General features: G+C 35.6%; 2 protein-coding genes across 3 annotated transcripts; both read left to right on the forward strand.

Annotated features, from left to right (window-relative positions):
- Positions 1-34,749: 34,749 nt before the first annotated feature.
- On the forward strand, positions 34,750-39,423 carry LOC149786777 (ninjurin-1-like). Of its 2 annotated transcripts, none has more exons than XM_089978256.1 (3): positions 34,750-34,880; positions 35,405-35,535; positions 37,758-39,423. In XM_089978256.1, the coding sequence occupies exons 2-3, from the start codon at positions 35,428-35,430 to the stop codon at positions 38,178-38,180; spliced, it is 531 nt and encodes a 176-aa protein (XP_089834382.1). In that variant the 5' UTR covers positions 34,750-34,880; positions 35,405-35,427; the 3' UTR covers positions 38,181-39,423. The 2 variants fall into 2 exon arrangements, with proteins under 2 accessions (XP_089834382.1, XP_089834383.1); XM_089978257.1 differs by having other exon boundaries at positions 37,932-39,423.
- Positions 39,424-48,816: 9,393 nt separating this feature from the next.
- On the forward strand, positions 48,817-54,246 carry LOC149786778 (ninjurin-1-like). Its single transcript, XM_089978258.1, has 2 exons — positions 48,817-49,157; positions 51,020-54,246. The coding sequence occupies exons 1-2, from the start codon at positions 49,050-49,052 to the stop codon at positions 51,443-51,445; spliced, it is 534 nt and encodes a 177-aa protein (XP_089834384.1). The 5' UTR covers positions 48,817-49,049; the 3' UTR covers positions 51,446-54,246.
- The last annotated feature ends 17,843 nt before the right edge of the window (positions 54,247-72,089 follow it).

Here is a 72,089-nt window from a genome sequence, read left to right on the forward strand (position 1 = left end):
AATACCATCTTAGCTCGTAGATGTGACGCTTTTGAAAGAAAATAAGCAAAACATCAATTCATTAGTTATTAAATAGATGTTGCAAGCAAATGTAGAAAGTACGTTTTTCAGATGCCAATTGCACATATTAAATAGTTCCATGATTAAAATATGCAGTTAACCGAAAATAACCAGTGCCAAATCGACGTCGCAGCCATCTAGCGGTCACAAGTATTTGCTCTGGATAGGTGTAAAGAACTATTTTCTAAATCTAGATACTTTACTTTTGAAAGAATACACAGCTTTTGAAGATTGTTCATTATATATGAGGCATGAGATTTACAGTGAATCGTAATGCATTTTTTAACAATTTACTTAGATAACCTGTCGTGTTAAATACAGTGTTTGTCGCTTTTGTTCTAAGATTGCCAGATAATTTCAGCACAGAAACTTTCTTTCCATCAAATGCTCAAATTACCTTCAAAGTCTATCAAAGTAGCTTAAATAACTACCTCATGATTTGCGCAATATATATATATATATATATATATATATATATATATATATATATATATATATATATATATATATATATATATATATATATATATATATACATATATATATATATATATATATATATGGTTCATTATCCCGATCTAAAATCCTAGATCTCTTTAGCGTCTACCTTATCGTTAAACGTTATGCTATATAGTTATGAACTGACTTCCTTAGAAAAGATAAGTCTTTGCCTTTGGAATTGGCAGAGTCTGTCTTAAGTTTTTTTAAAGTAATGTGGTGTTGAAATCTGTTGACAAGAATCCAGTATAATAATCAGCATCAAGTACGTATTAAATAATTCAGTCATCTTTAGGATGAAATCCATGCGCACAATCGAATGATAGTTCTCTTTCGTGACATTTCCCAGTGATTATGGTTATTGTCTTGTACATATTTAGAATGCATTTATATTAGTCAAGTAGTTTTGTTGTCCATGCATGTGGGAAAGATGTTAAGACTTTAAGACAGTTTTGTTAGCTTACTTATAATAAAAATAGAATGATATTATAAATTGTAAATGAGGAAGCTTTGATGAAAGATCGTCAGAGATAAAATCTCTCCAGGCAACTTCAACATCTTACAATTATGTTTTCTATCCTTTCCCGCTGCAACACTCTACCAGCTACTGGTACTTTCTCTCATATGGCTCGTCTGAACTCTCTTCCCACGAAACAGAAAGTTCATTTTCTTTGCAACTAGTGACCAGGAGATAATGTCAGGGAGGAAGAATGTCTAAATGACATCAGAAAACACCATTTTCCTGCCCATGTCGACCGTCCTGCATTTGCTGCCGCTGTAGTCGTTTACTGTTTTCTCGCTTTAATAAACCTTATAAAATGGTGATATGTCTTATTTGGACTATATCTTTCCGCTTTTCTGTTTGAAGGATATCAATAGTCTCCCTTGTACTTCGTCATGACTCAGTCTGTAGCAACATTGTGTCAGCGCAACCTGGCATCCTAACAATATGCGAGCGAGTGTTCCTCTTGCTTGACGCAGTTGACATGATATATCTTGTTAGAGTTTCCACCTCCCTTGGTTGGCTAGTGATGGTAGGATATCATGGATTGATTGAAGCAGGAACTGCAGCTGCATTGGTTCACACCGCCATATATCTGTCTAGGTAAGTTTCACTTCTGGCAGTGACCACTTAGTTCAACTTGCCTGGATCCTCAATTGGACTGTATTGCTAATTTTGTATTCTTCCTCCGATCTCATCTTGGACAATATTTCTCCTGTCAACATTGTTCAAATTCTACCGTATTTGCGTTTCGTAGCCATAGCCCCTCCCACCCAATCTTTGTTTGACCTACAATGCCTCTATGCCTTAGCTTGCATGTTGCCAGTTCCACTGTTTGGTTCACAGACCATTTATTAACAATTCTTTATCCATTGCCAGTTTTGCAAATTGTCTGGTCTCTGGAAACCTAAAGGGTCAGGAAAAGTCTTGTCTTTTCTACTGTGTATTTGTTTTCAAGAATATGAGAGGGATCTGTAGTTTTTTGGTTCGACCATATAACCCGATGCTGGTAAATGAGGGAGAAACCCCAAGTCATCTTTGTAGATGTCTGTTTATCACCTGTTCTAACACTTCTTCTGTACTGATCGGGATCTCGTTTGCTACCAGCGGCCTTATGAGCCCAATGCTTTTACAGGTCTTAAACGTACCTGCAAATCTCGATTTGTCTATTTTCCACATACCTTCTTCTGCTGCTGCCTGAGTCTACCAGGATTGTTCATGTCCGTATGATCATTTAGGTATGTCTTCACCTCGTATCTATCAGGACATCGGTTAAATTTCATTAATGCCCAGCAATTTGTCTCGTCTAAGGATGTAATAATCCATCTAGCTTGGATGTGGGTCTGTGCTGTTATAGTCATATCATCCATAAACTCTCTATTGGATAGACAGCGTATGCCTAGCTCTGCTTTGGGACCTTTGGATTCTTTCCAGCAGCTTTGATGATGAAGTTCATTCCATCACAAAACTTCTGAGTTAGTACACCCAGTTACAATTCCCTTTTCCAGTTTTACCCACGTAGTTGTGAACTTGTTTGTTCAGAATTTCAAGTGCATATTGTTGATATAGCTCCTAATCAACTCGATGCTATGTTTAGGGACATAGTAGTGACGTAGAACTGTCTCGATCATTTGATGGGGTAAAGAAAATGTGTATTAGCTAGGTCAAACTACACGATTTTCAACAACCTCGAACCTTTCCTTCCTCAACACTTTGCGAATAAGTTCCAAAAGCTACCGGCATTTATTATACACATTATATTGTATTCTGCTGAGCTCTATAGCTAAGCGTGACCTGGATTTATCCAGTTCTTTCAGTAATAAGTATCTTTATTGCCGTTCGAAAAGAAATTATATTTGAGGAGTTGTTAATACACCCTTATGAAAACAATTGTTTCTATGTCTAAGACAAAAATGAACCAGAATCTTTCCGAAGGAATGTAAAATTTTGCAATGAGACTATATATTAATTCATTGTAAGTAATCTTGAATTTTCGTTTGTTCAGGTAAGCTTTGGTAGTTCAATATTCTGGATTGAAAAAGTTACCGAGTGTACTTCTCTAAATTTTTAGAGATTCTCATAATGAGTCTTAGCTTCATTTATTATTTCAAGATGATCAGTTTCCAAGAAGAACTACGTTGCTTTTTTTCCCGTCTTCATCTAAAACTGCTTTAGATCTAATTCTAGCCCGCTTTAGGGTTTTATCTCTATTTTTTTAGGTTCATTTTGAATGATTCTTGGTTATCCATAGAACACACGTGGTCATCTTCCAATTCATGTATCGCATCAATGAAATAGTCGCTCTTCATTCAGTCAATAATACGTTGTAGAAGAGTTGGTCATCAATTGCAATGTATATATTTCTGATCATGGGGTGCTGCAAACACTTGTTAGGTAACATACAAGCAAAACATTGTTTAAGAATACCCTTAATGCTTCCCTTAATTTTTAGAACATATTTCTTATCTCTTAGTAAAGAGTAAGTCAATTTACATTATGCCCCTTGCTGCTTTTGTCCTGCATTTGCGTTGTCCATAAATCAATCCGTATTTAACAGTTATCAGCTCCTTCTTTTGCGTTAATTCTGACGTTTGCAATATCAGACATCAATTTGTTTTCGTGGACTTTTAGATGTCTCAGTTATCCCAGTTAATCGTTTCTTTTCAAAGTGTAGCTATCTCAAGTTGGAAACAAAATTAATTCAAGTGTCATACTTGATACTATCGCTCTAGCTTTAGACTGATTTAAACGAACATAATTTTCTGTCTCGTTACTTACGAAAGCATTTTAATGTACGTTTTGAAATGTACATGTTTTCTTTAATTGTTTAATTTATATTCCAATTTATTGCTGAACAATGTTGCAACCCTCCCAACTCCCAAGACTTTCTAATACAGGAGTTTAACAAGCATTTTATTCATATTGCACGAATTGTCTTCCCTTCACTGGTTTGGGAATGTGCATCATGTAAAAATATATGGAAGAAAACTATATAGCACATTCAGAACATCATACTTCTTAAATGATCCATTATGACTTTATCATGTATTAATAGTACCAAGATGCCATTGTCTAAATTCATATTACAACGAAGTGTCTTTTGAGACGAAAGACAGCATTTTTCTGATACGATCATTGCTGCGATCATGAAGTTTTAACAGGTAAATGGAATGTGTATGTTAACTTATGTAGAGATGCTTTGTTTTGGAGACATATTTGAAAATATTTTGTTATTATGCTTACGACATGTCTCATGCACAACGAAGGTCGCCCACGTGAATCCATACGAGAAAGAAAGTGAAGATCAAATCAAACTAATGCATATTATATGTGATAACAACGGCAAGAAGGAAAATATAAACAAGTACAAAATTGTTTAAATAATAAACTTTCGTAATGAAGCAGAGAACAGAGAAAAATAAACCGTTATAAGTATATTCCAGCATTGCAACACCATCGTGTACGCACAAGAGCTATAGTCCAGACAGTGACCAAGATATTCCACATATAGTGATCAAATGTGTGCTGCATTACAACAAATTGTGTTAGCTAAAACAGCATCAACAACATCTGACAAAGGAACGTGCACGTATCAGGTTTAGTTATCATAATGCAACCGCGTCTTGGAAACTGAGCAAAATGTAAATACAAAACACTGACCGTGAGGATGATATATCCCTCACGTCTTCTTGCACGTACTCTCTGCCTGATATCATTTTAAATGTGAACATACGTATACAGTTTCATGACTGGATAGAAACCCATTTACGTGATCGACTTTTCTTGAAAGGTTGATCAGCATGACCCACATTTTTCCGACAATTAGTTGAACTTTCCATGATGAACATACCATTAAGTTTCATAAGTTTGCATATAACTGTACTAACGAATGTGTATTAAAAATGTAACTTAATTACTGAATCGTGAAAAGTAACTGTTGGATACTTTGAAACTTTATAGGCAGCATCTTCCAAAATGAATTTTGAGACTGAACTTACCAGTGTGTAAATATTTAATGCATTCACTGCAGCATGTGCTGTAGGTCAATGTGATGAAAGTTTCGGCGACTGACTTAAATTTTTGCGACTCTATGTCTTAGAGATATCAAAAAGAAAGTGAAACGAACATTTTAATTAAAATCAACTATCAATTTATTTTCCTACGATACAAAACTGAAAATTCAAAAGACACAATACTGTGAATTAAATCCCGAATAATTAAAAATGTCCTAACACACGTCTAAAATATAGAATATTCCGAATGAATTGTAAACGTCTTCAATGTCTTGAGACAACACAATGATGCAATCCAAACTGCCTTTAAATGAGTTGAAAATAATTTAATGTATTGGTTATAAATCGATAAGCGTATGAACTCTTTTAATAATTCCTACGAATATTTAAAAAAATACATGATAGTATTATGCCCACATGTGTGTGTATCAGTATGACATGAGTATAAGGTTTCACACGATTTACCTTGATAACCAGTTGGTGTTTTCTCTATTGAGTTTGCCTATCTATGTTTGCACTTCTCATTATTGTCCTGATGTTTCAAAACTGTATAAATATTCTGTTATTTAATATCCTCCTTTTATTTTCTTACTGCATTGCCTCTCACCGTAGAGTGAAGACAAATGACTGTCCACAACTGTTTACTTTTCTTATCTTAATGAAAAATCGTTGAAACATTGATCCAATATATAATTACTACATGTTCTTGCATCTCCTTTTATGACAGTAAAACATTAAAAAGTGTAAATACAAAAACTGCAAATAGACGTAAGTAATAACAGCTCATCGGGTAAATGAAAAATAAAACTTGCCATTCCTTTCATGCTGGAACAATACTATTTCGATTGTTTAAAAGAAGTTTACAATAGTTAATTTTATATTTTATTTAGTAGTTACATGCATCAAAGCTTCCCTTATTTTCAAACATTATCAAAATACAATCTTTATAAAGCTTATGGAACTATTCAATATGAAGTGTCGTATTAGCTTAGGTGCATGTACCGTTATTTTTGGCACAGATATGTTGCAAAACCAAGTCACTGCATATAGAGCATTGCGTTTGCAGCTTTTACGGCTTGTGATAAATGTGAGAATGATGGATACTCTATGTTTATTTTTGAATAAGTTCGTGAAGCTTTGTTATTCTGTGTTAGTATTCAATACAATATAAAATCTTCATATACCATAATAATTTTGCAGAATGGACTTATTCAATTTATGATCATCTTATTGAACTATACTAAAATGTTAGGTTTGTACAGTTTGTTTTCAAACTGAATTATACCTATTGATGAAATTTTTTTTTTAAAATGCCGGTGTAAGCTTATTTGGTACTTACTGTTGACAAGTTTCGAAATGACACAATTCCCTCCCTGTTACTTGGGAAGTAACTCAATGGTTAGTATGCTGGATTCATGATCGTTGGGTCACCACTTTGAATCCTGCACCAATTAATTGGGTTGGCTGTTTTGGGTCTGAGACGGGTTTTAACATGACACCATTCCCGCCCAGTTAATTGGGTAGTGACTCAATAGTTAGCATGCTGGATTCATGATCATTGGGTCGCCAGTTTGAATCCTGCCTCGATTAACTGGGTTGGCTTCTGTGGGTCTCGGAGCAAAGAACTTGACTCCCCCAGCCTTTGCACTGAATAGTCAAATGATGATGTGCCTTTAAGCACCATTGCCAGCCAATCAAATAGGGTAATTTAGGCCCTTAATTCATTGCAGCTGAAGAAGGATTACTATCAGTAGTATTGGTAAGAACAAGGTCTGACAAATAAACTAATAGATTTTGCCGAGTCATTAGACTCAAGAAAGACTGTGTTTTGTCTTTTTTATCTTGATTCTTGTTATTGTGTATATAACATCTAAAGATCTATGGCACTTGTTTTTTATAACAGGTAGAATTGCCAGATTGCAAATGATGTTGTTTTCTTATTTTTGAATATTTTATCATAACTGTATATTGACAGTGCAACCATGCCAACACCTGTTACTTTCTTTCTATGACACACCTGTTTTTATGTTCAGGGCCCTCTTGGTGCATCATGTAGTTTATTTCTCTGTTCCACTCATTAATATTAACAGCCGGTCACTATTTTAATAAAGTAACCTACCACTTTACCAATTTCATCTACTTCTAACAATTTACTGTTTTATCAAATGATCAAAACTTTGGTACTAATGAATGACATCGCATACTTCCCTAGTCTTGGTCACCACAATGTTTGCTTTGTGTCTTCCTCACTGTATCCTTGGTCAAGGTATATAACTCCCATTGCCTAAGCACAATATAACCTTCATGTGTTGATAAGTCACACAGCACCAATCAAATCGGATATATTTGCCTGCAATTACTATAGCTAGATAATGTACATTTACCATCATCAAAACTATACATTAGAATAAATATGTCTTTCAGTGCAGCTCGAATGTTGTTGACTTTTTCATGTTTGTAATATTTATCCAAGCATACTTATATTTAAAGCATAATCTATTCATGCTGTTAATAACCTGGTTACATTTCTTCATTATTGTTATACAGTGCAACAAATTGTTGGCAGGTGTCAGTTTCTGTGTGTTGTTGATAGGTTGTTTGTTGGTAAAATATAATGTCATTGCTTATTGGCCATAAATGTAACATCCATGACATCAATTTTTAGCAAGTTGTTTTAAGAAAATCATATGTGCTCAAGAACAACTCATCCTCTCCCTATTTGTCCCCGGATAGTTCAATCCTTAACAATTCATCCCCTTGGGCCATTCATCCCCATGGCAATTGTATCATATTGAAATAGCATCTCAGGTATTTGGGTCATGTGGATGTTAAATAAAGATTGACGGATTATATCAATAACTGTTACTGATATATTCAGTGATTTACAAATAACATTTAATAATAATAATAATAATGATAATTTTAATATAATTATTATAATTATCATAATAATAATAAAGTATGTTCAATAATAGGAAAACTTAGATATAATTTTTAAAAATTGCTATTAATCTACCGGTCTGTCTGTTTTTATTCTATCATATTTTGCTCATATACCTACCTAACTACCAATAAAAAAATTTCTTTCTGACATGGCATGCACACAGACACACATACATACATACATACATACATACATACATACATACATACATACATAGAAAAAGGTCCTCAAATGGCAATGTTTGCTAAACGTGAATAACAAAAGGGTTCAAATGACTATTTACCAGCTCAATAAGTCAGTCATCAGACATGAGATGTCCATAAGTATCCCATTCAGTTATTTGACCATCACGTTTTAACAATCGTTTAAGCACCATACAGCCACAAAGCAGAATTTAAAACAGGCATGAAAGCCTTTTAAATGGACTTACCAAATACCTATACTTCAAAATTTGTGCAAGGATAAATATTGACGTTACATCGGATCCATACACCATGCGCTTTTTAACTAGATTGTGTAGCAGTGTCAGTATCTATCAGACCATTAAAAAATATTTATTTTCTCTGTATCTTTGGAGGCTATTGGTTTTCAGACACCAAAAACTGTTTACCCAAATAATTTTAATGCAGTATAATATTGAGATGATATGTTACAAAACAATTTTTCATGAACTTATGTTTTCAGACACAATCTAAAGAGAACTGTTGTTCTATTTTCAAGTAACAGTCTCAGTGCTTTTATCAGTAATTGAACAAGTCAAATTTATCTTAATCAGTCATGAATAGATATATAATTATCTCAGAGAATACTTCTGCTTACTTAGCAAGAAATATTGAATGTAATCGTGAACTTACCAATAACTAATTTTGTGACAGTGGTCATGGAAGATATGCCGTGTTCACTTTTTGTTTTGACTGATATTTTTGTGCAGGTCACCACTTGACAGTGTCTCTGTGTAAAAAATGAGATGAGGCATGCATGATTAAATATGTGTACGATAGTGAATGCATAACACTGTCAGAAAGATTTCAGTAGATATATTATCATGTTTAATTGTATTTTTTTGGATATCAAAATGTATTGGAAGGGTATTTATGATTGTTTATTTTTTAATTGCTTGATTCATTTAACACAAGTGTGATTGGTTGTCAATGCAGACATCATTACACAAGAGACAAACAGGAATATCAGTATTGCAATTAGCAGCCATGAACCCCTATGTTATATCATCAGACAACAGAAAATAATAAAATTACAAGGAATCTTGAAACAAAAGATTCAGCCCCTAATACAATTTGTTTTCTTTTTCCATAGAACAAACATATCACGTGGTCACACTGCATGGAATACAGTTACAAAAATGCCAGTATTATGGTCTGCAAGAACAGCAAAGATCTGACCAGAATTCGCTCCGAGAATCCAGTAGGGAACTTTGAACAATAGTACCATCCGGTCTCAAATGAGTGCAAAGACAAACACAAATGACATTTGTATTTTGAAACCCCCAACAGAACTATTGATAGACTGCATTTAATTAAGACTATAGTGCAATGCCCATCAGATTTTAAAGACAGAAACTTTGATGTGCATTTGTTAAATGTCTGTGTGGTTGTGATTCTGTGAGTGTACATGTGTGTTTGTTTGGTAATGATATTTGACAATGCTAAGTGAACCAACTATATTTTTTTTTATAAGCGTATTAAATGCTTTAAAGAAAACACGTGTTATTTTCTTGTATTCAGGTTTGAATTTCTAGTCATTTTTGAGTTTCAATAACCATCTGGAAATATGGCAGGTATGCCATTGTAAGGCCCTGCCTCCGTCTGTCGACAATTGCTTCTTACCATTCTGGAGTCCATATTCTGATCCAATTTCAGTCAAACATGGAATATAGGTTTGTATGATCAAAATCTCCGAAAATTTCAATAATAAGTAAGGTGCATGCATATTAATGAGTTGATCTTGCACCCGATTGGCTAAACTTGTTACCACTCTGGAGGCCATATATTTTTATCTGATTTTGATCAAACTTGGAATATATCCTTATACAATTAAGATCTCTAACAAGATTATTAATGCCCAAGACCCATGCATGCTAATAAGGTGAACTGGCATTTGATTGGTTGAGCTTGTTACCACCTATGGAAGCCATGTTTTTTTATCTTATTTTAATCAGAATTGCAATAGGGGTTTTTATCATTAAGATCTTGTATGGAAGAACAAGAGCTACACATATTAATCAGATAATCTTGCATCTGATTGTCTTAGATTGTTACCACTCTGAAGGCCACATTTCTAATCCTATTTTGATCAGGTTTGGAATATATGCTTTAATCATCAAGATCTTGGTCAACAGTGGCAGATTCAGGAATATTATTGGGGAGTGTAAACAAGTAGGCATAGGGTTAGTAGGATGGAAACTATGGTGGCGGCACAGGAGGCAAAGACCCTGGAAGGTCCTGCATTATAAGTGTTTCCAAGAAGTACTTTTAACCATCTATACATTAAAAAAAAATTACTCTTAGAAATGTTGCAGTTGTTCTTGCTCATTATGGTGGGGGTGGGGTTTGCATGTCATTAAAGGTCAAGTTCAAATTAACAATGAGTGAGATCCACGCATATTAATATAGTGATCTTGCATCAAATTGGGAGAACTTGTTACCACTCTGGATATCATATTTCTTATCTGATTTTGATCAGACTTGGAATACCTACTTATATCATTAAGCTCTTGCAAAGATTTGATAATGAGTGAGATGAACACATATTGATGAGAACTGTCTACTCTGGCAAAATTAAATTTCCCTATTATAATAACTGCTAAAGTTACCGGTAGTGTACTTTGGACTATTTCAACTTCATTTCACGAGCAAGTGGGAGCAGCCATTTTGATCAACTGTCTTCTTTAGGCAGCCTGTTGTTTCTCTAATGCAACATATTAAGAAACTTTAGTCACAGTTAATGAAAGTTGCATAGAGGTATGTTAACATTTTCTCCACTGAACTTGTTGCAAATGGACGCAACTTTGCCTTACACCAGTCCCGGTTTCAGAAGTATTTAATATCCAGAGCAGAACCATAAATATCAAACAAGTGTTATTATTTGTACAATTTAATTTTGGTGATATAGGTGAAACATTGAAATAGTGAGCATCTAAATTGTCCTTTTGAATAATTATTATGCATTTCTTCCACAGGGCAGTATTTGTTGATCCCAAAGTCGGACGCAAGCCCCCAAACCCCAGCACATGAGAAAAAGTGGGTTATTTAAAAATGCATATTGTATTTTCTCAACATAGCAACCAATATTATGCTAAAAACAGGAACAAAAGACGTACCACAATCATTCCTGAGATGTCATTGATAAAGTTTACAGGTTGAATAGAAAGAGAACAGATCAGGTTCATAGAGGTCTAAGGGTACAATGTTTGCTATTTCTAACACTTAGATATAATTTTTTTAATTGCTCTTTATCTACCTGTCTGTTTAGAATCATTTTTGCTTGTATACCTACCTACCAGTAAAAAATATCTTTCAGATATGGTATACACAGATACATAGATACACAAGTCCTCAAATGGCAATGTTTGCTATACAAAACCAACAAATGGGTTCCAATGACTATTTATCAACTCAATAAGTCAGTCATCAGACATGAGGTCCCAACATTATCCCATGCAGTTATTTGGCCATCATATTTTATAAATTGTTTAAACACCATACAGCCACAAAGTAGAAGATAAAAGAGGCATGAAAGCTTTTTTCCTGGACTTACCAAATACCTATACTTCAACAGTTGTGCAAGGATAAATATTGACATTACATCCGATCCATTTACCATGCACTTTTTAACCAGAAACACCAGGCAAATGCAACAAGAAACCAGCGATGTAAAGCAAGCAAACCGTTCCCGAGCTCTCCTTCCCACTAATGACAGCCAACCAATCAACTGTAAGGGACCTTTATGGACCAATAGATTGAGGCCAAACTATCAGGGTTCCTTGAATCCATAAAAGCCTGGGGAAGTGGCACCATTCCCTTCCCCAGGAACAACTAACAGGTTGCGGTGCAGTCAGAAAAAAGTAGCACATGCACAATTGTGCACACGCCACTATAATTAAACTCAACAACAACAACAACAACTAGATTGTGTGGTAGTGTCAGTACCTATCAGACCTTTAAAACAAAATACTTTATTTTCTGTGTATTTGGAGGCTCTTGGGTTTCAGACACCAAAAATTGTTTGCCAAAATATTTTTTAATGCAGTATAATTTTGAGATGATATGTTACAAAACAATTTTTCATGAACTTATGTTTTCAGACACAATCTAAAGGGAACTTGTTTTATTTTCAAGTAACTGTCTCAGTGCATTTATCAGTAATTGAACAAATCAAACTTTATCTGAATCGGTCATGAATATGAAACGTGAGCTATTTCAAAAATGCATATTGTATTTTCTCAACATAGCAACCATTATTATGCTAAAGACAGGAACACAAGACTTACCACATTCATTCCAGAGATGTCACTGATAAAATGTATATGCTGAATTGGGATGAAAAAGATCAGGTTCACAGAGGTCAAAGGGTACAAAGTTTGCTCATTCTTCTAACAGTAGTATAAGGAAGTAAGTGAATCTGCCTTGTAATTTTTCCTTTATTTTGTTTTAAATGAATGAAAAGAAACATTTTTCCTACATTTTTCTTTCACCTAATCCAAGTTTATGTTACTTCAGTGTTCTAAAACATTTAATTTCCCCAGAATTAGAAACATATCAGGCACAATACTGCCAGAAAACAGTGTATCAACAACAGCAGGATTAGCTTATTTTTTATTCATAGCATCAATATTAATGTATGAGTTTATTGAGAAAATCATACATGATGAAATGAAAAAGAGAAAAGCAATTGCACAAATGTTCATTTTTTTAAGGTTCCAGTCTACAGTTTCATAGGTTGCACTAGGTTTGACTTTTAAAGGAATATAATTTCCCAGGTTTTCCTCACTGATTATACTGGCTATTTAAAAAAGACCTTTTATACGTTAGGTAACATTAAAATAATTTTGTATTTCCATTGTTTTGGTGTATGATTGCTGGTTGTAAATAGGGTTATAAAGTGTACAGTTTGGCATTACTTCAGATATGCTCCTCTCAAAAGACTATTATCACTGATTGGTCTTCACTTCTTGGACTTAACAGGTAAATTGAAGAAAAAAACTAACGTTACTTTTTATAGCTCTACTGGTCATAGACTTGAGGAGCTTATGGGATGGTCTGTTCTCTGGCATCCATTCATCATCTGATTGTCTGTTAGCATGTTTGTTATCACTACTTCTCCTAAACTACTCGGAGGATAGCCTTGAAACTGTATACACATTCATTCCATGGTCTACTTGGTCCTAAATGAAAATGGTTTTGCTTGGACATTCAATATCACTGCCACAGAGACCATCTTGAAAGTCTTGTTATCACTACTATTCCTGAATGGATGGTCATATGAACATGGGTTTTTCATGAAAAGACTCCTCCAGACTTTATTTTTTCAGACGAACTTTTACCCATATACAATTCGTCTTTGGAACTCTCTCGCTGACGATATCCGAAATCTTCAAAATCTTTCTATTTTTAAGAAACGTTTCTCTATTTCAACAAACGGGTCATCACAATATTATGCTACTGGCAATCGTCATCTTAATATCTAAACTTAGAGCTGCGGGTAGTCCCCTGAAATCCGACCTTTACATGGTGAATTTATTTATCTCTTCCACGTGTTCATGTGATTATGATAATAAAGATGTCGAACACTTTGTTTGTCTACTGCCCTTTACTTAATACCCAAAGATCCCAACTCTTTCGCTCTATCTTTCAGTACACTCCTAGTCTAAGTCTTATTAAGTGTATTATTGGAATGTGACGTCGATATAAGTAAAGAAACAAACTATGTAATATTTCTAAATGTTAATAAATATATTCTCGGAACTAGACATTTCTAGCGCTTACAATTATATTCTAAGTAACGAATCTATAAAATAAACGAAATATACAATAGTGACTATAGCCAGTGCAATGTCTTCTCTCTCTCTCTTGATGCACATACGTATATTTCACTTCTGTCTGTCCTTTGAAATGTTACATGCCTTGTAATAGATGAAATTTTTTACCTTGCTTTTCATATGCACTCGAACCTTTGTTAAACGAATGGTATATTTGGACCATTTTTGTATCTTTTGGGAAAAATCTAGATGAGTTTGACAACTCGCGTCGAATGCCATATTATTAAATTAAATGACAATAAAATATGTTTAAAACAAAGGTGTTTAACGGTATTATAAACTAAAATTTGAGCAAACTACACAGTTTGTTTCTCGTCCTCCATCCCTAACTAATATTAGTCCCATTTTAGTTTCCGTGGTCCATGTTCTCCTGGTGGCTAACTTAGAAATTCAGAGTATCTTCAATTTAAGACACATAAACTCCATGGATGAATCGAGTCTGAAGTATGTATTGTCAGTCTCTGGATTGCACACGCTTTTCTTTGTTTGGAAAAATAGCCGTGATTAATTCCTAATATGTAAAAGGACATTTCTAACTCTCATTTATGTAGGTTTAGAAGAGCGGAAATAATATACTACCACAACAATCTTATCCTTCTCCATTTATTTATTTAACATAAAATGGACAACACCCCCGAAATTAGGTCGAGTATTTTTAAAGACCGTCAATCAGTTACATTGCAGTGTTATTGTTTGAATCGGTCTTTATATCCAGCATGCACTGAGCGAATATATCTTGGTCAACAGCCGGCGTCTCAATATTTGTAATAATGTGTGTGTAATTTATTTTATAGGGGTGGGAGGTGGGACGCAGTAAATTGAGGTTCACCTTATTATTCCTTAAGTCCACTTTAACAGTTTGTCTTGTAAAACCGACGTCCGGTTAGTGCACTAGATGGCTAATTTTATAAGTAATTATTTCTTTCTTGTAAAAGCAACACAATTTTCAGATAGTAAATTAGATGGATAATGATCAGCGTATCTGAATATGCCAGCTTAAAAAAAACATACATATGACAGATAAAAAATATTTTCCATTTTTTGAAACCGGCTTTTGGTAAATTGGAGAAAAGCCAGAACGTAAAATCTGATATCGACCTGACGAGAAAAAGCATTGTTATCTTAAGGAGTAGAAGGGCGTGAATGGCGTGAGAATACGGGAAATTTCATTATCTTTCCAACGGTATCATGTACATTGCAGTAGCAAATACAGTTGTGAAAACAGTCATAAAAATGCTGAAACCGACATATGAACCATACAGGGCAATTTTTGTGAGAAAATCGCTTTTGCGTTGTTATTTATAAACATATTAAGGCGATATTGGTGTCACTATGACGGGGAAAAATCTACCGAGAAATATTGGTACTTTTTCCTAATTGCAAGGATAAATGTTTTTTTTTCATTAAAAGGCACGAAACAAGGAACATGACATCGACGTTTCATTTTGTTTCAAAAAGAAAATATAAATACGTAAATTGACTTGATTATTAATTTTTGAAAAAAAAAAGGTTCAATATATTCTATGTAAATAATTATAATTGAATATCTGTCGGTAAATTATTTTAAACACGATTTGAAAACTTCTGAAAAAACAAAATAAACCGGTTGCATAAGTGGGGAACTTTAATATTTAAATTCACAACATTTAAACGCGCAATACACATTAATTTCTGAGTATATTATAATGGTTGAATAATAGCCAACGACATTCTATTGGTAACAATTTTATGTTGAAAATTAAAAAACATATTTAATTCGAAATTACAAATATATTCAAATTATAACAAAAAGAGGCCGGTTTGACATGGAGGAATTCACTTAGTTGGCATTGCTTTCAAAGGCAGTTTTATTTTATAATAAAAGTAGTATTATGCACTGTCTATAACCATATTCGATAATATGGTTCTTTTTAAAATTAATAAAAACATACGTGATACGGAGATATAAACAGATAATGTTAGATTTCGAATCGAAGTTCGGATTTTGTTCTCCATATACATACAAAATCCAACATACCAAAGCTGGCGGACATAGCTGGCTTCGATACGTCGGATTTTGGTATCCTAGCATGCGTACATTTTTACAGCTTTCAGCTTCGTTCGTCGGATTGTGGCTTATGATGTCGTTTTTTGATCCATGATACAGGACAAAATCCGACCAAATGAATCTATAAAATACTAATAGTACAAGATTAGTATAAAAGTGATTTTAATAAATTTAGCGCATACGGTGTTAAAGTAAATATGAAGTGTTATATATAAATAGGTCTCAATTAGTTACAGAACTCGGCAAGGAGTAAAACAAAAAGTTAAATAACTTATAAATATTCAAAAACCCTATATCATATCAACGAGAGGAAATAATGATATAGCGACTTTTCATAAAAAAATGAATGCAATAAATCATGGGATCTTATTAAGTAATAAACGGATTGTTAGGGATTTTTCACTAATAACCAGCAAGGCTAATATAATTAACATAACCGCTATATTTAAATGAATATGTTGAATAGCGCACAGGGCATCATGAGCCTTGCTGTCCGATGTAACAAACCTGTATATCAATACTGTACGATTATTACAATGTGATTTTACTAACTTGATTGCATAATTTATATTATGGCTTGAGGGAGGCTGAAGTTCGATTCATTTTTGCTATATACTAGTAATTTATTTTGTCTTAATTGTTTTCATGGCAAAGCAAATAATCTTAATTGTGAGTTTACGTCATTAGATCCCAGGTGGCATATGTACATGTAAGTCTGACCCTATTCTAGGGTAAATTAATGAAATGAGAGGATGGAAGGAAAACTTTAGGATTTTAGATACATCTGATACCTTTTTTAGGGCACGAAAAAAAGACAAGATCAACTTTTTTAAAAGTTTTCATTCCATATTTTAACATACATAGTGTCAAACTTGCATCCACCACATTTGTATTAACCTTATTTTTCTAAGCATGTATGCATATATGTAGGTTTTAAAGGTACATCTGCACTATCTTGACTATAAGCACAGATCAAAAGTTAAGCTTCAGAACTGTAAAAGTGATTTTATGCTACAAATTTGTGGGATCTTTTGGGAGTTTAAAGTTTTACTGCCATAACAAACGTAGTGTCAAGCTTGCAACTGCTACATTTGTATTAAATGCCTCATTTGTCCGTGTATGTATGCATGCATGAATAGGGTTTAAAGGCACATCCGTGTTAATGTGTCTGTCTTCAAACCCTATACATGCATGCATACATACACAGACAAATAGGGTATTTAATAAAATCGACTTTGCACTTTTGGAAAATAACTTTTAATCTGCACTTAAAGCAAGGATTGTGTTAGTCATTGCTATTAGTGCAGATTAAACGTTAAGTTCCAAAGCTGTAGAGACAATTATGTTCTCCAATGTTTGTTTGTGGCATAATGCAGCTGAAATGGTATTTTCACCACTCTGAATTACACTTTTAGCATAAATCATGTAACAAAAACAATAATATAGCTTTTGTTTTGATGAAATGTTGTGAACCAGTAAACCTGTCATACCAACCAATGTGAAGTGTCACTGAATACGAGGTTTACTGGCTCATAAGTATAGGTTATTGACTGTGTATGAAGAAATATTGAAACCAGGGTCATTTGGCACAGGATGCCTGAGCTTGTGAAGGCATTCTGTACCACATCAATGATGGTCAATATATATTAGTACTCTGTCCTTTTTATTATATACTTAAAAACAAGCATATTTGCTGAGTATTAAGAGATATTGGACCCACATTCATGTGGAGCAGAATGATCTCGTTAGCTCGTGCATCCTGCGCCACATGACCTCTGTTCTAATATTTTTCAATTCACAGTCGGTAACCTATACATACTTGCCTCAACAAAAGTCTGCAATACTGTGCAGAGGCAAAGTGACTGGACATATGGATAAGGGCAACACTTTGTGCCTCACTACATTCTTAAGAATAGAGGAGGGTAGAAAGAAGTAATATATCATGCAAAGCACAGTAATTTGCTGTCTGCAAAGCCTCTGAATTGCAGCTGAATTTGGTTCCCATCTTTAAAATAATATTTTTGCATAACGAATGAATATGACATTTCCTATAGCTAAAAATCTGAAAAGGAATATCTTGTATCCTTACAAAGATCAGAAAGTAATATTCTGAGAATCCATGTTGTCTTTTTGTGTAGCAACAAAATATATCAAATAAAACTGACTTAATTGTTATTGTAAACACTTATTTCAGCATTTGTCATCCAAAATCTAGTTATCTGCGTGGTTGTGACTCGTTTGAGTTGCTGTGGTTTACACGTAGGTTACCCTCAATGTGCACATGTGGTTTGTAAATAATGTTATGTGCTTCATTTTATATCCAGATCATGGAGATTCTATAGTTAAATGAAAACGTTTGTTCATTTTGACAAACGTTGTCCTAGTTTTTATAATGATAAGTAATACAGACAAAATACAAGTTTTACCAAACCTAGGCGATCAAGACTGTAGTATAGCTGTCTGAATCGTTAGTATGTTATACCAGTTTACACATGGAGAAAAATGATGAGATTCTGTACAGAGTATTATGGACGGTTTAGGTAACAGTCATTAAATCATACGTTTGCTGCAGACAACTCTCTCCACAATGCATCAGCGTACATTTTAGACACCTGTATTTGATAACAGCCGTATGTAGCCACAAGATTTAAATTAACCACAGGAGGGTAGGGTTGTGTTATTCTACGTGGATTTACAACGTACTAAAATAGGATTTGATCCAAAATATATAGTAAATATCGCCGAATGGACCCTTCGACTGACCATAACTCAAGAGCCAGGAGAAAATGCCTACAATGTACACTCGTGTGCTGCAGACAGATGTATATGCTCCAAATTGCATGAATTAACGAATAGGTGACATCAGACTCAAACTATCCATCAGAATCGATACAGATTTGGCTGCTGATTTATCCGACAAAAACTTGATGTACAAGTGGATGAATATCTTGCGGTGGAATAAGCATATCAATCATGTCAAAAAATCATGCATTTGGCAACGTAATAAAATTAGAAATAATAGAAACATAATTATGTTCCACAAAAGTTATTTTTTCAGCCATTTTTGACTCTTGCAATATGTGATGCGTGGAATTTATGTAAACGCAGAGAACTCCATGATCAACCACCATAACCACACTACACATCATTTTCTACCACACATCGTTTCAACTAGTCCAAACCACACTCACACTAGAATACAGGTCAGTCCATTTTTTCGACTCTCAACCCCCGCTCTCCTGGTAGAAAAGAGATGACTAAATCTCTCTCTTTGGAACTGTTTCCAAATCTCCTGGAGTACGGAAATTCGATAGGTGGCAACCTGATTATTCTTGGAGATTTCAACTTTCACTTTGACTGTCCTTGAAACCCATGCACATAAAAACTCCTAGATTCCATTTACGTTTCCAACCTCAAACAGTCAGTTAGCCAACCCACCCATAAACAAGGTCACATGTTAGACTGGATTCTTCATAGACTTGATGATAATATTCTACAGTCTTCCCTAGTGTCCCATGAACTTGCATCAAATCACCTCTGCATCATATGCCATCTCGATGTATCATTCCCTAACCCTCCACCTTTATTTGCTACTAAGAGAAATCTCCGTATGATGAATAGAACCCAACTAATGCATGACATGCAAGCAAACCTAACAACTTTGATACCTTCTACAGCAAAACAAATTGATAACTGCCTGCATTCATTACTTGACAAACAAGCCCAGCACCAAGTACAAAGTATCAATTCAGATGTTCTCCGTGGTATAGCAGTATGAGGGACCAGCTATACACTACTAAAAGAGAATACAGTAAGGCCGAGAGGATTTGGCTTTCCACCAGACTCACTATTCATAAGCAAATATATGAAGCCGCTAAAAGAATGTCACAGACATAGTCCATGCAGAGAAACCAGCCCACTACAGTACTAAGATCGCTGAGAGTTCCAGCCACAAAGAGCTCTTCAAGATTACTAACAATCTAACGTCAAGGAACAAATATACACCACTTGCAACTACCTTCTCTTCAGCCTATCTGTTTGAAATATTCTTCCGTGACAACCCATTAGAGATAAACTAGACAACACAATTTCAATTGACCCATCATAACCATAGAGTTGCGATACAGAATTTCAGCGGCAACATTTAGCATCATTTGGACCTGTCTCTATGGGCTTAGGATATGCAATCTTGATGACGAGTGCCCCAAAGTCATTTGAACATGAGTCGATTCCGACATCACTGCTGCTTGAGTGCTTAGATCCAATATTATGTTCACTAACTGATGTTATTAATACCCTTCTAAAAGTAGTTAATGACCTCCTCTCTGCTTTGGATTGTGAAAATATTACAGTCCTCACCCTGCTTGATTTGTCTGCAGCATTTGACACAATAGACTATGATATATTACTTCACTGTCTACAACATGTATTTTGACATTCATCATATAACCTTATTATGGTTCAAGTCATTCTTGTTCAACAGAACACAAATTGTGTCCACGAATGGAAAACACTCCAGCCCAGCAGATCTATGTTTTTGGTGTTTCACAGCTGTTTATGGACCTGTTCACTTCATTTTATAAACTCATCTGCCATCAAGTGTCATATATCGTCATCCAGTGAGTCACCAGTTGTACGCTGATTACACCCAAATATACAAATCTAGACACCCAACTGAAGTTGATGCTACCATCTAAGGCGTAGAGAGGTGCATTTCAAATGTGATATCATGGATGACATGTAACAAGCTGCAGATGAATGATGATGAAACTGAAGCCATTCTGATTACAACACAAAGACTTTCTCATTTACATCCTTTACCTCAAGCATCAAGTATCAGCAACACCAACATTGATTTTACACAGTCAGTAAGAAACCTAGGTATTACTCTCGAATGTACTCTCTCATTGCACCAAAATGTCATAAACATATGCAAGGATGTATATCTGGAGCTGAGATGCATCAGCTACAATTTTCTGTCAGTTGATGCCACTAAAGCACTTGTGTGTTCCTTACTACTCTCATGCCTGGACTACTGAAATTCAGTTATATCCGGTTCATCTTAGTATCTTGGAGAAACTTCAAGAAGTTTAAAACACGCAGCTCAGGTCATCTTTAGATTATCATAAACCGAGCACACATACACCTTGTTCTGTACCCTACACTGGCTACGCATTCGATCCAGAATCAAACACCAAACTTGTTTTCTGTGCTACGTTTTGTTGAATGGCTCCAGTCCAACATGCCAAATCACCTCACCCATGTGTACACACCAGCAAAATACTTAACCTCATCTTCCAACACCCGTATTCTCATTATTCTCATATCAAAGTCATACGGACGACGTTCTTTTGCTTACTAGGGCCCAGCAACGTGGAACGAATTGTCCACTGAACTTAGACACAAATATGATGTGATCTCATTCAAGTGTGTTCTTGAAACACATCTAAACAGACTTGAAAACAATTTTTCCTTACCATAATTATTTTCAGCATGTTTCTGTTTTCTAATTTTATGGTGTTTATTTTCGTAACAGTATCATTATATGTTTTATGTGTTATCTAATGTTGCAATTCACTTACGGCTTATACAGATTAGGTACTTTAGAAAGTCCTCATCATTATCATTTTATTATTATAATTATTATAAACTAAAACCAGAGGTTGCTATATTTATTTGACTGCATATGAAAGAAAAGATCAAACTACAGCATGAGACTTTATTTCGGTGATTCGGACTCCAATGCATTTTTGCATACATACATACTTTTCTAGTTATTGTCTTTGACAAAATTAAGCTCTGATTCAGTCCAGCTTGCTAATTCATCAATATTTCATCATATTGGCGACATCAGTAAATTGTTTTCTATTACCATATAAATGAACGTCGAAGCATCTCTTAGTCTATCTACTATTTGCATATCAAACTACACATTGTGGTGTCATGTGACCATATTACTTGAAATCATGCTCTATTTTTAAACATGGAAATCACTACTTGTGTCTAAACTTGACCTCGTTTTACATTGAACACTATCTCAGTTTCACAATTGGTTGACATCTTGAATAGGACAGAAGAAAGGGAAAACAAAATTAAAAGTAACATGAACATTTATGTCCATATGAAGCACTTTCAAAAGTGAGAGGATTACCTTCAGAGTGGGTGTATAAAACTTGATATCGATTGAATGTCCCCCTTAAATGAGTTACATTTAACAGATTTTTCAGTAAGGGAACAGGAGGAACATGCTTCTTACAGCCATGAAATACACAACGTCGGATCAGTAAGCGTGCCTTGTCTTTGGCAAAAACTTCAACAGGAATTTAATTAGTAATGCTTGTTATGCTAACAATAGGAAATCTGTTATCGTATAACATATTATACATCATTTCATATCAGTTGACATTTTTAGAGATACTGGACCCATGAAGTCTGGACAGGATGCATGCCTTTTAATATAAGCCAGTTCAATATGCATGATAGCCATACACAAGTAAGTGATTCAGACTTACTTGAGCCTCATGATGCATGATATATTGGGGTCTAATATAAGCTGAGGTTGTGTGAAGCAAAAGGCGGATCAGTCTCACTTTGATACATGCCTCGCTGTATGCCATGGACATTCAGTCTTAAAAATGCAGCTCAAATGGGAAGGATGGGCACATTTTTTTCTAGCAAGTTTGAAACAAATCTTCAAAAATAAGCTATAGTTACCCAATTTTGTTTGAAATATAAGCATCCGAGGTCTGGCAGCAGGGCCTCAGTGTCGGAAAAGGGAAACATAAGTGGCAACAGGTCCTCATAGTTGACAAAATGGCAAGAAGAGCAATATAGTTGGCAACATCAGTGAATGTTGGGTGGTGCGGCAAGGACAAGGAAAATCAGTCGTCACATTGGCAAGTCATTACCATAGGAATCTACATGAATGTGGTGTACAGTACCTTGATATTCGAAATATATCGGCATTTCATATAGAAGTTAATGGAATTCCAAAGAACCGTCGAGTTCATAAAGCGGGTGGAACAACCCCTGGATAAATATTTTCAATGAATGTGACTTTTGAACTGTGAATGTTGAACTTTGAACTGGGTATTTTGAAATTTTGAACAAAACATCTGGCTATAAGAACCACATGCATTTTATTAAATCCATTTTCACATTATGGTGAATGAAATGTTACAGTCTTTATATATGATAACACCAGTATCATATAACATATCATAACATCATCAGGTGATTTTTTTTTATAAATTAAGGGAGTGTCTAGCTCCAGCTTTGGTGTCAGTATCTTGTTTATGCATAACGATCCTGTGTAATTAAATCTCTGCAGGAACACTAACGCTACGTGTAAAGCGATAAACGTTGTGTCTGGTTTTAAGTCTTGTTACAGTGTTCGTGTTTTTTGTTTCCATTTGGTTGTTATATTAATATTTTTGGTGAGGGTGTATATAAACTATCATACTTTATTATCATGAACATTCATTCACACTCACTGTGTTCAGTGCTTTCACTTAATCCATACCTATTTGGTTTCAATCTTGCTACAGGGTACAGTCATCCACTTTTTGTGTATATGTTCATTCCAATATGCACACACAGTGCAAGTGTTATGTAAATATGTTTTAGCAGATAGGATTTACAGTCCAGACAGAAAAGATGAATTAATTTTTTAAGCAATTTTAATATGTCTTGAAAACTAGATCACAACAGCATCACTCTGGTCAGCAACACACATCCATCCTTTAGTCCAGTGTGATGGCAATAGGAGAGGAGGTTTTGTGACTACAATTCAGACACAATTTTTAACCATTACTTTTTGGTTCTCAATAAACCCTGGAAAGTCCTTGGTGCACAACCCATGCTCATCCAAACTCCATCCATACCGCAATAAGTTCGATGATAACAAGTGAAGCAGTATAGGAGTTATAACATGGGCAAAGAAGACAGAAAGATGGACATAAAGATGGACAATGTAAATCCCATATACTGCCCACTTGTTGATATGAAAGTAGAAAAAGAAAATATTTTGAACTGGCCACAACTCTTGAACGATGGCTGTTAATCAAGGGTTGCGTCCTTTAAAAAAATGAAGTGATTTGCATAATGATTAATGAAACATACTTTTAACAAAATCAAGTATAAGAGGTTCAAGTGGGCCTGAGATGGCTCACTAAGCTCATATTCAAATAAAAGTAAGAAATTAAAGCAACTTGCATGTAAAACAAGATTAAAAGATTTTTGCACATATTGCATTGAGCTCGGGGATCGGACATTTAATGGAGGCCAGGTGTAATCTTTTAAAATTAACATTTTGGGACGCAAATAGCTTTAAAAAATAATCTTAATCTCATTTGTAAACAACAGGAGCTTGTTACATCTGTTATATTAGTTGGAGAAATAAAAACTATCTCTAGGTAAAAAATAATAATTCTGGTTTGAAAGAATATCAAAGCCCCCCATAAAGATACAACTTTTTAAGAAATAAAGTGATATAACTTTAAAAAAAAATAAAGTTTGCCGTAAATTACTGGTGTAGTTTAAAAATACTGAAATATGTTTCCACATGGTTGATATAAGGAGAAGTAAAGTCTTCATTTGTTATGGCACGTACAAAGCAAACAGCGCGAAAGTCCACAGCGATCCAGTGAAGTGTCTTGGTAATTATTTGTACATTTACATACATTATCTACACTGACAGTGGTGGAGTGTAGTTACATATCCACACCTGTCAACTTTTACTAACTTAAAGACACAACTTTTCCTTATTTTGTCCTTTATGCTTGATTTTATTTTTCATTTCATGTAGACTGGTGTGTGCAGGATTGCAACTGTGTAGAACCTTTAAGGTTTACTTAGCCAAGTTTTGAATTTTGAATTTTGCATTTTGTTTGAATTTAGTATAGTTTTAGGTCCTCGAAGGGGATCAGAAATATCAACGTGAATACTACTCAGTTTTCAAATTCCTTTTCAAATTGAGAACTATTCACACCAAGGCAATATATCAGATTGGGACTAACACAATTCATCCAAGTGGAACTAAGCTTAGTTACTTCAAGACCCAGAAAGAAGGGATTGGGGATCACCAAATGCTTGTAGCCTATTATCCCTCGGGGTGCCAAATTATTGATTTTGGTGATACAACTACATGCCCGAGACAATCAGAAATGTTGATGGCATTGACAGTGAAGGGGATATATGTAAATGCAATTGACGGCCTGCAAAATGGGCGGGGGGGGGGGGGGGGCAAAAAATACATTATATACCCAAAGAATTATGACAATCCACTGCTAGACTTCCAAGAGTTGGAAGTTAAAGGCATTAAAGCCAGGGTGACAGTAGCACCCCATATGTAAGAGAGGTAGAAGCCATGCTAGTGGACATCTTTGTCTCAGGGGTCCCTCTGGAAATTGAGACTAATGAGATTACAGACAAGATAGAAAAGAAATATAAAACCCATGTTAAGCACAGCAAGATGGCAACGATATGGGACTTTCAAAACGTCAAGTTCGGGGTCCTGCTTGTCAAAGTGTTGAAATAGGAGGCCAAAAAAATCCCAACGTACTTTTACGTGATGGGTTTCCTCCTCATGACCTGGTACAGGGCTGTGAAATGGACAGACTCTGCCCCCGCTGTAAACAGGTGGGTCATGCCCCTAAAGATTGCAAAAATCAACTGTTAGCGGTAGCGAAAGGCACAACTTACGCAGCCAAAGCTGCAAATAAAATCATATACCTAGAAGAGGGAGAGAGTGAAGGGATGCAAAAAGAAATTAGCAAGCTCTTAGAACAAATCAAACGAGGCATAATCCAAGAACCCCAAAACTCTCAAAACGGACAAAATGCAATGCAAAAAGAGGTACAAGAGCAAGGTACAGGTGCCACAAATCTAGAGAAAAACAATACTGAGGAAAAATTCTAACCGTGAGTGCAACATATGTAACAACCATGGACGAAACTGCAGCAAGAAACGTAGACTGGCAGAACTTCCTCAGCCCAAATAAAGCTGGTAGACCATACAGTGCCATAAATGAAGGGAATGAGGGGAACATTCTAGAAGAAAAAAAAAAACTTTTGCCTTTTAAACAGTCTCCAGGAGGAAGAGGAAAATTCCCTGGAGGGAAAAGACCCATCCCAGACTGAAGAGGGCACGGTGGACCTTATAGGCTTAAAGCCTTTAACGTTGACACCTATTCCCAAACCAAGGACAAAGAAAAGAAAAAGACAGTATCAGGATCGAGCCCGTCATTTGGGGATGACTTCTCCATCAGGCGAGAACCAAATTTCCCAGATAGTAGGGACGCCTGATAAGTACCTGTAGCAGGTAAAGAGAAGAAAAAGGGGGAAGAACCCCAAACCCACAACTCACAAATGGACACGGATGCAGACACAGACATGGACACTGACCTTGAAAATGAGACGGACACAAGTTTGGAACAGGACGAAGAAAAAGACAATGAAATTAATCAGACCCGCAACACATTAATAACCTTTCAAGTGAAACCTCTGGTGAACATGACCATGAAAGGGGCCAGTGCCCCCAAACTTAAATGTATGCATACGACTTAACCTACATAATACTTAGTCTAAAATAAATTAAAGCACCATAAGCAAGAAAATAATAACAACAATATAAAGTTTAGATGATTCCCTTTCAAGAGATGCGTTAACCTGGCATGAGAGGAGAAATAGAATAATTAAACTTCCGTGTAGCCTCAGTAAACACAGCTGGGTTTAATAAAGAGAAAGCAGACAGAATTATAGAAGAATCTAATTATGACATAATCTTCATACAGGAGACAGACAATAAATTAACAGGAGAGAAATAAACGATAGGATAGAAATGAAATTTAACCAATTGTGATAACCAATAATTATTTTAAAGATGATATAAGGGGGATTTACATTGATAATTAGAAACAGGAGAGGTATAGTTTGGGAGAAGAATGAAGAAGGGGAATTATTTAAGGGAAGAATGATTCATATAATAGTTGAAAAATATCATTTTATAAATATATACCTCCCATCTAATAGAGATAAGATTTTTTTTAAAATAGAAAACCTAAATAAGTACTTAAACAACTATTCAATGGAAAACTTAATGATAGGCGGGGACTTTAACAGGGTGGGAGATAACGTAGACAGAACAATGTAGTTAAAACCCAGTGATAAAGCCGCTAAACATGAGATGGAAAACGTTCTAACAAAAAATAAATTAGTCGACATATGTAGAAAATGAAATATGCTAAGAACAAAGTTTACATACGAGTACAAGGACAAACAGGCCAATAGACTGAACAAGTTCCATGTGACTGATTATGAAAATAACCTGTATAAAAACGTAAAAATAACCGACATCAAAAGTTCAGACCATAAATCGATAAACATAGAAATAAATATAAAAATTATAAATAAATGGAGAATAGGAAAATGGAAATTTAATAACAGGATCTTGGAGGAATCGGAGTTTACAGATATGATAAAAAGAGACCTTTTGAAGTTTAACGTTGAGAGTAGGAACATTATGAAAGAATGGGATATTTTTAAAAATAAAATAAAAGAGGCGATCAGTTACTCTAGGAGGAGGAAAGAATTACAAAAACTGGAAAAAGAGGCATTAATACAGCAACCTGAAAAATAAAATACAGAAGAAAGAAAGGAGGAAATAAAGAAACGTGTAAGCCAAATAAAGGATGATGAATTAAAAGGAAGACAGGTAAGAGCGGGGAAATTTACTGAATTGTATACAAAAGCTGAAGGCCTATACCAAAGGGAGGAGATTAGGAAATGAGGAAACAAAATATTGAACAAAATAAGGGATAAATATAAGGAACTAATAGAGAAACAAGAAATCATGGAGTGTATTTTCGACTTTTACAGAGAATTATATACATCTCAAAGAATAGAGCAGAACACCATAAATCGATATTTAGAGGATGTAAAGTTCGAGATGATATCGGCTGAACATAGGAACATATCTGACGATTTCATCTCGACAGATGAAACTAAAATAACTATTAAACAGTTAGCCAAAGAGAAATCGCCTGGCGGAGATGGACTCACCGCTGAATTGTATAAAAAGTTCCGCGAGGGAATTACCCAGGACTCCCACCACACCTATTGAAAGATAGGGTCAAAGCGCTAGGGATTTATTTTAGAAAGGATGATGAGATAGAAAACTATAAAAGCATGATTAAAAAACTCAAAGATAATGTCACATCTGGGCACTAGCGCCACTTTATACTATGGAGAGTGTCCAGGTGGCCAAAACTTATCTATATTCGAATAATAATTATGTACTAAAATCAGTAGATATGGACAATACAAGGTTAAACCAACTTGACAAGGAAATTATAGATTATATTTGGGGTTTTAAAACGTATTATGTAGTAAAAGAAACTTTGTACAGAACCACTACAAATGGATGACTAGCACTGCCTAGTCCATTATTTCTAAAATGTTCTAATATAATTAATTGAATTAAGACTTTAAATTCAGAGCCAATAACACCTTGGGTGGCTCTTTATATATAGTGGTTTGGTTTTACACTTAGAAACAAACCGGACATATCTAAGAACAACCTGCTAACTAAAAAACTAGAAGTACCTAGAAAATTCAAATCCATAAAGGATATAATGGTAAAATATAGAGATAAAAAAGAGTCATGGGAAAATCGAAAGGGTGGGACATATAATTGGATAAGGGAGGAAGTAGCGAATAGCATAAGGTGCAAATCAGAGCAAGAAAACTGGGGGATAGAACATGGGGGCACTGGTCCAAAATTAAATCATTAAAAATGCAACGTTTGATTTTTAAGTATTTACACAATGTTTGGTTAACGGGAGAATTGGCTATAAGACGGCACATGATAATAGTAATGTCCGTTATGGCAAAAATGCGAACTTTACAAAAAAAAACCCATGTCATCGCACAGTGCGATAAAATGAAAAACTGAGAGGTTAAGACTGATTATGGAAATAAGTAAGTGGAATAAGTACCGAGGGAACAACATACTCTTCTTGGATGGAGACTTTCATAAGAACCTACTTATCAAATTTATAGATTATATTATAAAAATCATGATGGCGTGTGGACAGGTTATACATATAAGGAAAACTATACTTCCTATATAAACATAATAATACTCTATGAAATGTTCGTGTAGCTTTTATCGTTAATCTGTAATTGGGCCCGGGGGGATATGGTGGGAATGAGATCCGGTTTATCTCCCACATAGGGGAGTGTACCGTCAATCACGGGCTGGATCTTTGACGTCATCTCGCACCTCATGGAGGAAAAAGAAGAATATACAGAGTTAATCAAACCCCTCAAGTGCCTCAAAATTACTCAACCACCTGGAATCATTAACAAACAATCCCACTCCCCCTTTTTTCTATAAAGAGGGAACAGGGAACCTGCATGTTAGCAAAGTATGGGGCACAAACATCCCGGGGCTATGTCACAAGGCGCTACGCAAAGTGAACAGTTCTGGGAAAGTTTCCCAGAAAAAGTCACATGCAGAATATGGACAGACAATACATAAACACGGGGATAAGAATCTAACTAATATTCTCAACCTACCCTTCAATAATAAAAAATACCCTTTCAATTCCGTCCACCTCTTTTTTTCTTCTTTTTTTTTTTGTTCTTCTTTTTAAATAAACCCTTTGGAACATATATCTTTGGCGATAATAATTAAAATAAGGAAAGGGCACAAGCTTGTGGCAAGAGAAGCATATTTTAATAAAGACAATGCGGCTCCTTATTCAAGATGAGCCCACCGTACATTTCAATACTAAAGTTAAATGAGAAAAGACACACATGATCACACACTTAAAGCACTAAGGATTTATTTTAACTTTTATGCAACACGCCGTTTCTCAGCCAAATTCAAAATTGGCAAATAAATAAAATCAAGCTGGAAAATGTAAAGAGTCCTTATATAATATTATAACAGGACAACTGGGGATATATTTTGAGCGAACATACCGTCTTTGCACACAAATCTATAGCACACATACAACAAATCATAGACACAGATAACACAAATAGCACACAGGAGACCATTTTCAAAGGTCACTAATAAAAACAAGGGTAGATGGGTAGATGGCCCTGACTAGGAATAAAACCTAGGTCAGAGGAATTACCCTTTAGATAACACTAGGTCATAAATACCCACACAAAATTCTCTCCAATAAACTTTTATGCGAAATTCTTTTTATAAACAATACAGACATACACACCTACAAACACATAAAAACACTTTTATTTCTTTTGGCAAAGTGTGTGTGTGTGTGTGGGGGGGGGGGGGGCATCTGTCCGGTGCACCCCCCCCAAGAAAATGTAAAAGATAGAAAGTAAAAGAAAACATTAATGTGTTTTTTTGAGGATGTAAAAATTAAGTTTCTCACCTGGCTTTCATTGAGACCAAAAAGACGCACATTAATTTATAGATTATGTCGTGATAAAATTTCCTTCAATTCTTTGCTTATAATTTTACCTGTACATTTCCTCGAGATATAAAAATGTGTTTTTACCTGATTGCTATGGAGCTTGAATGGTTGCAATGGAAGCCATGAAAAACAAAATCTGCCTCAAAATAATTCTGGAAAGTTTGACCAAATATGGCTGCTTTTTAGATTTCAAAATATATTTATGATCTGGTTGTTATGGAAATTAAAAGTATGTCACTGCCTAAGTTCATGCAGGTCAGATAATAAATGAATATCATATAATATTGTTTGTGTTATGTAACACTTTCTATGAAGTTACTAGAAGCTAAAACAATCCTCGGATTCTTAACCTAAATATGTTCATGTGAGGGATAAATATTTCAGACTACATGTATTATAGACCATCTAAGGTATCATGATATCACGTCGTCAGTAGTCTGAACTTTATATAAATGCGTTGTATATGTGGGCAGAACGCTAGTATATTTCATCCGTGTGGGAAGAACGCTATGTATAGTATTTCGTAATCTGTATTCAAAGGTCAAATCTGCCCACAATATGTATATATCGGCCCACTAAGTAAAATATTAATGGGGTTCAAAAAATAAGTATATATATATGCTGAATTTGAACATATATGTAGTTATTATAAGAGGAAAGACATATATACATAACCTTTGATTTGAAATGTATGTTAGATCACTGCCTTCCCGTAACCCCACTTTGGGGATGAAATCCCACAACCCACGTAAACCTAGTATATATATATATATATATATATATATATATATATATATATATATATATATATATATATATATATATATATATATATATATATATATATATATAGCATGTGTTTGCGTGCCTGTGTTTCAAAATAATCACTGTTCCATCTTGCTTCAGATAGGATGATGTGTTGTAAAATGAATGTCATCTGCAGATCACTTCTGGATGCTTGAGGTAAGGACTTAGGCGAAGGGTCAGCTGGTGCCTAATAACATAGTGGTTAATAAAACGAGAGCAAAATAATATTTAAAATAGCAAACAATGTACCAGTATAAATCTACTATACTAAGTTAATTTACCAGTTGAACGGTTTAATATCCAGCAATGGCAAAGGCAATACTGGCTTAGATAAATCATACAACGAGAATAAAGTAGGTAATACTACTTTATACCAATTTATTTAAATTAATAGTATGTGAAACGATGAGACGATCAAAACTCAGATTGGCTACGCTGTTAATTTCATGTTGTCGAGGATGTTCTGACCATGTGCTCTATTTATAGCTGACACAAAAGAAAAACAAACGGAAGATTGATATGGACCATGCTCCACAAAATCCTCTTCTTGATATATTTTAGGTGTTCATCTTATATTTTTATATTCTTTCGATTCCACATACATATCTTACTCAGTATTTTCAACTTCTTTAGCTACTTTTTCCAGTTATTTTTTATCTGTCTTTTGCAACAGAAGTGACCTTTCAAGACTTGAATATATGTATTATAGCTTGACACACTATTTTTTTTTTTTGTTTCCAGATTTAATTCATTTTGCGTTAACTCGTTTCGATGGTATTCGTAAGCTTGATTTTGACAAACTTTCTAATATAGTGAATTTCAGTTCCAGCTGTGGCATATAACTTTTTGTTAAATTAAAGTCACTTTCGCGCCATGTCCGCCTTAGGTAAACCTTTACATTACATACTATGTTGGCATCCAATGTCAATCGGAGATGCGATTTTAGAATCAGTTCCTTGTTATTTTTTTAATTGCATTCCATATTTGCTGGTGAGAGATATTTTGGATATATCTCATTTGTTTTTGGTAACTGGTATTTTATATCATCCGAGTGTATTGATAAATAATGATTGGTAATGTTTCACTGAGAGTCATTTTGGGGAGTCTTCCAACGTTTGCAGATTGACTTTATTTGGATGCAATCCTGCGTTATCCTGATATTTACTAAGCATTTGCAAAATAAAATAGTGCAGTTTAATCTTAAGGTATTTTCTGATTACTAACATTGTAGACGATCGATATTAAGTTTACCTGATATATATTTGGGATCGAACCCGTCTCTACCTATTACAAATATCGCTGGACACTGATTCTGTTGGAGACCTGGAATGCTTATTATATTTTCTGGTCCCAGCTAGGAAAAATATTGTATAGATTATAAGCCCCTTGTCTGTTGCCAAAAATGTCTCATTATAATATCTCCTAAAAATGAAGTTTCTAGAGGATAGAAAAAATACAAAATTTTCAGACACTGTAGAAACTCAGTTGCAACTTTCAGGTCAAATAAACTAGTCTTAAGGGTCTGTTTATTTTCCTTAGACACATTTATAATTGTGTTAGATATAATAATTAGGTTTTCTTTTCATTGATGCTGTGGTTTTATGGTGCGATATTTAACAAGTGTTTGCATTTTTCAGTGACTTTATTAAACTGTTTGTGTTTGCGTTTGCTTTCAACATTTTGGAGTTCGAATACGTTCAGTGGAGTATACGCTGCATCAGAAAAGTAAAATTTAACAGGGTTTCAGAATCACTTGAAACAATTAAAATTGTTTTCTTCAGTTTTCATGGATACTAAAGAAGCAGTACTTGTAGTAGCAGTATTTCTTTAGTACAGGCAACATAGAATACATGAGAATCTCTTCAGAAGACATAAAACACGCAGTATATAGTAAAACAAACTTTCCAGTCATTACATAGTACACAAGTGATTACACATACTAACTCATAATAAGAATCATATGTTAAACATATAACGAAAAGAGGAGGTTACCTTTTTTGACCCTTCTCGACAGAAACTGATATCCGCAGTTTAAAAATGCTGGAACGTTCAACGTTTAAACCCATCCGAGGCTTTTAGGACGTCTGGCCGAATTGACATGATGGCAAAATGCCATGATCTTCGTAGTATTTAATATACATTATTCCAACCCGATGATGATTTTCAGTCATTAGAAGATATTTTTATTTAGCTTATTTATTTGTATATATAAAGTGAACCGTCATCACTTACAAATTGTAAAATATGACATAACTCACGCATGTGTTTTACTCTAATATTGATTCAAGTTTCCTCTAAACTTTCCCACCTCGTGTATTTGGACAGTTAGTCAGTTATGTTTTTAAGGCGCATCCCTTATTGAAAACAGAATTCGACGAACATACGCGGTTAAACTTTAATACCATCGCTTTATCCGAACGTCAAGCAACATAATATCGAACACTTCCTCTATTGTTGCAATCAACAGGCAAGCCATGTTTATAGGTACATTTTGTAGGCCATGAAATGATGGAAATCATACTGCTTATTGTAAAGATACGAGCAAAATCTTTCTTCGAAATGGACACTGCCATTAACAATTCAAGAAAAGGTTTACGCACAGCGTTCGCAATGGTAAATAATCCGTGAACATGATGTGAGGTCCCAAAGATGCTTACTTAGCAGCTATGTATCTCTACTGTTTTCTATGACTGATATTTTCAAAAAATCTACCTTTTGTTTCATTAGGCTAAATTTCAAAGTTGCTGTAGAAAGGCCTAGAGTGACTTAAACGCTCACGAGTTAGTTAGGTGAGTTGTAACACGTGTGTCATTATTGTTAGATTTTTTTATTCGATTTCCATGTGACTTCTTAAAATCTCACTTTACTATATATCAAATACATAATAATTTTGCATTCCATCAAAATCTTCCGTCAAAATACCTAAACACCTTTTAATTATAATGCACACTTATCCATACGATGTAAACTGCATATAGAAATAGATTAATTGAGGGAGATAATACGTGACGCTAGTTGTACGTGGATATTTTAAACAAACTGTTACAGTATAAAAATAGTCCAAGATGGATATTATGATGATTTGTTCTGTGGGATTTAACACACTATCGATTGTATAAGTAAAAACATGCTTTGTCATATATGTATACATGATGTCAAAAACCCATTTGCCCACACGACCCATAATCCTGAATTCACTATCTACGTAGCGACGCACACTGGATTGTCGCATTATGTTCACCTTGACGGGACTAGAGAGATAGGCCTAAGACCTGCGCAATTTATTTTGTGAATTCAATCTGTTATCGCACTGTAAATAGTGAAGATAATATAAATATACCGCTTATGTCACGGGGGATATACACTTAAAACGAAAAATAATTACATACCTTGTATCAGTTATATAAACCTTTGATTCAGGTCGATATCGAACCAGACATTTAGACTGTTCTGTCCAGCATTTATGGTTTTTCCTTTGGTAAAATATAGTCGACAAGAGAGTCAGGTGAGCGTCTCTCTCACTTCGAATCACTATTAGTAAAACTGATTCCATTATGTCATTGTTGTGACAAATTTGAAGACACTAATACGATAATTGTTTGAAAGTACAATGTGTTTGTAATTTATATTGCAATCAATTAAAGTGCAGGGTTTGTATTTGATGTTTAAACCAAGAAACTAGCATGTATATTGTATAAGATGCTGTATCTGTATTTGCTGAAGTGAATTTCCATGTAAATGCTGCAGTATACGTTTCTATTTTCAAAGAAGGAAGTATGACAAAGCATGTTTTTTACTTACCCAATCGATAGTGTGTTAAATCCCAAAGAACAAATCTTCATAATATCGTTCTGCGATGGTCGCTGTCAGCAATGTGATTTAGAACGTCATTGATATATCTTCTTAACACAAATCAAACGTGTTTCCCGTAAATTAAATTATACGGTATCAATGATATTGAGGTACAATGAACTATGTGGGAAGGTTTTTATGTAAATATACCAAGTGCACCATTAAATTTTGCTGCAGGTTAATAGGAGCTTCCTCGCAAAATGTCGGTGGACAACTCAGCTTTTGACATGGATGTGAAGGTATCTACGAACAATGATACCACAACAGATATTAAGACCCCGGATGAGGAAATTGATAATCCACTTCAGGTATCTCCTACATTTCGAATACGTGAGGACAAGTATTATTACTATAGTTGTTGATGTTGTTATATATTTAAAGAGGCAAGTAAAACTGAGGTCTAGAGTGTTTTGCTTCTGTGACGCATATTTAATTTGAAATTTATGGTTGAGCTTCGTCTGTAATGGAGGTTAGAGGCCAAACTGATACCCCATATCTTTTGGTCCTCTTTGTCTGTTATAAATAGGTCGTTAACAAATGTATGTCTGAGGTCTAGTTTTTGTCAGAAATGAGAAACATTCTAGAAGCAAGTTGTTGACAAATTTGATGGGAAAATGATACTCTTAATCGTTCTTTTATTGTATACAACGGTGTTTACTTCTGAATTCCTCATTCAAAATCTTTATCTTTTTTATTGAAATTAATTTAAGTTATGCTTCAGTTAAAATTTGTGATGATTAAATTAAATTATTCACTTGAATTAGAAAGTGCTTAGTACTGACTGACTTAACCATTTTTTTATTATTGCTACATCATTCAATGAAATTTTGAATTGTATCATTGTGAAACATGAAAACGGTTTGCACATCAACAGTATTCCAGACATTTGGTACATCATTACACTATCTGGTTGGAATTCATTGGGAGCACCACTGGAATTTATTCGGAATACTCTCTATCTTTGGACTGAGATAGAACTGTAATGACTATTTGGAACCTAATTCACAATAATGTGCGTTCTTTTTGAATGTTTACCTTGTATTCAAGCTAAATAAGTGAACTGTTAAATATTTTTTACAATGAGGGGTTTCGCTCTTTTCTGTTACGTATTTTAAGACCATAGTGTCATAAGACTTCTCCCTTTTCTTGCAAGAGATGGAGAATTATCAAAGATGGGTCTGCTTTATAACTATTGTAAGACGTCTTCAGTAATCTATTGGATCAGACACGGTTTGTCACTACCCCATCCCGTCCCAAAGCAATGAACAAATGAAGAAAGAAAAACTAACAATCCTTATGAGCATTTATAAAACATGGACACTTTAACACCAAAAGTTTTTCTTTAGATGAAACATACGCTACGATATATTTTTTTATGTTCTCTACTATCTTTTCAGTAATTGTATAGGATAATTTAAAAAGTTACTCATTGAAAGAAGCAAGTTATTATCAAAGAATATTTTAATACAGAAGCTAGTGCGGAAAACTTGGTTTCCTTGTCGTATTATTGTTTTGACATGACAACAAAAGTGATGTACATACACGTTTAAAGAATAAATTCAGACAATAAATTACAATTTGTTTTACATCATATCAATTCTTGACACTTTGGAATATGAAATTATATCTTATACATATAGTGACCTTAGGTCAAGTATAAGCTCACATAACTAAACATCTTGTTGATCAAGATTTTGTATTGTTTAGATTTACGTGGAACGTAAAATCATCACATATTTGTGAGTCAATGGACACCATTTCCTTTTCAAAAAATGGGACTTCAGTTGTCAATGGTATCAGCTTGCGCACCGGTGTCATTCAGGATGATGTCAAACGCCTTGTTACTTTCCGGGTTCATGAGTTTATAATCAAGCTCATGCTATCAGATAACAGCGAAGTAGTATATACTATAATTTTTTGTTGTTATGTGTATATATGTTTATATGTGTATGTAAACTAACGATATTTCTTTCGGAACATTCGAATTCCTTTGTCAACGGCAAATATACGAAAGAACGCTTGTACAATAGCAATAGTCACATATAATACAGACACAAACACACACAGACACATACAACGAAAGTGCAATGCATAAGTAGCCTATGAACATTCAGGATATATCTTTCATGTTTTGTCATTAGCAAAGATACGTATAACCTCTGAAAGTGTTCTCATAAATGCATCATTTGATCAAAGAACGATTACAGTGCTATTCACAATAAATAAAGTTTGGTACCTTTTCTTCAGTTTATGTAACTTATCTTTTATCATTTGAATATAGATGAACAAGGAAACAACATGTAAAGTTTCTAATGTTCAATTGCCGCATGTGTCAATGTTTTGTTTTATTTTTGTTTTTGAGTTTCGTACTTTACCTTTGTCTTAAGAAGCTGTAAGTCCTCAATTGCTAATGATAACATCATATGAGTTCCACCTTGCATTTTGTCATTCTCTACATTTTGTCTGACAAAACCCATTGCTTGAAGAAACTTTGTTTTGGGACTGTCATCGACAAACATTTCAATTTCAGACAAACCCACCGAGCAACTTGTATGTAGTGAAGAGAAACTTTATCCACCAATTGATGGATGTAGCCTTGCTGATGGCCAACGTTTCTCAGCTGAAAGCGCTGTTAGAACTTGGTTCTAAAGACAAATATTACTATCTCATACTGGTGACCATAATAGTGTCCATTTCTCTCCAGGTCATCTTCACAATGTGTATGCTTATCATATGGTCAATTGAAAAGGGAGCCGTGGACAATATACCCGAATCATTGACCGAATTCACAGAAAAGGCAGGAATTTTGAAGGTCAGCAAAGTAGCAAATGCACTGGACAAGATTGGGAACGTACTGGTGTTGTGCATTATCGTTGCGAACGTATTTATAGTTGGTTTTGGAGTGGAACCGCATGGTCACGTTAACAGTGGTGCAAATTATACATCAGCTTGATACTTTTACATTTCATTCTTTTTGGAAATGCACTGAGCGTAGCGGTATTCGTTTGATTCTAAAGCAGACTATACAAACTATTCCTGTTATTTCGAAATATTTAAGTTTTTCACCGAATGCATCGACGGAAGAGTCATGCACATAAATATTTCTTTTTCTTCTTTTTCTTTGTTTTCTTTTTCTTCGTCTTCTTCAATTACTACTTCTTCTATTACTCGTCCTATTATTCTTACTACTTCGTTTACATCTTCTTCTTTATTTCTAATATGTGTTGAATTAGTAGTAAATGTACATATTAGCATCATTAGTACACGGTATTTTATTTGTTAAATTTTTGGTTGTTCATGCACTTTATTAATAGTATCGTTTGATTTACTACCTGTTTATGTAACGACTTTCAGCCTGTGGTTGAAGAATAATGTGTGTAAATATGGTTCACTACATAATGTCTATCCTTGTGAATATAGATGTAATAAGTATACTAATTTTGTCTTAGGCTATTTATGTGATTATCATTCTGTTTAAATCCGTCTGTGTTGTATTTTAAATACTGTTTAGATGGCACGTTTCGCAGAAGTAAAATGTATTGTTTTGTTTTTTTAAAGTAAGGGATTTGAATTTGTCTGCATTTTTAGCGCCTTTTGACCTATATCGTTTATAAAGTCTGGGATGTACATTTGGATGGATTTCTTTTTCTCCTTTAAAACGAACATTTATACGGTGTGTACTTTTTCTGGCTTAGTGACTCGCGTCCACGTTTTTATTACTTTGTAAACCTCTTTTGTTGAATGAGCAGCCATAACAAAAATTATATAGCTGTTCTATTAAAGGTAATATCTGCAACGTCTGAGATTTTTACCCTGAAACATGCATTGATTTCACCTATTAAACCCTAATATTTTGAAACATGTTTATACTAGATAATAAATTGTAAGAAACGACTAAAACCGAATAATCTCATTGGTACATGTGCAATCACCAATTGCGTTTACATTTGTACAATTGTTCATTTAAAAGTCTATGAATTTTTATGTCTCTGACATCAGGATTGACCCACACATGCTCAGTTTGAAACGATTGCTATAAGTATGGCTTCCTATCTTCTTGACGTGTTTATCAACTGAATTAAATATCCTTCCAAATAGTTTTGTACCTCTAGATACAGTGTTGTTAGTAAATTCCGTAAACAAAAATGAATAATATTTTGGAACATATTTGAAAATAAAAAGCCTTTCCACTTTGCCGTATCGACTAATAGTTCTACATCTCATGGTTGCTTGGACTGCTGTCATAAACAGTTTAGTGTTGATAATTTTTTTACCCTGTTTAGAATAGTTTTAAGTGCAGAGTAGTTTTTCATTTTATCTCATTATTGCATTTACTCGATAAGAAATTATAACAACACCACCAACAACATAAATGACAAAATAAAATAATCTGACACCACAGTAACAAATCATTTAATATCCTTTTAAATATTTAAATCAATTTTGAACATCGGATATATGATTGAAAAATGAATTACTATGAAACCAGATCAAGATTTTTTTCAACTTCTAGAAGGAAACAACAGATGTGCATCAATATGTTCTGCATAATGCATTATGTCATACATTATTTTTATATGATCCCCTATGTATAGACAGGAAAGAAAGCCGTTTGATTTGGATGTCTTGACCCTGTTTGCAATAATTGCTGAGGCAAGCTAAGAGTAATATTTTGAACAAAATGGTCTCAAATTCTTTAATAATATTTATCCTCTTTGCATTTTTAAGAAACAAATTTTTTTCAGTAGTTGATTGTTCGCCTTATGAAAACAGTAATTTATACATCTAAGAAAATAAAAAACCGGATTCAATCTGAAATAATTTTCAAAACTTCGGTGATAAAGCCCTCTGAGCTAGGATTTTTCTTGTTTTTTCTATAAGCACTATGTATTTCCAATAAACAAAAACAGTGAATTATATAATCTGAAGAAATAAATTACGGCCGAAATCAACGTCTGGACCCAACAATAATACAAATCGATTCTGCTAGGTGTTAAGCACGAAAGAACAATCTTTCCAGTAAAAAGACTATAAAGTCTTCAACTTGACCTAAGGTCACAATTAACACTGTCTAAAAATAAAACTTTACCTAATGGACAATAATCGTCTAGAAAGTTCGTATCGTTTGCAAAATCAAACAAAATATTAGCTATTATTAGAAAGCATGTTACTGAACGTATAATATATAACGTAGGCTATGTCAGGTGCACCAGATAAATTATATAGGAGTTACAATAACCCAGACACATACTCAAATAAACATGTTTACTTCTATTAATAATCACCCTGATATCAACCCCCATACAGAAAACTTTAGCTATGTAGTAGCTATTTACTACAAAAAAATCTTTTAAAAAATGAACAATTCAGGTCAAGGAGAAAATATTCTTGATTTTGGAAAAGGTAGTCCATCATACAATGTTACATTCAATAAAATAAATGAAGTTATAACCAAATTTAATACAAATAAAAATAAGTTAATGTAAATTAAATATGCATGTCAAATTATTATTTTCCATATTTGACAATGATCGTAGATAATGTCCATTCCATGCAGCTTACATTGATTTGTAGTATATTGTTTCTAATGCTGGACAATATTATCAAAATATACCGAATAAATTACTTCGTACACCAATTTTGATAATTTACTTCGACTATTTTGGTATTTTGGTATGTGTTGGGTGGGATTCACGTCGAGCAGAAAAAGGCAACAAGGTGAATATAGTCAGTCTATATGAATTAGACTCTTAAATAAGTAGCGATGATAATATGGGTATAACTACAAATGAGAATTAAGCAAAATAGCTTATAACTTACAACCGTCTCTATTGTGATTAATAGGTTCAACTGCCTTCGAGATTATGAAATGTTTCTGGGCATTCTTAAGGTACATATTAAAACGAGTTGCCACGTACCTCTGGAGAAAGGATCTGTAACAGTAACGTGGTATGCAAAACTGGTGTTAATATCAGTGAAAATGTAAGAAAAGTAATCTAAAAAATAGTGAACTTAATAATTGCCAAAATTGAATTTGTGCATAAGAGTCGACACCATATATAAGAAAATACGCGATGCAAATAATTTTATCTAACGTCGTTGGTCTGATTGACATATCAATTCTAGCTCCGCGGAGCAAGTTTAAGGCCGCTAGAAGATAAAATGTAATAAAGATCGGAAACATTGTGATGCCCAAAGTAAGAGCAACTTAAATGACAAAACTGGTGTTAATATTAGTGTAAATGTAACAAAAATAATGTAAAAAATAGTGAACTTAACAATTACCAAAATTGAATCTGTGCATAAGCTTCAACAAATACGAAGATACGCGGTACAATTATTTTTTACTTAACGTCGTTGGTTTTGATTGACATATCAATACTAGCTCCGCTGAGCAAGTTTAAGGGTGCTAGAAGTTAAAAGGTAATACAGATCAGAAACATTATGATGTCTAATGTAAGAGTAGCTTAAATGACAAAGAGCAATATACAATATGCAGATATTATTTTATTGATATCAAAGATACATACACATGTACCACATCATACAAGGCATGCATTTGAAATATAGGTAAGAAACATGACACGTTTATTAATAAAATGCATAAAGAAAGCCATATTTGCTAATTAAGATGACTGTTATCAGCGTACTCAAACTTAACATTACAAGACATGATAACGTACAAATATAACGTTAGCAAAAAGGGAGAAGGTGTTAAACGTCAGAAACGAGGTAGAGGCTGGTCACCTTAAAGCTAAATTTCCATTAAAACGCTAAAGCACATTTACATTCAAGCCGGGACCCCGATTAGCCGATTGCTCTAATAAGCGCTCACCGTTACGGATCATTTCCATCTCAGCTCTGTCTGCGTGGGTTCGAGTCTAAGGTTCGGCCTATGTGGGTATGTGAGAAAGCTTGCCAGTAGCTTCTCGTGGGTTGATGGTTCTTTCCTGGGTTTTCCAGAGTTCATCCTCCACCATTTATACTGTCCGCCATGGAGAGCTAGATCATCAGTTCTTTTCTTTTTATCCTTAATGACACTAATATATTATAAAATTGCACGAATTGAGTTCGGGGGCCCCGAGTGCCCGAATGGTTTAATGCGCTCACCGTTACGGATCACTGACATCTCACTTTTGTGTGTGTGTTAGAGTCTTGGTCTCGGCCAATGCTTGCCATTAGCTTCTCGTGGGTCGGTGGTTCTTTCTGGGTTTGTTCCGGGTTCATCCTCCACCATTTATACTGACCGCCATGTATAGCCTATCTTGTACTGAAAAATGGCGTTAACTTCTACAACAACAGCAACTACTACTACTACATTCATACCTGAACACTGTCTGAAATAGCATACTGAATAATCCAGTGGTATTTACCTTTGGAGCTGTGTTCAAAAATTTCTAGTATGCAGCTATGCATGTATATACTAGCAAATATTATAATATGACCAGATTATTCCAGTTATTGCAGTAATGTGTTGTTTTGTTTTGTTACGTTTTTATAAATATATATCTAGTTCAGTTGACATGTATCGAAATCAGCTGATAGGTAATGTAGGAATACTACCTTTTCTTAACAGCGAAACATAACAGGCAACAAAACCACGAGACGACTTTTGATGCCCGATACTGTACTCCATAAATTCGACAGAAATGTATTCGCTGCAAAAGTGCCAGATTCGAATCGCTCTCAAAAATCAATTGTTCTAATTCACCTGTTTGCTTTGATTTTGTACGGAAATTTAAAGTTTCTTACGTGTCCAAGTTACGTAGATAAAACACATGATATACTTACCACTTCAGAGCTCTCTATCTCTGTCCAGAACAGGTATTTCTGCTTCATTTACAATAATGTATCATCTACGACCATGGTGGGCAACTTATTTTTCAGCGTAGCCACAATAATTTCGAAATGCCGATTTCAAAGTGGGCAGATCCTTGTCGGTTAGAATAGATTCCCACATCTCCGTGTTTGAAGAATTCCGCCAAACTTTCATGTGTTCCAGACTGGGCAGAAGAAAAAACCAGCTTCAACACGCGTTCGCATATGGCTGCCGCTTTACGTCGTATAGAACACACTATTCATTTTGTTTCTAGAAATCTAGCTAGGTTTGCAAACAGAGTCAAATCGTCCTTCTTAGTCTGTGCCGGAAGAAGGTTCAGTTTTGACTTGAATTCTTGAATATGCTGCGCATGCTCACATATTACTTTTCCTTTTCCCTAGAGTTTCACCTTCAATTCAATCAGATAAGCCATGATATCGCTTATTGTTTATGATTGTTTATTTTAAAAATTATAATAATTTATTTGTAGAAAACACCGATCGTAAGTACAAATCAAAAGGAAACTAAAATAATTTTACCAGATCTATTTATACATTTTATAAATCATAACACGATTGATATCCAACCATTCACTTGGATCTGCATTAGTTTTAACATTTTGACTCAGTATGACTGGAAACACGTAAAGGGGAAAGAGAGATACTTGATCAATATTGGGCAGATGGACGTAAAACAGTAGACTGAATTTCTGAAGAGCCTAAAATCTGCTGACCAGTTAACTGCTTAAAACCCTCAGTGAGAATACTAAACATAAGCTGCTGAATTCTGAAGAACAAACATTATCCAAGCTGTTATATGCATGCTTCTGAAGCTAGCAACGGATCAACCGATGAGGGATTATCTATATTTCATCGAAATATTGCGTCCTATGTCAACCGTACCTTACATGCATGTAGTGCAGCAATATCCAGTTTGCAGTTTTGATTGCCGTTCTTGTCATTTTCTCAAACTTTATTCACTTGAGTCCGTGGAGGAGAATACAGTGGATGTTAAGCCGGAGAAGTGGAAGAGTGATGGGTTTTTGATAATGCCAGTGATTTGATGCAGATTTAGCAGTTATTAGCAACAAGTTTGGTCTTTCTCTGAGAAATATAATTTATAGGATCTATTTTGAAATGGCAAACATTTGCGCGATGGAACTTGGAATGAAATCGTAACATAAAGGTGCGTTATTGTCGTATCATCCGTTTTGCTATTACCTGAAATTATATTTTGAAACGTGGCAAGTGTGTCATGAATGACACCCCCCACTTCGACTATATCAACACGATTGCATTGTACAGTTTCAAAATTGCATTATTTCTTTTAGCGCGTATATAAGTCTAACGGAGTTTTGTATAAGATATTCGGGTGTGTAGATAGTGGTTTTAAACGAAAGTGAACGAAGCTTGTATTTTGATAAACGGGTATTTCATTCCACGAAGCTAGGTCCTTGTACGCAAAAGAACTTTGACAATACGACTTTGTTTTAACAGTGGAAACAATTACAATGCAAGTGAGTGTCGCAAGAGGGGCGTATGTTCCTTGTGAACACCATGATGAGGTCAGATAGGTATACTGGACTGAAGACGGTCAGCCAAATAATAACTTTGTGAACATATTTTGTGTTTGGTTCTGGCTCGAACGGTTCGCCAGTGAAGCCTACAGAGCAGACGGGAAGTGTGTTCAGTTCTTCGTATTCTCTTTACCTTATCTTTGTGACATTTTGCAGAAAATGAGATGAACTCGACAGAGGCGCATTAACATAATCCAGTCATGAAAATACTAAGGAATACATAAGTGTTTTAGTAGTATCATCCGACAGAAAATTGCGAATGTAGCTTAGGCGTCTCAGCTCCAGAAATGCAGCCTTACATATGCTCATTACAAATTGGTGTAATGACAGCGTACAGAGTGACACCTAGGTGTCATTCTTGATTTGGATGGTACTTATTATTTGAAGTATAGGCTTCGATTGCAAAAGTATCTTCTTGGTGATCAGGATGGATTTAGTTTTATCATCATTTCTCTGTAGCTTGTTACATGTCATCTATGACTTCACATTGGATACACAACTGTGTGTGTGAGTTTTTGGTTTTCTCGCGTAGCTTTAAGAATTTGAGTCATATCGCCATGATGTCTCCAGTGTGGCAGTATATACAGATATCTATCACTGAGGCATCATGCAGCTAACATGTGGCATCAAGTTACATCTAGTCCCTTTATCCTTTCATCAGTCCGAATGGTCTAAATACTAACCTGTTAATGCTGAGTACCAAGCTAAGCAGATGCTAATGCAGTTTGTATAAGTCCTTGATATGACTCGTATGGCGTTAGAACTCGCGACCTTCGTCATCTGAGGCGGACTCTCTAACAACTTAGACCACTGAAGCGGTCATGGAAGTGCATATCTCTACACCTTGAATGGTAGCCTCAATTTCATTTGGATAGGTGGATTTGCATATTTGAATGTCATCATTGTACAATTGATGAGACACTGGAGATCGATCTATGACTCTTGAGAGCGGCGGAGTGTGTCGAATGAAATTATGGGGCCAGAAACAGAGCCACGTGGAACACCAAACCATAGATCAACTGACTGGGATGTTTTCCATTTACGGACACAATCTGTGTCCTGTTGAATAAGTAGGAGTTGAACCATAGTACTCACAAAAGTAGTTTAAGTACTATGGCGAGGGCAGCATGCAGACTGCAGATTGATAAAAGCAAATTTAAACATGGATGAGATGAAAGCTGGGATGAAACTATATTTTCGAAAGATTGTTTAGACGTATAAGAGATTAGGAACAGAGAGTTAGTTCTTGCAATCATTAGAGTCAAGTGTTGGTGTACTTGGTGTTGGATATAAATGCCAACATCAGCGTCTGGTTGAACAAGCAGCTAAGGTAGTATTCTCTGTCAAAGGCGATCTGTTTAAACTTCAGAAAGTATCATACCGCTTAAAATTTGTGATACTGTGAGAGAACTTGTTCCACCCTGTTGATCCGAGTTTGTAATGCAAAATTCTACTACAAGCAGTTTTGGCTTTGGTGAATTAGGGATAAACATTCTTAAATAAACCTATACCATGACGGCGATGAAATAATGGTTAAATTGCTCAAAATGTCAATAATATGATTTAATATGCAGCTACAATGGTGGCATTTATCATGATGAACGTTAAAGAGATGAACCAATGTTTAAAACAATCTTCACGCCAAAATATTTTCATATTGCCATAGAAAGCTGATAAAGACAAATTAATGACTAAAAATATTAAGCGTATGCAGTATAATTTGTTTAGACTTTAGCCGAAAACCATATCTAGACTAGATGTAATAGAAAACACATTGTGTCTTAGCTTATTTTGCAAGCTTTAAAGTCATTTATCTGAATGTTAGGGTAAATATGGGCAGACACAATCATACTTAGCGTCACTGGAGAATACGTCATATTTGTAAATGTAATATTAAAACGGAAAACCATTTTGTATGAAAATTTAAGACTTTTGAACCGCTTCGTAAAATTTTTATTTACATACGTATCGGTTTGTAGGAGATTCGGAGGATAAGTTTTATCTACTCTGCAAAGTTAAAATAAATATATTGTGAACTCAATTTGTTGTTGTTTTGTAGAGTATATCGCCCTTTTTTCAGCACAAGATAGACTATACACGACAACCAGTATAAATGGTGGAGGACGAACCCGGGAAAACACCCAGAAAGAACCACCCACCACGAGAAGCTACTGGCAAGCTTTCTCAATATCCACATTGGCCGAGCCCGAAACTCGAACGCAAGCAGACAGATGGCAGTGATCCGTGACGGTGAGCGCTTCAGACCACTAGGCCTCTCGTGGCAGAACTCATTTTATAAAGTTTTATAAAATATAAATGTCTTTCAGGATAAATATAAAACTACTAATGTTCTAGCTCCCCGGCTTTAATGTGAACTATTGCAAATAATAACGGCACAACCCATTATTTGTTTTCTTCTCTCTATCGCACCCAGATGCTTGTTTTTACTTGTAATTTGTGCAAGAGATTTACATTTCTTTACTTTAGTCAAACGATTTCATAAAGAATCGTAATTCAAATGGAAAGATCTATTATTTAATCAATAATTAAATAACCCCGATGCATTTTCTTTCAGAGAAATGTACATTATAGATAGCTTGAAAATGGATTTTCAGTTGAATCACAACTGACACAGCCGAGCTTGATCCACCCCAAAAATATATTATGTTTTTTGGTGGTGTACCAGAACACGCGATACAGTGATTGTTCGTGCCTATTGTACATTATTCTGCATTGACGTTAAAAATGATCTCACAATATGGCATCACGAACATAACTTCTTGTCAGTTGCTACGTGTGTCAGCCAAGAGAAAAAATTATTTCAAGTATCTGAAGAAAGTACAGCCGCTCAGACAAAAAAGCAGCCGAGCTGCGTAGCCACTAATTCGGTGTCTGTATTAAACTACATTCAGTCGGTATTGCTTATTATAATGTTACAGGGAAAAAACTTGCTTCAAATTGGATACCGCCATATTGAAGAATACTCTTTATTCAAGGCACATTCATGCTTCAACCTTTGATGTTAGCAATATTTTGGGAGAAATGATGAAGAGCCCCAAATATACCAGCGTAGCAGCTACCTATCTCTAATGGGATTTTTTTTCTTGTCTGAACGTCTTACCGTTTTTAATCGCTTCGATGGGTTGTTTCATTAGAATGAGATTTAAAGACTGTACAGAAAAAAACGAAGTGACTCTAAGGTCCATGACGTAATGGTAGTTAATTGAAACCAACAAAATAATTACGCTTAATAAGTCGCATTTGATTGTAAATTCATTGTTTTCATTGATCATATGCTTCACAAAGAGTATATTTTAAAATAGCTTAAAAATTAGGCACGTTACCTGAAAAGTTAAGTAATTATACCGATTAATATAAATGAAAATATGTGTATGATACTATCTAGCGGATACCGTAACTTAAGTCTAACGTTGTCCAGGAAAATAATTTACAAAAACAAAATTCAGGATGAAAAAGCTTTAAAATCAATTGCTTATTTATAAATAGAAAATCGCATTAGCCATCCAGAACAAATCAATTTTGCACGCACCCGTCGTCATCCGCTCACTATCTACATAACAACGCACACTGGATTGAAGATTTATCTTCTCTTTGAGGTTACAGAAAAGATAGATCTAACACCCTTTATCGTATTTCACAAGCTATAAATTTGGTTCAATCGCTTTCTTACCCCAAATTAAATAATCAAGATCGTACGGATATATGGCTTACATCACTGGGGAAACACATTTCAACACAAACACTGAATTAATCGGCATCATTCGATGCATATATAAGCCATGGCACCTATTACAATTAAGTAAGACAACTAGAAACCGGTCTAATAAGTATTCGGAAATTGTTATTTTATTAAGCTGGATACGACAGGATCGGTGAGTCTCTCTCTCTTTCTCTCTCTCTCTCAGAGATTTCAAATCACATATGTTCCAATATCTCTGTCAATGTCGCTGATTTAACAAATATTCGGAAAACAGACAGATAATTCGTTAGAAAAGTACACTATTTTTAGAATGCATTTTGCAATAAATAAATATGCCATGTTTCAATTCTTCTTCTTGTGTAATCTATAAAATTATGTGCATGTCAATACTGAAACAAAATGTGATGAATAAAGCTTCAGTATAAATTTATAAAATCAAAGAAGAAAATGAAAAAATAGGTCATTTACCTATATATTGGACAGTAAAATTAATCACATAGTACTAATGTGCATAATATCACTCTGATATGGTTACCGCCATTAAAGTGGTGTATCGTGTGATACACCAGATGAGTGTTTTCCGTAAAATAATCGAACAATACCAGTATTATTACGATCAGATATTCTCTCAGATAAGGAGTTTGATGAAAACACTGTGTATGCACCATTCGATTTTGCTTCAGGAAATTACGACCTTTTTGGCAAAATGTCGGAGGACAATTTAGTTTTTGACATAGACGTGACCAGATCGAAGAGCAGTGATGTTACAACAGAGGTCAATACGACGGTTGATGAAGTTGATAATGCACTTCAGGTATTGAACCCATTTTCAATAGGTCAAAATTATTTTTCGTATCATTGCTGCTGCCTTTGATATAAGGACAAGAAAAAATGAGTTTTACCGTGTTTTGATTATTCCTTCCCTTTCAGGAAATCAAGCACTCTCATGGATTGTTCTGCTGTATCACTTACCTATTCTAATATATTTTCAGTAATAAAGTGGTAGATATACCTGTTGCTTCAACGGCAAAAAAGACATTATAAATGGATATTCATACAAGATGGTAATTGTAATGCAAAAGAAACTTATTTGTCGATGCTACACATACACTTCAATATATTGTGTTCTTTACTCTACAATCCGTTGAGAATTTGCCCGCATAAGTAGGAAAAGCTACTATCAACGAATACTGTGATTTAAACTACTGCGTGCTGGAAAGAATCTTTTTCCTTTCGTTTTCCTTTGCAAGACAGCTGCAAGTAAAGAAAACATATGTCAGTAGTACAAATACATAGATTCATGGTTAACATTTTTCAACATCACCCTCATAAGTTAAGTTGCTAAAACATGCATGATGCAAAATTTTATATCAGAGTGGAGCCCAACCATGTTCATTTGACTTAATAACCGCTTGTGAAATTAGTATGGGTTCTAACCACACAATATGGTCTTGCTTCATGTATATACTTTGAGAAAGAGCAACATTAACACTGAATATCCAATTTGTCGATAAAAGGTCAGCTCATCTAAATACCATTCGATTCCTGCTTAAGAATATTAATGTTTCTTGCTTTGTTTTGTTTGACGGAAAAAGCTAAAGCGGTCTTTTTTGCACTCAGACATGCAACACATACTTTCAGATAATGAGATCTTAATTACCTGTTGGTGTCACATTTGTTTTGAACCCCTTAGATTCATGAAAACACTCCTGTATCGAGAAAGTGGACTTACTGGCTTGTTTCCATCTTAGTCATAGTTAGATGTACATTCTGGATTCGACTGGCTGTTTCATGTCACGGTGAAGATGATAGCCTGTATTCATATCTCTTTTACACACACATATATATCTGCATGTGTGTGCGAAGAAAAATAGTGATACACAGTGCTAAACCAGTCGCACGAGACCTACTAGATTTGTGCCCGTCACGAACAAACAGAAACGCAGATACCAAAGAAATTAGCATTAAAAAAGATCTAGCCAAAGGGCGTTCGTTATCAGCGTTTTACATATCACTGAAATCGCACCTCTGTCTGCATTGGTTCTAGTCTCAACCTAGGTGAACATGGCCCTGTGCGAAAGTTTGTTAGTAACTTCTTTTCAGTCGCTGGTTCTCTCCGTTTTTTTTTTCTCAGATTTTTGTTTATAATATTTTCTGACCGCCTAGTACCAATTATCATGTGCTGAAAACATGGTGCAAACCCACCAAAACCACTATTTGAACTTTTACAAAGGTATCTTTAAGCCCGAAGGCGATATGTTGAATGCGAACATTCTATCAAGTAGCTCTGAAAATATTAACATTTTGTTACATATTTTCTCAGTTTAAGTAGCTTAAGACTTATATATATATATATATATATATATATATATATATATATATATATATATATATATATATATATATGTATGTGTGTGTGTGTGTGTGTGTGTAAGAAAGCATTATACATTATATCCATTTTTGAAATATAGAGGAATTGTTTGTATTTATGATTTTGTATATTTATTTTTCTTTCGTATTTTCATTTGTCTTTCATATTAACAATGTTGAAGCTAGCTATTAATTAGTTGTAATGTTATCAGTTTGTTCGAAATATGATTTTCGTTCGTTCTTTGAATTCATTGCTTTTCGAAACAATATTTCGGCCCTATGACTGGCAACATATTTCTATTTCAGACAAACCCACCAAGCAACTTGTATGTAGTAAAGAGAAACTTTATTCACCAAATGATGGACGTTGCCTTGCTGATGGCCAACGTTTCTCAGCTCCGAGCGCTATTAGAACTTGGGTCTAAAGATAAATATTACTATCTCCTACTGGTCGCCATAGTAGTGTCCATTTCACTGCAGGTCATTTTCACAATTTGCATGCTTATCATCTGGTCAATCGAAAAAGGCGCCGTGGACAATATACCTGAAACCTTGACAGAAATCCCAGACAAGGGAGTGGTTTTGATGGATAACAAAGTAGCGAATGTACTTGATAAGGTCGGGAATGTACTGGTGATGTGCATTATAGTGGCTAACGTTTTCATAGTTGGCTTTGGAGTGGAACCCCATGGTTCATTCAACAGTGGTGCAAACAATGCATCGGCAGGATAATTCTACATGTATTATGTATATAAATACATTGCCTAGGGAGATATCTTTCACTTTATACCACATCATACTAATAGTTTGTTGCATGTATCAGTGCCTATTTCCCCATTTAGCAATAATAATAATAATAAATAACAATAATAATAATAATAATAATAATAATATAACGTTTGTTTCAGAAAGGGAGGTGTGACTGTTGATGCAAATATTATCGTGCATAGTCATTTAAATAATGTACTGAAGTAATTACGGCTAAATGTCTACTATAACACTTAGTTCTTAGATCATGCTGAAACACAATTCGTGAAGGTCATCCAATTAATTTTGAACAGTTTTCTCCAGGCTTTATTGTTTTCTTGGATCATGTAAAGTTAGTATTTGGGATGGAGGTCTATCTCACAAACTGTCTGAGGGTTAAATCTAGAAATATAATCTAATGGAATTGCTTCAACAGTACTGAATAAAAATGGATTTTTAACGAAAATATTTTACTTTGAACGTTATGATAAAACGGATAGCTATTTGTAATTCTAAGCATTAATACTATGGAGGGAATGTTGTACAATATTAGACATTTATTATACTTTCTTATTTTCTGTCTTGTGATAGTAAGAATCCACAGAAGACCTCAGAACAAAGAAAATGAAACTTAAATTGTAGATTTTATAATCATACACTTAAACCAAGTGAATGTATGTTATTTTTATTGAAATATTTATTCGTTTCATCCTTTCAAACACTTACAAGTTTGTGGATTTTATATATGAAATAGCATACACTGAGAATGTATGTTTTGCATGCATACATACATTATTTCCATCCTTTCAAACATGTACGAGTTTGTGGATTTTATATATGGAAAAACATACACTTAAACTAAGATAATGTATGTTATTTGTGCATACCTACAGTATTACTTCCATCCTGTCAAACACTTACGAGTTTGTGGATTTCATATATGAAATTTCATACACATAAACATAGAGAATGTATGTTTTGTATGCATAAATACATTACTTACATCCTTTCAAACATTTACGAGTTTGTGTATTTCATACATGAAATATCATACACTTAAACCAATATAAAGTATGTTTTGTTATCCATACATACATTACTTACATCCTTTCAAACACTTACGAATATGGTAATTTCATATATGAAATATCAATCACTTAAACCAATATAATGTATGTGGTTTTTTTTTTTACATTGCTTCCATCCTTTGAAACACTTACGAGATTGTGAATTTCATATATGAAATATCATAAACTTACACCAAGAGAATGTATGTTTGTATGCATACATACATTACTTCTATCCTTTCAAACACTTACGAGTTTGTGGATTGCATATGTGAAATATCATACACTTAAACCTAGAGAATGTATTTTGTTGGGATTTTTTTGCATACATACTTTACTTCCATACTTTCAAACAATTATAGGTTTGTATATTTTTTATATGAGATATCAATCACTTAAAACAAGATAATGTATTTCTTATGCATACATGCATTATTTAATTCCTTTCAAACACTTGTGGATTTCATATACGAAATATCATACACTTAAATCATGTTTTTATTTATACGTACTTTACGTCCATCCTTTCATACCCTTAAGAGTTTGTGGAATTAAAGTATTCATTTCATTGAGCGTCCACTTCTGAGGTTTATGACATATGCTTTCAATATCAAATATGAAGACTAGGTATCACGATTGTTTGCTAAAGAATTTAAATACTTGTAACAATTGAAACAACAAATGATGAGAGTACAGTATTAAGCACGCTGTTCAAAAAAAGGAAGGTCGCATAGATTAAAGATAAAATATGGTGGATTATTACTTCATAATAACTATCACTATTTAGAAACAAAACATCATCAACTTTATAAAGTGTAAATTGACATTTACTGAAATTATTCATTCATAGTATTCAGCTTTTAATTCAAAAGGAAAATAGATTATTCCGCTTCTGTAGTTTTATCTTCACGGGCTCTAAAACTCAAGAAAGTTGGTTTTACGAATTAGGCCTCCTGGACCGTCATGTATTGTTAATGTTGTTATACGTTCTGGGAATGTCTCTTGTTCATCCACGATAATGATCTTTTCCTTGGGTTTTCTTTCTCACCCAAAGAATACAAATTAAGCTAAATGGTATGAGTGCCATATGTTCCAAATTTAAAGACACATCCGGATCTCTTTTTTTCCTTCAAACGTTTTATTTTCCATTGGGATATCTATAAGTATTGATACATATATGTAGAGGCAGGCACGGACACTCACTCACTCACACACACACACACACACACACACACACACACACACCGCGTACATGCATTGAAACTATAAACCTTAGGTTTGATGTGTATTAATTTGAAACAATCTAAACTAACTAGATCTTGATGACTGGTAGAGGCTAGCCGCAAACTTTTTCTTTCGTCTCTCATGCACAAGACTGAGTCTGTTATATGATACTATCGATCGATTCAAGTTGAAAATCACGTCCTACTGTAATTGGCAGAGCGAGTTTCCGTTCGCTAAATTTTAGTAGTTTCCATCAGAAAGGAAAATACCTAATGTGTGAGTATTCTTCTCACAAATGAAATCACATTCACAAAATCTTTTCATTAAAAGTTGATTGCGAACACTATTGTTTTAAATAACATTATTTTTTATTAATTAATTTCGAATATTGAAAAAATGATAATGTTTATTTACCCTTGATCACATGCTTGACGTCTGAGGTATGTTACGTTTGCCAACATTGTAGCCGAATGGGATGTTGTGCAAATGATACAGGCCAAGGCCGACGTTTTAAAATAAACGTATTCTAAACAAACAATTCATTGTTTTATGTACGTACATATGGCATATATCAACGTGTTACGCACACATATTCCTTTGCAATACTGACATTCCTCTGAAGATTTTCAGTAGAGAAGTTGCATTCTGTTTGGACATTTCTCCTCTTAGTCAAACATTTTCTTTTTCATTGTATCCGTGTGTTTCGCTTTCTGTTCTCTTCGCATGTTCGTGTTTTCTGTTTTCTCTCTCTCTCTCTCTCTCTCTCTCTCTCTCATAAATAGATTTGTCTTGATAATAATATCCCAATCAGAGTTACTCTGCCAAATACATATATAATGTAGCTAATAAAATGAAGTTTTCAGTGTCAACAATTCCCATTTTTGTTAGCAAATTCCCGGATGTCTTTTATATGGTGTTGTTTATCGTCTCATGGGCCGTACTTGAAGGTGGAAAATTGGTGGGCTGTTGTGTAGGTGTTATCCGTGGTGTTGTGTCAGAAGATCCCTCCTGTGAGAAAGAAAGTTGGGTTGAGCGATCAAAATGTATAGAAGATCGCTGAACCACGAGTCATAAGGCCACAGTGGGCCTATATGGATGATCTGAGCAGTGAGAGTACTGACGTAGGAAGCAGTAGGAAGGGTCAAATGGCGTAAGTATACAGCAGGTTCCATTGGAGACTAAATGTATCTACTGCCCGTGATTTGGCTCAGGAGAAACGCAAAGTGGAGGTCTATTGTTGTGTCTGGTGCAAGGAGATCAGCTAGCGGTCTTTCGCGCAGCGAGAAATGAGACTCTGTAACACAATGATAAAGCGTCCATTCTGGGAGGATGGCTTAACCATTTATGGAGAGACTGTGCACTAAAACATTCATTTCGCCTGGAATACGAAAAGTTAGGAGCGTTATGTTCTCCTAGGTGGCCCAGTGGTGGAGATTCCATATTTTCACACAAATAGAAGTGGCATGTGCGTCTACCTGACGTAGGTTGTTGTTGTTGCTGTGGGGTTTAACGCCATTTTTCAGCACACGATAGGCTATACATGGCGGCCAGTATTAATGGTGGAGGAAGAACCCCCTGACGTAGGGGATAAGCTTCGACGAACGTATTTTCGCAAGAGACCACCAAACACCGACCCCTTACTCTGTCGATGCAATCATGCAGTGCTAGGTATACTGCATTCATTTCTATGTTGTTTTAATTGGAGGGATGATTCCGATGGGGTCCAAATACTCTGTAGGTTTCTGTCCACCGTTTCCATTCTAAATCCGAGCCCCAACCGGAGTCTCACGCGTTGGCGAACATATACGACTGGGGCTCATGTTCATGCATAGGGACATCCATCATGAGTCTATTTATATTTATCGACCTTATAGGAAGAAGGGACTGTGGAGGTCGCATATGAAGACGACCTAATATAACCAGGAGGCGGCGGCAACCAAAGCTCCCAAATGGGATATGTAAAGCCGAGCAATGACGTTTGTTCTCGTTGCATCTCTAACTGAAACAGGATTCGATCAATCCGATTCAATGAAACTCTAATTTGTGAGAAAATATATCCCCACAAAAGCAATGTTTTGCGAGGGAATGAGTTCCGTTTTGTTGATTTTGAGGTAAAAGCACTTGGTGAGTTACCATGGATGAACAGCGGATCAGATCCTGATGATGGTAATGGACCTGACCATTTGGATAAGCTAGTCATCGAAATACTGAGGAATATGTGTTCCCATTACTTTGACGTAAGTCGCTACTATTCCCATAACTTGGCGGAATCCTCTGGGTGCGGAAGAAATTTCGAATGATAGGACCAGGAATTTAAAAACTTTCTGGTCAACGCAAATCCGGTGTTGTTTGTTTAATGAGGAAACATGAGGATATGTAGATAAGCATCCAGAAGGTCAATATAAAGTCCCTGACCGGACTGGCAAAGCACATTTCGGATTGACAAGGTGTCCTCTATATTAAAATATTCTATCAGAATCAAGACTTTTAATGAGTTGATTATTATGCTAAATCTTCCACTTATATTGTGAATCAGAAAGGTACACGACAATATACCTGGTGATTGTTTGTTCAGAACCTTCTCGACTGTTTCTATAAAAGGGTGTTCATTTACATCCTTAGTTTCACCAGATTGCATTGGTGAAGAAAGATGGGGATCCTGGATATAGTTCCCGAAACTGGAATCGGTGCCAAAAAGTCCATTATCCGTGTTACTTGACCAGACCTCGAAAGTGATCTAAGCGAGCATTGAAGGGAACGTCTGGAAGAAAGATGAGAGGGTTCAAGTCCCTTAGAAAACAATGTGGCGAAAATATTTTCCTTCCTTTCTAGGTTTATCGGTAACCTAGTATTGTCGGAACCCGACTGATGACGAGGATGAGGTATAATTTTAAGTTGCAGCTTGGTTTTAGTCGTTGTCTGCATGACGAGCTTGGCAGAAGGTTTTCGAGGCAGATTTACGTTGACATTTTCCGGTAGTGCATATGAATTATTTATGTTGATTATTTAGCAAGTTTTGAGATGCACCGTTGGGAATGAGGCCTCTAAACAGTCATTTTGCTTCTAGCAGAGCAGCCCCAAGAAGGACGTTACTGTGGTCGGGCAATACCTTTGAGGAGTCCAAAGCAAAGTCACGGCGGATGTAAAGAAGTTAAGGCGACAAAGTCATGAAGACAACCTGCATGCAGAGGCGTCATGGCCACAATTTACAACACGATTTGAGGCGCAGCGGCTGGGTTCTGGGAGGCTTCTCTCATCATATTAGAAGGAACAGTTGAGAAGAGGTCGGCATGTGAGACTATGGTGACGGGTAGTCTGACTTGCCGCTTCATGGCTTCAATGTCACTTACGCTTCACGTGAAATACGCACCTTAGCTGCACCGGTATCAGGTTGGTGTACGATTCATAAGACACTTTTGAAAATGTACCCAGTAGCTTGCAAAAGATACCAGAGATCGTAAAGTTAAGGAAGGAACGACATATTCTCGACGTTGTCAGATGATGGTTGTCAAAACGTCTTCACTGTTTCCTCAATCGTAGACTTTTGTTGGGGAAGGAAAACGTTTGGTTAAGGTTGAATCCTCAAGATCTGTTCCAAAACTGGAAGCGAACATTCTGAACTGTAGGTGATATAAAAAGGTGGAGAGGTGATTAATATCATTTATCGACTTATCAAGACACCATACCGCTTTCACATTCAAAATGGAGGAAGCATGTGTCACTAATGATTCCTCCACATCGAATTCATGAGAGTCAATTATAATGGAGATAGTGTAATCGATGATACTTTGAACTTCAGAGTGTGTGGGTTTCACCAAGCACCTCTGATATGAAGAGTGTATAAGAACGCTCTGCACTAAGCCCCGTACATCAACACGGTGAGTAGTGCCTGACAGAATGTCATCAGCTGAAGAAATAAGAAAACGTCTGTCAGTCACGGAAAAAGCGATGCCTCTTGCTTTCTGAACAGTTTTTACCGGAGATGAAGTGATTAAGGAAAGATTTAAATGCCCAAGTCACATACTTGAACAAGACCTCTGAGGCGAATGTCCCCACATCCTATAGAGATAAAATGGGATAATATGAAACCCTATTACTGTACAGTGAGGTCATAATGTGATAACAAGAAAATATGGGATCTCCAACTGATGCATTACTTGGGATGGTGTGGTGCTACTCACTCCAAGTGTTAGGGTGCGACACAGTCCCCCTGAAGGGGTGCTAGCGACGCATCACCACTCCTAGATGGGAGGCAGCGACACGCTATATGAGGTGCGGTGCATCCGCTCCGCCAAAGTAGGGAGCAGTGAAACACTTTCCACAAAAGGAGGCAGCTACGCATTATGGGATGAACGATGCATATCCTCCATGGGAGGCAGCTGTCCACTGCTAAATAGCCACTGTATCTCCTTAACTATAGGAGGCAGCAAGGGCCCTTTGGTCAGAAAATACAAGGTTCTTTCCAGGATTGCACAGACAACAGCTGTTCTGCCTAGGCTGAAGAGCATTTTAAAGGAATGCAACATTATAAACGGGTCCAGGTCACGCTTATGCAATTCACTGCTAAATTAATGCATGGATAAGATAATATCGTCAAGGATGGAGTTGTTTAGCCTAATTCTCTCAAATTCATCATCATTATCATTCATTTTCATGTCGTTTCTCATATCTACTGCAGTCTGACAGGCCATTTTTCTTTCAAATTCAGTTGGAGAAAGACTTTAATTACTCCCATTTTTGAAGCCGGAGACGAATCGAGAATCAATAATTAGACAAGAGTATCATTTCTTCCAATTATAAAATTTTAAATAAATTATTTCAGTTTATTTAATAAATTTTTGTAAAAACACAACCTGATTACCCCATGTAAATGTGACCTCCACCCATATTATTCAAGCAAAACAGTGCCTGTTGGTTTGAATAACCATTGGCTAAAGAGTATTTACTACGTCCATTAAACATAGATTGTATTTCTAAACCTACACAAAGCGTTTGACACGGTTTTCGTAAAGTTTTGCTTTATAAACGAATGTCATATAATGTTACAAAACGCTAATTGCTATGAATTTCTGACTGTCTCAAACGTGTAATACATTATGTTATTTGCAGAATTACTATCTTGCAATTAAGGACAGTTAGTAACACAACCGTCGGTGATTATATCCGTGGTCTTCCTTCATCATCAAAACCACGTTAAGCTAACATCTGCACAACCTAGAGTGCATTATTCAGTTAACATTAATCAATAATGTTTCATCGATGTAGCGGACATAAGATAAAGATACAGTTGTTTATTTGATTATATTAAATTTGTAATAAAATGTTATTTCTAATTACCTATTTGTTGAATAAACATTTGAGAAATGAATATGTCTTGTTAAGACATGTATTGCTTTCTGATTCGTGATTTAAAAACTTTGAGGACAATATTTGCACCGGTAATTAGTTCTTAAGTAAAGATCATATGATTTCCAAGCCTTTCCTGCTGCCTTGACTCGATTCTGCGAGAGTAGGCCGCGTAATATATTTGGTCGTGTCTGCATAATTCATTAAGTGATTTATAAATAAAACATGGATTATCGGATTTCGACATATTTCTTCGCCGCAACATTTGAGATTTTAAAAAATCGAATCAAGAACAATTACTTATCTATGTGCTCATTATGATGGTCATTTTAGTATGCACATATATTTAAAATATATAAAACTCGAATATACCATGACGTCATAAATTGACTTGGTTTATGTGAGTACGTGAGTATCTGATAAGGCCTACTTGTGCTCTTAATTATATGTTGCACATTTAACAGGAAACACTGCTTGTGATTGCTTAATCAATAGCGCTCCTGGAATTCCTCTGCAATGAGGACAAGTAGTCAGTTATCTTTCCTTGATAATGTATTAGGCAGCGCCACCGTTACCATTCCAGCAGATGATACACACGTACTTGCATGTTTAGGTATTGATCTCAAAATCAAATTTTGGTTTAATAACGATTCCTCAGTTAAGAAAAGAAATATGGAATATAAATGGCAGAATATCTTAGCGAAATAATGACCTGGTTTAAAAGGTTTGTATGTTAAAACGAGTCTTTTAGCACTTACAACACGATCTCGGTAATGAAATCTTAAACAGAAATTCTTCTTAAATTGGTTACATGTATTGTTATTTTAGGGTTATAATGTGGTTCATTGCTCGAGAGTTCTAATTATTAAGCCACGGCCAAAGGAATATTTGGAAAGAAAGTGTACTTTTATCTCCTTAAAGAAAAGTATTAAATATTTCAAAAATATTGTTATTCTTCTAACGTGATGTCATTTCGATCGAAGTTACGCTGGCCAAATAATTTAAATGCCATTTAATCTATTTTTTAATTTTTATATGGATGCACACAATACACTAGCAGTCGAATATAAATCAATATATTAATCACAAATATTTACTGAGTTCTTCATTTTTAACATTTCAAATGTTTTGTCCAGACCTATCATTATTTCATTGTGTACTCTTTTCTAATTATTGTTCTGCCATTTAATATTACTGAGGCACATAATAACACATACTCCGCATAATTAAATTAATCTTCACCACACAAATTAATCCAGAAAGTGTTCGGGGAAATATGCAAGGCAACGGACAGAACATATGGAGCCAAGTTAGCCAATTAATTTCTTGTCGTCACAAATGACATGATCGCATCTATTGAGCATAGGCACAAACACGAGACGGTCGCTATACAGCGGTACATGGGGGATATTGGGAATTCACTACAGCCCTGTGAACTTGTAGTTTCCAAAAATATTATATTTCTGGCTGAGTCACCTGATGGCTTTGTAAATGAAATTAACATTTCTCGAAGTAAAAATATATATTCGTTCAGTAATTACATAATTCAACCGCTTTCTGTACCATATTTAAAACATAACATTATATAACGGTACAGTTATGACTAAATTTGTTTTCTTAATTTCAAGCATAATTTCTGTGCACCTGTGCACGTAAATGTAATTTATGTGTACAACCAATAACACTGAAGTCAATGACATCAACTATATTAACACTTATAAGAACGATACATTAATAACAGAAATGATGAAATATCTGAAATGTTTATAGACACATTTCAAATTGGAACTTCTTCACAAATATTGTTATCAGAGAAAGATCATTTCTGCATAGCCAATATATTCTGAACTCGATTAAAAGAACTACACAGATTCATGTTTAAGTCATGTTTATTCCATTTCCTTTAAAAAGTTATGATTGCGAGCAAATAATAATGTATATAACACATATTATATATGTATTGTTTCTGTTCGTTTTGAAATAATACCTGTTATAAAATTACTCAAGATAAATCAAATAAAAGTTATTTTTCGGATGGCGATTTGACTCCAAGCTAGTGAAATATATGTTAGAATTGTATTTGTTTTTGCTAGACCTAACTTTCGTTCAATTTTTACCCTGTATTACTTATTTTTCTATCAATTAATACTACCCAAGCACACAACAATACGTCCTTGGCATAATTAAAGAAATTTTAACCTCACAATTCAGTCTAGAAAATAGTTTCTTTGTTTATCGTTAGAACGCAACTTCAAAGGTAATCTAATGAATGGACTAGTAGCAGTGGATTAACATGGGTAGTAATGGTAACACATTACAAGCTCCCATTCTTCTTATTTCAAAGTCTATAATCCTGTATGGGTCAGGTAATGTTATCCTGTCTGCGATATTTCCAAGAATCTCAGTGAGTACTGACGTTCTTCAAGGACGACATGAGGGAATCATTGAAGCGTTTCATCTGACCACACTAGGATCGGTTTTCTTCCTTCAGCTTGCCCTTGAATATCATCTGTATTAGTCATTTTTCCGACTTCCAGGTGGCACGTACTGCTGGTTTCAACCTAAATAATAAACAAGATGGCATAACTTTTAATGTTATATATTAGTAAAAAGGGAAAAGTCACGAATTCGGTCCAGTGTATTTGATATACACAACATAATGAGATATATTAAGATATCCTTAAGCACAAAATAAGACGTGCCTTTATACTTATGTGGCAAGAACAACCAACGTTGTTAGGGGCCGGTTTGCGTGTCTAGGGAAGCCAAAAGGGAAATATAAAAGTGCACACGCTTTGTGAAAACAACGGATATGTAAAGTAATAGAGGGTGGTAAAATATACTAAAGGATTAAATGATCATGGGTGGGTATGTATCGATATGCAACATTTACCTAATCAATCACAAAGTAAATAAAGTCCAAAGAACTTTATGCTAACTTTGTGAGCGATAAGGTACGAATTATTCATCGATAAACACTCAGCCATGATCATTTATTCCTTCTAATTCAAATTTAATTCATTTCTGTCATAATATCAGCAGATCTCATCAACAAAACATTCACTTTTAGGTACCTCGAAGTTTTCATCGATTTGCCCCTCAATTGCGATAAAATACATAGCCAGATCCTCGCTTGCTAGGAGTCGTCGATTCTTTATACAGTTATATAGGGCAGTGTCATAGCGGGTCCTGCCAGTGATATATTGGTATTATCATTATTTTACTACTAATATTATTAGTAGCATTAGTATTATTATTATTATTAGTAGTAGTAGTAGTATTGTATATAAATATATAAAACACAGCTGCTCGGATCATACTTAAAGTACCACGATCAGAGCACACCTCCCCGCTGATCTGTACCCTACAGTGGCTATCCATTCGATCCAGGATCAAACACAAAATTTGTTCTGTGTGCTACGTTTCACTGACGGACTCTAGTCCAACATACCTATCAGACCTCACCCATGTGTACACACAAGCAAGATACTTACGCTCCTCTTCTGACAATTGTGCACTCATTATTCCCACTATGAAAAGAAAGTCATATGGACAGCGTTCTTTTGCATACCAGAACCCAGCAACGTGGAATGAATTGCCCACTGAACTTAGACACAAAGACACAGTGATCATTTTCAAGAGTGCTCTCAAAACTCACTTATAACCACTGCAATAATAAACTTAATGACCTAATAATGTTTCCTACCGTAAATATTCTCAGCATGTTTTTTATGCTTTCTGATTTCATGGTGTTTGTGTTTGTAATCATATCAGTATTTATGGTTTTCCTTTCTTTTACGTGTTGTCTAATGTTGTAAAGCGCTTAGAGATTCTAACGATTAGGTGCTATACAAGTTCATAATTATTATTATTACTATTATATATATATATATATATATATATATATATATATATATATATATATATATATATATATATATATATATACAGTGGCTGCTGCTGTTTCAACCAGGCTATTCCATTTTGTTGAACGTTACGCTTGTATATGGCGCGTGTTGCTACAGCATCCGTTGTTGTTGGTTTCTACGCATTGCGAGCTTTCAAAAATCAAAATTGTGTCCATTTTTGGTGAGATCCTAGCTTGACATATGACGAGCTGCTGGAATATCTCAAAACGAAATGCAATCATTTCTGAAGATTGGTTTGTAAATACTACCATGTACCTTTTTCAGCAAAAGGGGTGAGTGTGAGAGTTCAGGATGGTCCGGGCAGTTACATATGTTTACCTTGTAATGATAGATTTTAATATGGAGTTTGTAAATTTTGATTTGAAATCACAGGAGTGGGTGAGTGGGGGCTTGTTATTCTTATTATTATGGTGTAAGGCGTTCATATAGATAAAGCTTAACATAAAATGACCTTGAGAAAGATAACCAAAATTAGTCCGCATACTGTTTTGAAAAGTACAATATTCCAGATCAGTATCACGTGACGGCCTACATCCAATCAAATTCTTGAAACCTTGGTCAATTTATAAAAAAAATGAAATTATAAACACCTAGAATGAACGATGTATGGCATCATGCGACGTTGCTGGACATCCTCGGTATTCCGGTCAGAACTTGTTGCCACGTACATCAGAATAATGAATCAATAGCAGTAACGAGGACGGAAACGTTTTGGAATGCATTGGTTTGAAATCAGTGTTGATCAAAGTCGAAGTGTGACATAGGGGATAGATAAAACGGTTGCTTTAATAATTATCAAGAAAGAAGATGTGAATGAAAGTATATCATCTGTAAGTAAATAAAGAACTATTTCGAATATGTTCAACATAGTTTAAGGAATATAAAGTAGTATTATATTTTATGACGTCAAAGCGAAATTAAGTCAACGGGAAGTAACGACAGAAAACCTCATTTACTTTACATATAAGTAATTTATAACTGATAGAAGAAATAACATATAAATTACCTAAATTAAAGCAGTATAAACGACACAAATAACATTAAAAATAGTACTTATGCAATGTATTTTCACTAACTCGTTATATAAAGGAGGCGCAATAAAAAAAAACAGACGTTGATTTAACTCATGATTACCGAAAGATGTTTCTTTGTTGTTTATTTATTTTGTCGTTGAACGGTCTCTAGCTGTATGATAAGATATGTTGGGGGGGGGGGAGGCGGGGCGGGTAGGAGAGGGGAACTTTAATATTGACATCTTAAAAAATGTAATTAATGAACATGCTATAAAGATGATATACTTCAAGGTTTACGCAAGATTCATTACAGACCAAACATTTTAATAATAATTTACTTCTTCATTTTTGTTTTCATCATATTGGTTTTGATAGTACATCTAATTACCATGTAGATATAATACATGCTGACTCATATCGTTCTTGAGCTTTACGTGTATCGTCCGACCTGCGTGCCTGATAACAGCGATATAAATATACCCTTGCTAGTTATAACCTCGTATCATATTACTCATCGAGATTAATCAAACATTGTTTTAAACTTATCTATACAGATTTATGTACACGATTTAAAGTAACCTGGATGGAAAACATTGCATAGAATGGAACGCTGTAATATATCAACACTCCTTTGACGCAAGACATTATAGCATACATGTGTATATGTGCATGTGTATATGTATAACTGACTGACTGACCAAACAGTGGTAAGTCAATTGCAACATGGCCTTGTCACATTATTTATATTGTGTGAGTTTTCATCCTATTTTGAGCTACCACTAGTGTTTATTAAAGGTTGTTGTTGTTGTTGTGGGGTTTAACGCCATGTTTTCACCACAGGATAAGCTATGCATGTCGGCTAATATTAATGGTGGTGGAAGAACCCGAGAAAACCCCGGAAGAACCACCGACCCACGATAAGCTACTGGCAAGCTTTCTCACATACCCACATTTGCCTAGATTCGAACCCACGCAGACAGAGGTGAGATGCCAGTGATTCGTAACTATCAAATATATTCACTACTTACAAAGTTAGTGGCCTCCTTATAAGTTCTTAATCAGCTTTGTCGACAGATTTCAGATCTTTAGCAAAGCAAATACAAAACACATGCTTAATAACGTAACAAATCTATAAAGTAACAAATTCGAAAGGAAACGCCGTTGCATAAAGTGGCCCTGAATGATCTAAATCTGCACTGAGTTGTATGTTTTGCTTTGCATGATACACCTGAAAATGTTTACCATTTGTAGATGAAATGACGGTAGAAGGTATGAGAAGGTCGATGGATAGGGGATGTTGTTGTTTAAAAGAGGTGGGAGATTTCATTGTCATAACCTTTGAAGTTATTAACGAACTCTATTCAGAATGTGGTATGCAAAAATTCAAAATGTCAACAGATCTAAGTTAAAGTTTACTTGAGGGAAATTATCAGTATATGTATGTATGTATGTATGTATGTATGTACGGATGGATGGATGGATGGATGGATGGATATATATGTGTGTGTGTGTGTGTGTGTGTGTGTGTGTGTGTGTGTACGTGAGTGTGAGTGTGTGCCTCCAGCACATGTACTATCATGTGTACGAATAGCAAATCTAATATAATGGTATAAGGGAAATAACTCGTACGATTGTGAGAAATGGACTAACATATGTAATAAGCAATGTTACAAGTAGAATAGTGACGTCCTTAATTCATATAAAATCTTAAACAAAAGTCCATGGAATACTTTAAGTTTGCATTTAGAGTGATGCACCTTGGTTGTGCTTTATGTGTCCTATTTGTTTTTTTACGCCTGTCATTTGTCAGACTTTTCGCACAATCACGTACTGTTGACTAATGAACACAGATCAGACCTATATAATTGTGGTTTCTGTTCCTTTTAGAACAGAATGGCATTTCTTCCTTGTGCAAATTTTCCTGAGGCTGCACCAATATGTTGCAAGCGTTATTTCAACGGACGTGGTGTCAGGGATTGTAACTGCCCATCACATCCACATCTTTGGTACAATTTGAAACTCAGTCCAGTTGGTGGTGTCAGCTCTGTTAAGAGTAATCGAATCCTAGTCAGTTGTAAAACATCTGCTACAGTGAATATGAGTCACAAAACCCGATCTCAAATACGGCTTAAATTTTAGTTTGGGTGGAGGGGTAACTCAGGGCTGTAGAGAGCGATCACGATCACTGGGATAAGAAACATCCGTGTCTCTCTTACTCCCCCACCCCAATTGTCCATCCTGGGTGAACTAAGCTTCTTAGGATAATAAATTTGTTTCCAAATAGCAGCAGAGGGGGCGAATCCGACATTTTGTCCAATCGTCATTTGGCTTAATTAGTACTTTCTGCACTCAACGATCTAGTGTCGTCAGCGCCTGGTAAAAAAAAAACGACGTCGTCGTCGTTGTCATCGTCGAGGGGCCAAATCGACAATTGTCCGGAACGTCATTTGGTTTAATTAATACCTTCTGCGCGCCGATCCCAGCGTCGTCAGCGTCCGGTAAGCACATCGACGACCGCGTCGATGTCATCGCCCCCTCTGCTGCTATGATCTTACAAACAGAGTGATCACTAACTCCTCCTCTTGTAGGTCAATTAGGTTATTTGACTGATCGGTAATTCTAAAATTAATTCTCGTTAAAAACCGATCATGGCATCGCATATAGACCGGATTAATCGGACTCTCAATGATCAAAAATCCCGGAGGGGCTGTTGGTGAAAACGAATAAAGGATATACCCCTGTTGAGCTTGATTTGATTGCTTGGTATCCACCTGGTAACTCCCTTCGATAACATCGCACACTAGATTAATCGCTATCACCGATGCAATATTTACGTTGTATGGAGCAATATGCCTACCACCATCTCCGTTATCGTATCTGAGGATAGTTGATGGGGGGGCGTCCGCGGGTGGATTCTTAGGCCATCCTAGTATGGTTCTTATTGAACTGTTATAAATATCAACCATATACCCCGGTGTGCTTATTTCAATCGTCGACGATAACGTCGGTTCATGAACCGTAATAGCGATTTTTGATTCTTTTCCTGTGATCGATTTTATCCTGCGTTGAAATTCTTTATTGATTTGCTCTATTTGGTATGACCCAGTTGGCATTGTAACCTCCTCCCAGTTTGGGGTCCCATCGGGTTTATTTGTCCGTGCAAAAACCAGCGAGTTATTAGGTTGTTGTCCGTTAAATGCGTCCGCTCGAATATTAGGCCAACTGTGATATATTCGCAATTTTGCCAGCGCTATTTCCTTCACTGGAACCGGCGACGGGAAGTTCACACTGAATTCGGGTTTCGTTGATGTTATCGATATCATATTTGTTTGTACCGGAGTGGTGTTCTCCGCGATCCGTTGAAGCAACTGAAACCCTTCGGGGTTCAGCGACATTATTATTATTCGTTGTCTTTAGTGTCTAATTTCAGCAACCAGGTGGTTCCGGCTTCCAGTTAAAAATCCTCGATTTTTGACATCGCGGAGCTATACAACTGGACCATCGTGGAGAATTCAACATCGGATACGAACAAATTATCAATCGATAACGAGATCAACCCGGATAATTTCGAGTATGCGTCGGATACTATTTGATGTTTTACTGTATACTCGTTGAGTTTTTTCTGAAAACACGATGATATCTTTCTAGTGATTGCGTTGGCGACTCCAGCAACTGTTGTCATCGCGGAGACTGCGATTGGAACAGCGATCGGGGCTATCGTGGTCACCGTGGATAAAATAACACCGGTGCCAGCTACTATACCCGACACCGAGTACACGACCGCGTCGATGGCGGTTATTTTACGACGGTATTTTTTTATTTTTGCACGGTATTGTTCGGAAAGCGTTTTTAAGTTCGCGGAGAATTCTTTTGCGGTATCGAATCGATATTGATGTGACGTCGGTGATACCTCTGATTCAATTACCTTGGTGGTCATTTTTATTTTAAAAGAGCTAGTGTTTTTAATTACTTAGATCCACTACAAATTCCGCATACCATGTGATGTTTGCCCTAAATAGACTGCTATCAACGGCTTTAATTATAAACCGTTCGATTGTATCCTTGTCGATGATTGTTGATATTGTATTGTTAAACCCGGATGAACTCGGCGATGATATACTGAACTGCATCGCCGAAATCAATGTCAATCGATAAATACCCTTAACAATTGCGGTGACATCTATTGCATTACGCGTAGGAGTCCAATCGAATGATCCGTATTGAACCGTGTATACGCCACTGCCGATGATCCCATGAGGTGTTTTCATTTTTTCGAGTTGCTCTGTCATTCTAGGTAGTCTGTCCTTAATCGCTTCAACATCAGTTTTGATTGTTTTTATTTCCCCTCCATACGCGTCTACATTTTTTTTGTTCGCTTCAATATTAGTTTCGAGTTGCTCTGTTATTCTCGGTAGTCCGTCTTTAATCGCTTCAACATCAGTTTTGATTATTTCTATTCTCCGCAAATTCGCGTCTATATTATTCTTGTTCGTTGCAACATTAGTTTTGATTGTTTCTATTTCCCGTGTATTCTCTGTCATACTTTTTTTGTTCGCTGCAACATCAAGTTTGATTGTTCCTATTTCATATGTATGCACGTCTATACCTTTTTTGTTCGCTGCAACATCAGTTTTGATTAATCCTATTCCCCGCCAATACGTGTCTACATTTTTTTTGTTCGCTTCAATATCGGTTTTGATTGTTCCTATTTCCTGTGTATGCGCGTCCACACCCTTTTTGTTCGCTTCAACATCAGTTTTGATTGTTCCTATTTCCTGTGTATGCGCGTCTACACTCTTTTTGTTCGCTTCAATATCAGTTTTGATTATTCCTATTTCTTGTGTATGCGTGTCCATATTATTTATGATCGTTGTAACATCAGTTTTGATTGTTTCTATTTTCCGTCCATGCGAGTCTACATTATTTATGATCGTTGCAACATTAGCGCCAATTATTTCTATTTCCCGTTCATGCGCGTCTACACTCCCTTTGTTCGTTGCAACATCAGTTTTGATTGTTTCTATTTCCTGTCTATACGCAGTGATATCATTTATAGTTGTTGTAATCTCATCCGGTCTGGTATTTTTTTTACCAAAGAATTTATCAAAGTTGTCATCGATCCTGTTAACATTTTTCCGTAACGAGATAAATTGACCCGACAGCGTTGCAAAATCCAAAATAGCACCCATTATTGCTGAAAGATTTGGTTCGGTTACCGCCGGGGTCCCGAAAAAACTAGCGGTAGTGAGTTGTATATCGGTGATAGATTTTTTCACCTCGGTGGCAGATTTTTTCACCTGCGCGTCAAGTTCGGTCACCGATCTATCCAACCTTATAAAACCGTCTTTGACTAATGTTACCGCCGATATATGTTCACCCGGTTTGAGTCGTCCGTCGCCGGTATACAGCGCGATAGTGCCCTCGGCGGCGTCACGCTGTCGTGTTAAAACGTCATTCAGCGACACATTACCGGATTTCAATTTACCCTGGCGGTCTTGAAATACAACTATTTCGCCTGGGTCAACACTGGTTAAATTCAACGTATCAGCGATTTCATCCTCGATTAGTTTTTTTATGTCATCGGTGGCGGGCGTTTCCGTGGATCCTTTCAGCGCCGAAACCGGTCGCCCCCAGATATCAATCATTATTATTGTAAAAAAAAACAGCGTTTCTAATTAACCAGCCGGGCCTCTACGACCCCACTAGTGTATTCGTTTACAACCACATGAGGTGGTTTCCGCGATGATGAAATCGCCGCGAGTACGTTCAATACCTCACGGCCGCATATCGGTGGGTCACTTAACTGCTGTGTTGGCAGCGTGGAATAAAAAACCCGGGCTGAACACGCCCGGATATACCGCATAAACTCGTTCGGCGGGGCTAACCCGTATGAATCAAAATAGACGATCGCGCGCGGATCAATCGCGTACGCAACCCAATGAGTTCCCGCTCCGGAGGACCCATCGAGGTTAATTATGCCGGTTTCAATATTTCTTGGTGCCGCCGGTAATTGATCCCTCATAAAAACACCTCTGAAGTTTTTTTATCGCTAGCGCGTTTGCGGCGTCTATTAAATCAAAATTAGACATGGGAGTCATAGACTCCCGAGTCAATAAACGGTTCCCGGTAGTCTTAGACCCTTTCCCGAGTACCATGAATACGGGGTTCCCGGTAGTCTTAGACCCTTTCCGGCCACGGGTCGTTTTTTTTTGTAGCCTTTCCCGGTTGCCTTCTTCAATGCCATTCCCGCCGCGGTACCAACGGCTCCTAACGCCGCCGCCTTAGCCACTGCTGGTGCGGCCGCGGCAATCAACGCTGGAATCGCGGCTAACAGCGGAAATATCCCACCGGTCTTTTCCATGTTTTTAATTGCTGCGGCTGAAAAATCTATTTGAACACCCTTTTTATTCTTCATCGCATCATTGAAATGTTTTATTTGACGCGCCGTCAACGATATCTTATGATTACCACCTGCCATCTGTGACGGCTTCAGCGTTATTGTGGTTCCGCATTGTTTAGCCGACTTTGATCGTAATTTCTTGACTTGACCATCAGTCAACTCTACACTGACGACACTATACGACATTTATTGTAAACGCGTTTGTGCTTTCAATTACATGTTTTCCACTGGCGCATCAACGATTCTCATTCGTCCACCAACACCTTCCAACAGCATTGATTTATCGCTGAGAATGACAGCATTAGCTCTATAATCAGCAATAACGCCGCGAGTTACATTAGCTCGGAAGTGTATATCAACGACGGATTGTCTCGTTAAATCAAGATGTTCCAGCGAAAAGTAATAGATCGGATATAGTTCTCTGAAATCATATTGTGATATTTGCAAACCAGTGTCGACGTTTTGATCACGACTCATATACGACAGCAACCGATGGTACACGCGTGCAATATGGTTTTGACCGTAATTAAGCTGTATATCCTCGGATGGTTCCTGCTGACCGTTTATTCTCAGCGAGACGTCAGTAACGCCTAATCGATCAAATATCATATGGCTGGATAATTGATTATCAACTCTCGTCATATCCTGCAACGCGACAAATATATGACGTGGAGCCGAAATGCCTTGTTGTGATGCCAGGTTCCATGTGAATATACCATTGATATTTGATTGCTTAGTATCTGTTGTTGTTGTTAGCCAACTTAGTAATGATTTTCCTCCCTGCTCCATAAAGGATAGCAATCGTGCCTCTGTGGTAATGGATGGAGTTATTACTGGCATCCACAATAATATTTTAGTTAAAACGACTTTACCAGAGTCATTATTTGGATTTGCAAGATCCGCTGAAATTCTCCAAATTGCATTTCTATCATCACCTTTTCGCACAAGCACCACGGTATGCTTTGCTCCGTAGATAACTTTTCGCACGTTCCTACAAAATCCAAATATATGATGCAGTGGAATCGCGCATGAGAAAGATCTACGCGGTCCTGTTAACATTGATATGCGTGTTGCAGCTCCGAGGTTGAAATTAGGATCGCTGTTTATAATCATATTCTCAACATCAGCGTCATTGTTATTAGCATTATTTCTTGGTCGTCTTACCACAAATTGCGAGTTTCCAGCAGTGTTTTTATTATCCTTTGCAAACATCATAGATGGACCCGCTGATCTTGTATAATCGTCGGAATATCTTGCTAGCCCGATTATTGTTGTAGCAACATCAACATCGCGTTCTATAGACTCGATCTCTCGCCCGTCAATGAGATATTTTGCGCTCTCAAATAGCGCCATTACGCCGTTATTGACTAAGCCAACTTTGGTACCATCTGGATACGGTGCTGGTACAGCAGGAGTATCGGCCTCTGTTACAAGTTCTCCTTCGATTTCAATAAACGCTTCACACGGTAAAAAATATTTACTGGTATCATGGACTTGAAGTTCAATTCGCGATCGTATGTTGGGTTGTACTGCATGATAGGAATAAAATTGATAATTACGGACAGAATCATCCTTGTGCACTGGTGCGTCCATATCAAACGCCGGGTCAGCTGTTCGTTTAAACATTTTATTTAATAATACGCTGCTGCA

Source organism: Sinohyriopsis cumingii, chromosome 12, assembly GCF_028554795.1.
Source record: "Sinohyriopsis cumingii isolate HCF-2022 chromosome 12, ASM2855479v2, whole genome shotgun sequence".
NCBI classification, from domain to species: Eukaryota; Metazoa; Mollusca; class Bivalvia; order Unionida; family Unionidae; genus Sinohyriopsis; species Sinohyriopsis cumingii.

Bases quoted from the DNA above. Each gene is read 5' to 3' on its own strand.
- LOC149786777 (XM_089978256.1), top strand. From the start codon at position 35,428: ATGTCGGTGGACAACTCAGCTTTTGACATGGATGTGAAGGTATCTACG. The intron at 35,536-37,757 runs GTATCTCCTACA...TTTCAATTTCAG, and splicing joins AAATTGATAATCCACTTCAG to ACAAACCCACCGAGCAACTT.
- LOC149786778 (XM_089978258.1), top strand. From the start codon at position 49,050: ATGTCGGAGGACAATTTAGTTTTTGACATAGACGTGACCAGATCGAAG. The intron at 49,158-51,019 runs GTATTGAACCCA...TTTCTATTTCAG, and splicing joins AAGTTGATAATGCACTTCAG to ACAAACCCACCAAGCAACTT.